Here is a 72,089-nt window from a genome sequence, read left to right as displayed (position 1 = left end):
TTTTACTCTCATCCCGCTTGCTCTTATCCAAATTGAATTTAGCCAGCGGCAAGAGAGAAAAAATTTCAACGTATTCATCTTTCCAGATCCGATCACGCACCTCCTGCTTTAAATGCGCCCCCAACGGACCCTCAAAACAAACATACACCTCCCCCCGAGCACGATCGTCCATGCGCACTCGATCGCCGTCCTTCTGTGCCTCAGTCTGCACCGACACCGCGACCGCCTCTCTAACCGCCACCACAGGACGCGCCTGCAACGATCCCACGTCCCTGGGGCCTTCCCAAACTACCGCAGGGGACACTTCCGTTACAACCGGCGCCGCGGCCCTATCAAGGCGCCCCACCAGCTCCCGTAAGCAACCCACTAAATCTGCCAAACCCGCTCCGTCGCGTCCGCCCGCGCCACTACCGGCCCCCGATGCTATGCTAGCAGCCCCCCCGCCGACACCCGACATAAAAATCGCTGGATAAGACAATAATGGAGTTATACACTCACCGGGCTGCACAGGCGCTGTGTTCCCGTCAGCCGGACCATCCTGACCTCGACGATAGACGTCCAGTTCACCTTCCTCCAGTTCTTCTCTCGCCGACGACTGTCCCTCCCAACGACATCTTCGGAAAGGGGATGAGGACGCGCTGACCGATGGGCCGGCAACCTGCCGCCCGACCGCCGGGACCCAGACTTCCGACCGGACCTGTTGCCTCGACGTCGCTGCAGATCTAGTCGTCCGTCTAGACGATCCTGACGAAGCCTGCCCCCTGGCCGGAACATCACCATGCGGGGCGGCCGTACCTTGCTCTCGACATCTTCCATCTGATGGGGGAGGGGTGACAGGGAGCCCGGCCTGCGACTCCCTGCTTACCGCCGGACCCCGTCGCGGCCTGGGATTCCTGCCAGGACGCAGGGCCTGGGAAGGGGCGGTCCTCCCAGCTGCCTGGCCTGCAGCGTCCGGGATCGGGCTCCCTCTGCGACGCCGTGTCCGCGGGACTACCTCCGGACTAAGGCGCTCTGGAGGTCGGGACCGCCGAGAGGGACGGGTCGACACAGCCTGCATCGCCGTCACCCCTGCCACCGCTCTCTGCCTGCCCAGCGCAGGAGCGGTTGTTGCCGACTCCCCCCCCGCCGCCATAGCCATGCTCGTAGGGGGGCCGGGGGAGGGGAGCCTGTCCCTTACAACAGACCCCGAACGCCGTGCCCGACGTGGCGAAACGGCGTCCGGGATCCGCGTTAATGCAGCCACGGTCTCCTCCAGCCATCCGGGACCGTGGTGCACAGCAGCGGCGCGCAGCCGCTCTAAAATCAAGGCCTCTGCCATTACTAAAAAACCGGGCAACGGGGAGCTTTGCTTACTGTGTGTTACTCCTCCCGCTGCTTCCGGCTCAATGCCGAGAAACCGCGGGAAGCGCAGTAACGGCCCCCCCGCCCCCCTTAACTCCTCCCCGTCCCTCCTTCAGCTCCTTCAACTTTCCCTGACCTCGTAACATTAACCCTTTCCCTACCAGGACGGTCATGTCGGCTTCCCTTAAGCCTGCAGCTGCGTCCAGCCTCTTCTGGATATAAAGTCTGCTTCATCTGTGTAATATTTTATATCCTTAAGCCTTCAGGATTTATGCAGAATTAAAAATAGCAATACTAATCTTGTACTTAAATTAAAGCTTCACCTTTGGAATCCTACTAAAAACTCGTACCTGCGTAGTTCCCATTTTAAGCCAGACCAGTTCCTTGAGTAGAAGAGAGCAGCTGCAGGGAGAAGTCCAACTCCCTGCAGCTGCTCTCCTGGCACAATCAGAGAGAATTCTTCTGTGAATGAATAGAGGAGAGCTGCTGTCGGACTATGGCCCAACAGTCCCTCTTCTCCCTTCATTCACACAATACTGGCGCCATATGCAGCAATTGTCAGCACCAGGAGAGTAGCTGCAGAGAATTTGATTTCCCCGCAGCATCGATCCTTTGCTGCCAATATACCTCCCATTCATTAATGGAGCAGTAGGTGTATGGTAGAGAAGAATTCATGATTTATTCACTTTTATATTAGTTACAATTTCTCCAGAAATGAAGCTTTACTTTAAGGGAACTCCTGATGGCTTCTTCAGCACTTTTGTAAGGGACTTCTTCATTTTGGATTAGGGAAGTGGCAAAATTGACTATTTTGTACTATCAGAATCACACACAATCCATTCAGGACAGGGGATTTCATTCTTAGGGTTTTCAAATTGATTTACCTTTTAGGGTATATGCACACGTAGTGTTTTCAGATGTTTTTCTGGAGGTAAACGGCCTCAAAAACGGCTGAAAAATTGGATGCAGAACACCTACAAACATCTGCCCATTGATTTCAATGGGAAATACGGCGTTCTGTTCTGATGAGACGTTTTTTACGTGGCCGTTTTTCAAAACGGTTGCGTAAAAAAACGACCGTGAAAAATAAGTGCATGTCACTTCTTGAGGCATTTATGGAGCCGTTTTTCATTGACTCTATAGAAAAACAGCTCCAAAAACGGCCGTAAAAAACGCTAAGAAAATTGCGAGTGGCTTAAAAAACTTCTGAAAATCAGGAGCTGTTTTCCCTTGAAAACAGCTCTGTATTTTCAGACGTTTTTGATTTTGTGTGTGCACATACCCTTATAGAAGTCATGACTTACATTCTATCATCGTCAGCATTGGGCTTATTTCTAGACTTATATGCCAGTGTGATCTTATATCGGATGCATTGAGACAGTCGAGTATTTGTCTCAGGGTGATGAATGTTTTGGCCCTCTGACCCTTTTACCGGCCCGGTAGATTTTCACACATCTGATTTTCTGTGTTCATGGACATTGCTCTGGGTATTGTGATAACTAATCACTTATTATGAATGGCTTGCATGGCAGCAATTAATGTGGTTGCTATTTTTGTGAATAAAGAAGATTAATGCTTCCATTATTATTTATGTATTGTGTATAAGACCAACCGGACCTTATAGCTCAGCTGCTGCCTACTGCTGGGATCAGGGCGTACGTTACCCCCATTTAAAGAATGATACAAGAATGATGCAACCAAAGTAAATTTTTTTGGACTGTGACAGTTCTGAGTCCTATATGTTGTTATATTGTATTAGTCTTAGTGTCACTGTCACGACATGTCAGCTGCATCTCTCACTGAAATTTGCAGTCGGCAGTGGGAGATGCAGCTTCAGATAAGCAATGTAGAACTGTAGTCTCCGACCTGTATCTTTTTAGCTTTCGTAAAAATACAACCCTCAGTATATACTAAGAGTTGTAGTTTTGTAAATGACTGACGTGCCAAAGGTTGACATATCTATCTATCTATCTATCTATCTATCTATCTATCTATCTATCTATCTATCTATCTATCTATCTATCTATCTATCTATCTATCTATCTATCTATCTATCTGTCTGTCTGTCTGTCTGTCTGTCTGTCTGTCTGTCTATCTATCTATCTATCTATCTATCTATCTATCTATCTATCTATCTATCTATCTATCTATCTATCTATCTATCTATCTATCTATCTGTCTGTCTGTCTGTCTGTCTGTCTGTCTGTCTGTCTATCTATCTATCTATCTATCTATCTATCTATCTATCTATCTATCCCATAACCGTGTACCTTTCCAGTTAGAAAGTAGAGCCCTGTTTTATCGCTGGGGCGAGGATTCTTTTAATTACCACTTTAAAATATGTTACTGCTATATGAGGGATAACGTTTGTAGCTTTGCCATCACAAAACAATCAGTGCGCAGGACGACATTTGTTACAACTGAGAGGCCTGGTTGAACCTTTTGGATAAGCAGTATCAATGCCAGCTACCCAGTGGCATTAGTTAATGAAATGATTGCATGCTTGATAAGTCATGCACGGCTTTGATGAATGTATCACAAACTGAGTTTACATGGACTGACGAGACCCAAGGCACAATCTCAAAAAATAGCATCAGTAGCCCGTAATAAACTTGTTTGATGGTGCATTTCAAAACTTTAATTTGTATCTGCTCTTCTTGTTTTGTATTTTTAGATTTGCTTCTGTAAATCATTTCTTATGTCTCCTATTTTTGCATCTCCCAAATTTTGTAGAATCAACTACAGAATTGGAGAAAGTGAGTGTCCACCTTTTAAGACCATGCGGTTTTTAGGTCTAACATTCTGTGCTGATTAATATTTTAATACATATTTCTAGCTTCCATTTCTCTGATACAGAGCTCCAGATCCCCTGCATAGACTATGAGTAAAATGATACAATTTTAGCTATTTGCAGTTACCACTAGGGGGAGATCAAGAGCTAATTTGAATACTATTTATACATCAAATTCAATGATTAACTATGTAAATGACAGCTTACAGCGTGATCTCGCGAGATTACGCTTGCTGTGCTTTAAGTCCCACACAAACATTACCGAAGTGTTGGGATTGTGAATAGACATCGCGTCATGCATGGAAAGGATGTCTATTCACTCTCAAGACACTTCTGTAACGTTAATGTGTGAGTAAGTGACAGCGCATCATGATCTAGTAAGATCACTATGTGCAGAGTAAATGAATGGAGAGAAGTGCATGACGCTGATTGGTCACTCATTGGTCAGCGTCATACACTCCTCTTTACAACGCCCACTTGGTCAAAAAGTAAAAACCCGCCCAGTTGGGCATTAAGAAAGTGATTAGCATAAATCTAAAATAGGTCATAACTCCGTCAAAAATTATCGTTTTTCTAAATAAAAAACATTGCTTTGATCTATTATAGCGCTGATCACATCATGTAGAAGACAGGCCACTTATAATGTGGTGACAGAGCCTCTTTAACTCGATGCCTTAGCTTTACTAATACTGGCATTTCATATGCCCGTTTTAAAAAGAAGCCTGCTAGAAAAAGATGTGGCAAATTTATTAAGAGGCGCATGCCTCTTAATAAATTTGTCACATGTTGCGTTGTCTGTCCCATACAAACTGAAATTTACACCACCTAGGAGTTGGCGTACATTTCCGCTGTGATTTCCACCAATTTCTGGGGAAATTATAGTAAATATCTCGCCCTCCTAGATTAATGTGGGTTAATGAGGGGTTCCCTCCCTTATCGCATTGTGTTACTTACTTGAGACATAAGTGCATAACTACTCTGTGAGAAGAGTCTTGATTCCTGAAATTCTACCGTTTTGTGTCTACAGCCCTTATGCAGACCTTTGTGTATTAAGTCTTATTAACTCCTACTATCTATAAGAGGTGGCAGATAGAAGAGAGTAACACATGACTGCAGGAGCAGACTACACACAGGGTTTGTTTGTAGTCTGTAACCATGGAGACACATACAGATGTAGCAATCTTTAACTTGACACTAAATGCGTTAAATACACTGTGGCAAGAAACTTTAACATGACTTTTGCAATGGCTTTTTCATGGTTACTGTTGTGTTAAGTGATAAGTTATCAGGCTGCAGCAATTTACCAGTGTCAAGTTAAAGTCTGCTACATCTGTAGGGGCATCTCCTGGGCATACAGGACATACCATCACTATGGGTAAAGGGGGTTCTACACTGGGTAATTATCGGGCAGACGAGCGTTCATATAACGCTTGTTGCCGATAATTACCCTATGTAAACAGGGCAGCGATCAGCAGATTAACCAGCAAACGCTCGATCCTCTGTTGGTCGTATCGTTTTAAAAAAGTAAATATTATCGTTGTCGGCAGCGCATCTTGGTGTGTAAACAGGAAGACGCGCTGCCGACATGATAATGTATGAGGACGAGAGATCGGATTAAAGACCGCTCATCCCCATCAATTGCTCCATATGACAGGAGCAAACGAGCGCCGATTATCGGCCGGTGTAAAAGGGCCTTAAGACACTTGGTCCTTAATTACCTTGGGGACTTTATCTTTTTGATTGGGGGTTGAAGGTTTTTCCCTTTATATGATAGTTTACATCACTAGTCCATGTTGTGTTCCCTGCTGATAAATACTTCGGATTAATACTTTCACTCTCTCCTCTCCTCCCTTTGTGGATTCATTAAGAACCTATTTTGTACTATTATGTATTGAGATATTTATCCATCACTGCATTTCCTTGGTAAATGCATTTGCTGGCAAACACTGTATTTGTGATTCATTGTTCCAGAATAGGTTCTTTATACCCATTTTGTTTGCTATTCCATATCATAGTCTCTCTTTTGTTTGACATAGTTATTTAATCCTTTAAATTTGAGACACTATTGCAATTTGCTGTGGATGATTCTATATGTAGCCCATATACAGTTATACTGATCTGAATTCTCTGTGACCGTTTTTAATATTTATTGTGATTTTAAAAAAAATTAGATTTTTCTACAACACCAGCAATAGTATATGACTCCATCTTTTGTGGATATATATGATATTGCGGCGTTACTATTTGTTACTTGGGAGGCGATAATCCGGATGCAGGGATCGCCTAGCCCACCATTTAATTGCCCTGTGAAACTTTTGTTTATGATATTGCTTATCTGTAGATTTGCATAGGAGCTGTATACATCAAACGGTAGAATTTTTTTTTACAATCAAGAATATTTGCAAAGTTGCTTCCTTTCTTATTTTCGATATGTTGGAGCCAAGAGCATGCAATACCATAGAGGTAGTCCATGGGGCTCCAATGGGGTCCTTGGATAAAGTTGCCCAATCCTGGTTGACTCCATCTCCTTTTCAATAAGTTGACGGAAAATTGTGAAGAACCCCTCCTCCCTAGAGGGACAATATAATTTGCTAACGAAGGGGGGACTGGAAATTTAAAGGAGGTGGCGGGTTACACAAACACTACAATAGGGGGCCGAGTTTGATCATGGCTATGAGTGGGGCCCCTTTCTGTGTATGCCACTGATTGGAGCAATTAAAAATTTATTGCAAAAGTGTACATACCCTTTAAGATATTGCTACGTGTTAACAAATAAGGAAATAAAAGACATCTATGATGTTATATTTTAATACAAACCACCAGCAGCGACTCGCAGACCCTCAGGAATTGACCAGTAACAATCGTTGTAAATACATGCCGCAATAAATAGTGCCGTATTGATTAACCAGCGTTGACTAGACCCTTTGTATATCATTCAGGTCATAAGACTGTTGTCAAGGAGCAGAGGATGTCGGAGAACCTCACCGTGTTTGTACATGACACAGAAAACAGCTGCTTTAGATGAAAAGGAAGTTCCTTTATGAGAACACAGACCCTTGTTTATCCATATTGATTTTATAGGCTTATTATTGACAGACTGCCCCCTAAGGGCTTGTTAGTAAACTCTTAGTAAAGTATTAGGATAGCATTAAAGGATAACACGACTCGTTCCAATGCTAGAAGAATGAAGCTGTCTGTTATATGTCATTCCCCTGTTCTCCCTGCACAGTGTGCACTGCGACTACACAGTACAATACATGAAGGCAATAACCCGCGCACACATATGTATCCACGCTGCATTATGTATGCTCTACTTCACATCATATAGATATCACAAACAATGTCCTGACCTTATAAAGGCAGAATACAGAGGTCAGGGGATTTATATGAGCCAAGGACATATAAAGTTATGGATTATAATGTACAAGATCCTCCAATGGAAATATCAGAGGCTAGAGTAGGTTCATCTCTGGTGAGCAGATTTTTTTAAAATATATATTAGGGAATTACATATACTACAAGTCCTCAATATATTTATATTATTGGAATAGCTTAATTTAGGAGTAGGAATACTCTGATAATTGAGGAGGGTGATGGTACGGAAGTTAAAGGGATTGTCTGCTTTAGACCAAGCCTTTCCATTTGGCTCATGGAGGTAATAGAGGGGTCTTTGCTTGGGATTTCCTCTATTAGCCAGAGGGGAGAGCTGCTACAAAAAGTAGCTCTCCCTTTGGAGGACCCGTCTCATCTATGATTGTAATACTTCACTTCTCCTGCAGAGTTGCTGCAGAGGAATTGAGCACTGATTACTGGGGGTGCTGGCAGCAAGACTCCAACAATCAGCACTATGTTGGGGACATCATACATTTAATTTCCTTCAAGCCTTTCCGCAAGTCTCTCCGCCTGTTAAAGCAGCCTGTATTCTGCCTATGGGGCAGAATACATATACAGTTATTTCATTGTGTCTGTTACTGAAAAAGGGGGCACTGTGGCTGTTACTAATAAAGGGATCAATGCGACTGTTACTAATATAGGGGGCACTGTGGCTATTACTAATATAGGGGGCACTGTGGCTATTACTGATATAGTGATCAATGTGACTGTTACTAATATAGGGGCACTGTGGCTATTACTGATATAGGGATCAATGTGACTATTACTAATATAGGGGGCACTGTGGCTATTACTAATATAGGGGGCACTGTGGCTATTACTGATATAGTGATCAATGTGACTGTTACTAATATAGGGGCACTGTGGCTATTACTGATATAGGGATCAATGTGACTATTACTAATATAGGGGGCACTGTGGCTATTACTGACAGGGATCAATGTGACTGTTACTAATATAGGGGACACTGTGGCTATTACTGATATAGGGATCAATGTGACTATTACTAATATAGGGGGCACTGTGGCTATTACTGACATAGGGTTCAATGTGATTGTTACTAATATAGGGGGCACTGTGGCTATTACTGATATAGGGTTCAATGTGACTTACTAATATAGGGGGCACTGTGGCTATTACTGATATAGGGGGCACTGTGGCTATTACTGATATAGGGATCAGTGTGACTGCTACTAACATAGGGGGCACTGTAGCTGTTTCTGATGAAGGGATGCCGGCTGTTACTGATATAGCGGACACTGTAGCTGTTACTGATATGGTGGTACTATAGCTGATACTGATATACTGAGGGACACTATGGCTATTACAAAAATAGGGGTCACTCTAACTGAGATATCGTAGGTTGCACGGTAGCTGTTACTGATATAGATAACACTGTGATTGTTACTGATATAGATAACACTGTGGTTGTTACTGATATAGGGGTCATTGTGGCAGTTACTAATATAGGCAACACCGTATCTGTTGCTGATATGCGTGCACTGTGGCTTTTACTAATATGGGGACACTGTGGCTGTTATTAATATAGGGGGCACTGTAGCTGTTGCTAATGTGGAGGTACTCTGGCTGTTATAAATATAGAGGGAACTGTGGTTTTTACTGATAAATTGGACACTGTGGCCGTCACTAATATAGGGGTCACTGATTCTATCTGATATGGGGGGTCACTATAATTGGAACTGATATGAAACACTTTTACTGGTGTAGGGGTCACTGGCTGTAACTCATATAGGAACACTGTGGCTGTAACTGATATTCATACATATATAATATACTGGACTAAATGACCCGGTATTGCAGCATTATTCTAGTGGTTATTCCTATAACTGTTCTGTATACACTGATGTGGACGTTTCCCTTGGGCTGTGTACAGTTAAATGCCCAAACATGTCACTGTAGAGATTCTCACACCTTTCTGCGGTTTTAAAATAATTTATTTTCCTGGAGGTGCTATCTGCCAGCAATCAATAATAATAATCAACTTCTAGGGAGGAAAATGAGACCGAATTCTGGAAAATGTGGTTCTTTCCTGTCCGGTTGCTTTTTATAGGGTTACATTGCAATAGAGTATTAAATAATTAAAAGTGAAGGAAGCAAAAAAAAAAAAAAAAAAAACAGGCATTAAGGGACAGGTAAGAGCCCACATCACTCATGCATTACCTATGTAATAATTTAATCAGCTATGAGGCATAAGTCATTCTTATCCCAGCATAACCTTAGGCTTTGAGAGGGAGACAAACACAGGCTCGGTTAAAGGCGGCTGCGTATAAATCTATAATTGCAACTATAACTCACTGAAATGAATCTACGGTTCTAAGCGCGGAGCCTCCATCGCTTGGATATGAAGCTTTCTCCGTACTCCATAAATACAATGTAGCCGACTGTCTACAGAAAGACCAGGGCGACCCGCTTATCCAGAAAAATAGCCTGTATGAAATGTTATATAATTAATGGGGGAGCGCAACCTTTTGGTCCACTGGCCCCTCTCTTTTCCCTACATAATATCTGGTCCAAGGATTACTTGGCGCCAATTTATAAAACCTTGGGGTTATCCAGTGCCCAGTGATTCCTCCAGGGATTTCTACCTCTCTACAAGAAAACTTCCCTGAACTAGAATTTTTGGGCTGCCAATGGCCATTAAAAGGTATTTAAAGAGGTTTTTCTGTGTTGATGTAAATAAAGGTTTTACCCGATTAGGGTTTGTGGATATCATACAGGGGACCCTTTTCAGGACCCCCACTATGAGCCGGAGCGACAGACGCACTTTGTGAGCAGTTCTCCTCTCTGACTAGTAGAGGGAATCTTGAACAGGGGGACCCCCCTCCATGACATCCATATGCCCTAATTGGCCGTCCATGTATCATATGGTTGGCCATTTACTTGAAGCCGAGAAAAAAGTCTGGCCAGTCGCAGCTTCCCCTGTTATCAACAACTAATTGCAAGGGGTAAGAGAATATGGACCAGCAGCGATCAACTGGTCATTGGGGCGGCATCTATTTTAAAAGAGGTTGTCTTTAAGAGAGACCGCCTTTAATGACTGTAGGATGATATTTTCTGCAACTTTCTAATATATTTTATGAATAATTTCCTCACCATTTTAAGATCTCTGGTTGCTGTCAGTGAATAGAAATATTCTTGTTTATTTCCACAGGCTTAAAAGGTAAATATTCTCAGGATCCCATAGAAATTAGGTTGTTGTTGGTTTATTATGTAATCTGTTGGGAACATAGAAAAAAAATTATTTCTATGGCAGCTTGATGGGGTTATTTGTGAGAAAACATTGATGACCTAACCTCAGGATAGACCATCGATGTGTAATCTTTGGTGTCCTGGGGTCAGCAGAATAAAGGAGCCTAAGGGTATGTTCACACGGCTTATTTTTGGCCGTTTTTCGGGCCGTAAACGGCTGGAAAACGTCCCAAATGTCGTAATTATAAGCAAAAACGGCCGCATAAAAAAACGGCCGCGAAAGAGAAGTGCATGTCACTTCTTGAGCCGTTTTTGGAGCCGTTTTTATTGACTCTATAGAAAAACAGCTCCAAAAAAGGCCGTAAAAAACATAGCGAAAAACGCGAGTTTGCTTCAAAAACGTCTGAAAATCAGGAGCTGTTTTCCTTTAAAACAGCTCCGTAATTTTCAGCCGTTTTTAATTGTATGTGTGAACATATCCTTAGTGTTTTCTTCACTTGAATGAGGCTGGACTGCACTAAGGGCCAATTAGGCTGGGTTCACACGTGGCGGAATTACACTTGAATTCCGCTGCGGACACTCCGCAGCGTTAATCCGCAGCGGAGCCGTTTCTCCATTGACTTCCACTTAAATTTAGAAGTGTTCGTTTAGACGATGCGTAAAATTCCGCTGCAGAGCATAGGCTGCGGAGCGGAATTTGTTGTCCGCAGCATGCTCTGTCTGTTGCGGAGCAGTGGCGGACTGGTTGCGGACTCATGGCGGAATTTCTCCATTGACTTCAATGGAGATTCTAAATTCCGCAATGAAGTCCGCAGCTAACATGCACATGTTATGTGTGCTGCGGATGCGTCTTGCTTTTTTAACATGACATTTCTTCATTCTGGCTGGACCTATGTATTTCTAGGTCTACAGCCAGACTGAGGAAGTCAATGGGGCTCCCGTAATTACGGGAGCGTTGGTAGGAGACGTCAGTAAATGGTCACTGTCCAGGGTGCTGAAAGAGTTAAGCGATCGGCAGTAACTGTTTCTGCACCCTGGACAGTGACTACCGATCCCAATATACAGCAACCTGTAAAAAAATATAAGTTCATACTTACCGAGAACTCCCTGCTTCTGTCTCCAGTCCGGCTTCCCAGGATGACGTTTCAGTCTAAGTGACGGCTGCAGCCAATCACAGGCCAATCACAGGCTGCAGCCAATCACAGGCTGCAGCGGTCACATGGACTGCCGCATCATCCAGGGAGGTAGGGCTGGATGCCGAAAGAGGGACGCGTCACCAAGACAACGGCCGGTAAGTATGAAATTCGTTTACTTTCACTAGGGAAAGTGCTGTCCCTTCTCTCTATCCTGCACTGATAGAGAGAAGGGAAGCACTTTTACCGCAGTCCGCAGCAGCCAGTCCGCATCAATTTACTGCACATTTTGGGCAGATCCGCAGCCGTAATCCGCAACCCGGATTAGGTGCGGCATTGATGCGGACAGTTGCGGAGGAAATCCGCCACGTGGGGGCATGCCCTTATAGGGAGGGCACAAGGGGCTCGTGTGCTGGGTTCCTCTTTGGGACATAAGGGGCCTCCACCACCCATTCCCTCTTTTGAGACTTTCCCAGTAGATAGACGTGGATGTTTGAAAAACTTGAAAACAACCTGCAACAATATAAACGTTTTAGTGTGTTAATGTGTAAAGTACTTATTATGCAGCTTTTTATTACTAGGAGTCAGATCTCTGTTCTCCTTGTATATAGCTCTGATACCCCATCTGCATGTACTGGCATAGGAAGATGGAGATAAGCAGCTGCCATATGCCTCTGGTCCCGCTTATCTCTCTAAAAATCCAACATGGTGGCTATCCTCATACACATTAGATTATCATTGGATCCTGTTAACTTCAGCCCATGTCCAGCATATGATAGCCACATATTATATTAATACTGCTACTGGGGAGGGACCCCCATCACATTTTTCCTCAGGTGCCTCTTCTAACCGTAATCCAGCCATGACTGCATTTCCAGTCACAGCAGCAGATACCGACGACCCTGACAGTGGGGATCTGGTAGGGTAGGACCCCCATTGATCACACATTGATAGTCATTTCTATGCATATGACATAAAAGTTTTTTTTCCCTAGAGAAACCCCTTTAACCTTGACCCACATGTCTTGCTAATAAGTTATTATCCGCCTACACTGATATAACAATACTATAAGGGCTTGTCCATACGTATCAGAATTGCTACGTATTTTCCATACGGAATCTGCGGACGGGAAATACGCAGCAGAATACAGTAGTAGTAAAGTGGGTGAGATTTAACAAATCCCATCCACACGCTGTGTAAAAATTCCAAACAGAAATTTACCTGCGGTGCGTATTTTTCGGACTACAGCATGTCAATTTCCGCTGCGTAAAGTGGACTGAATTACTGCGTTTTTCCGAGGAGATGACACAATCTCCCAACATTGAGAAAAACGCAGCAAAATACGGACCATTTTCTGCAATAAAAAAAACCGCAGGAAATGGTGCCTTTTATCCACAGCGGAATTTTCGCTATGTAGATTCTGCGGAATTACGTGTGGATAAGCCCTTACACCACCCGATCATACTGTATTCACATGAACTATAAAATTATAACATCTCTTCCATAAATTGGAATTTTTATCAATAACCGGGTGTTGCCGGTGCCCCGTCTCTCCCTCCCTCCTCCGGCTGCTCACTATTATATTTCAGCCTTTCTTGTAATGATGAAAGCGTTCCTCTTTGCAGCTAATTCAGGAGAGATCCTCAGCTCGAGCCAGAACATTTTCATGCAAATAGTGCAGTACAGTTTCTAACCCCCTAATAGCTTCTTACAAATGATATGCCATTACAACGAGGTTTATTTAAACAAATTTAATACATCTTTAATCAAGCTAGAGAGCATTTTCAAAGGTCACGCTCCAAATCAGGATCTCCATACTGAGCTTATCAAAGTATTAGCTCAAGGGGGAGGGAGAATTATTTCCTGGACAAGTAATTTTAGGCAAATCTTTATTTACATTTTTATTCTGTTATTAAATTTTATGCCTTTCCCTCCTCCTTTGAGCCTCCGTTTATGAACCTATCAGAAACTCGATAAATGGAGCAGTTTACACACCGAGAACTTTCTTCATAGACAACGGCTTTTACAGGCAGCGCGGGAAAGAATCAGCGGCTTCCGATACAGCAGGATTTTTTTTTATCTGTGTTCACTTTAAGTTGAGCTTTCTAAAAATTTCAACAATTTTGCACCGAACAGTAGACTTTAGTTTAACCCTGGGAGTTATAGTTCTGTTTAAATCTTTTATTTCCACAGTACCCATACGCAGTGACAAAGACTTAGAAAAAAAATGGGTATCCAAATGACACCTGTGAACTTTTGAGAATTTTAGATTTTTCAGCAAAATTAGTTTGCGTCAGAGATAGTATTATTTTAGGTATGCACATCATATCCTTACCATTAAAAACAAAAAGAATAGCATTGAATTGCCTCTGTATGTGTAATGTTCCCACATTTTCAAAGGTGGACCATAAAAGGGCATGTCTATATTCATGAATCGGCCATTATAGGTAAAATATACATTCCCATACAGTAATATGCTATTAACAACATTTACAAATCTTTAAAGAGAAACTCTCACTGCTCCTGACATGTATATTTTTTACTTAATACTTAGTATTCCCCATGTCATAACAATTCCAGAGCATTTTGTTTTCAGAACTCTTGTGTTGTGCCGTTCCAACTGGGTGTTACCAGTTGGGGGCGTGTCTCTACACAGACCTACACTGTCTAATCAGTGCTGACGAATTGAGACTGTGTAGGGACACGCCCCCTTGACAAGGAGAGTGGTTACATCCAGTTGTCAATTTATTCCTCCATTTTTAGGAGGCATAACAGAGGAATGGCACAATGCAGGTTTCTAAGAAAAGATGATCAAGAATTGTTATTTCATGAAGAATCCAAGTATTGACTCAAATTGACATGTCAGCAGAGGTGGCAGGTCCTCCTTAAAGGGACAAGCTAGGGAAAATGAATACACTGTGTTATGCATAGTGCAGAGTCAGAGGGGGCGGTGCCCCATCAGACTCAAAAAACACAGTGAGAATCAATGTGTCATGCCCCTCCCCCTGCGTCATGCCCCGCCCACTCAGTCCCTGCACCAGGTATTACACAGTGTATTTATTTTTCACAGAGTGTTCCTTTAAAGAGTATCTTCAGTTTTATAAACATCTTACCTGTGATAGAAGAAGGTCAGAAGTCTACATCTGTGGGGTCCACGAGTTGAGGCCTTCACCAATCGCTAGAATGAAAAAAATTCAGCGATAAGAATTGATGGGACAGTTTGTTTGATGTCTCTGGAAGTGAAATCAGAAGCTTGAAGTTTTGAGTTAAAAAACCCAAAGAGGCTCGTCATTCACAAGCTGATTTCATTGTTGGGTGGGGATCTCACCTCATGGACCTTCTCAGACATGTGTATTAGATTCAACAGGAGGAGTTTGCAAATTCATTGACATAGGGGGGTGGCGATAAAGCACTGCCAGACTTCTTTGGCAGTGCTTGTCTTTTGTGAGATGTTGTGAGATCCAACATGCCCGATCCTTGATTCTACGCGTGGACAAGCAATTTGGTTATGTCCAAACGTAGCGTAAATACTGCACTTTTTCCTCAACATATTTCATTGCAAAAAAAATCTGCAACGTAATACAGTAGCAGCAGAGTGGATGAGATTTGAACAAATCTCATCCAAACGCTGCATAAAAAATCAGGCGAAAAAACTTTCCTAAATTGACCTGCGATGCAGCTTTTTAATCCTCAGCATGTCAATTTACGTTGCGGAAAAACGCTGCTTTTCTGTTGCGGATTTTCCCCATTGAATTCAATGGAGAGGTAAAACTCACACGGAAATTAGAAAAAAAAAAGCCTATACTTACCCAGATCTCGATGCTCCTGCGTCCAGCCGGCCTCCTGGGATGATGTTTCATCCCATGTGACTGCTGCAGCCAATCAAAGGATGCAGCAGTCACATGGGATGAAACGTCATACCAGGAGGGTGGCCTGCACAACATCACAGGGATGCATCGCCATGGTATAGGTAAGTATAGACTTTTTTTTTTATGTGCTTCCAGCCGTCATTCTGGCCGAAAAAACTGCACCATAATTTGTTGCATTTTTTTTCTACCAAAATAACTATGCCGGCTCCAGGGGGAATACGCTGTTTACCTTTACACAGCGTATCCGCCCTGTTTGGACTTAGCCTTTGGCTGCTTTCATGCAGATCAGATTGTTGGTCAATGCCACCAAAATCAGTGGAATACTTCAAATATAACTATTATAACTGTAAGGCTGGGTTCACACGACCTATTTTCAGACGTAAACGTATTATGCCTCGTTTTACGTCTGAAAATAGGGCTACCATACGTCGGCAAACATCTGCCCATTCATTTGAATGGGTTTGCCGACGTACTGTGCAGACGACCTGTAATTTACGCGTCGTCGTTTGACAGCTGTCAAACGACGACGCGTAAATGGATTGCCTTGGCAATGAAGTACAGGACACTTCTTTGCCACGTAATTTGAGCTGTTCTTCATTGAACTCAATGAAGCACAGCTCAAGATTTACGAGCGTCTCAGACGGCTCGCAAAATGCGAGGAGGAGCATTTACGTGTGAAACGAGGCAGCTGTTAACAGTCTGTCTTTTCACATGTAAATGCCTCTCATCGTGTGAACATACCCTAAGGGTATGTTCACACGGCAAACGAAAAACAGCTGTAAAATACGGAGCTGTTTCCAAGGAAAACAGCCTCTGATTTATAGCGTTTTTTGAGGCGTGTTTTGCGGTTGTTTTTGGAGCTGTTTTTCTATTGAGACAATGAAAATGGCTCCAAAAACTTTTTTAGAAACTGCCGTGTAACAAAATGCCCCATGGGAACGAAACACCTTTTTTCGCATTGAAGTCAATGGGCAGTTGTTTGGAGGCGTTCAGCCTCTGTATTTGTAGTCATTTTTTGGGGCGTTTATGACCCGAAAAAAGGCTGAAAATAAGCTGTGTGTAGATACCCTTACTATTGCGTATGATAAAATAAAAACCAAAGGCAAGAATTACATTTTGCTTAAAAGATCAAACATTCTTAAGAACTCAGAGAAGTGAAGACGTCGACTCGAGGGTGGTGACCTTGAATCAGCTCACAGTTGACTATCACATACCACCCAAGGTTATGTTTATCTCGATCAGGCCTTTGATTACAGGTTCTTTATATATGTATTAGAGTGTAAGCTCATGTGGGCAGTGCACTCTCTCCAACTGTGTCTTGGTTCAGTCAACTGATCGATATTGGTGCATCGGAATCAAAGACGACTTCTCAGGGTATGTTGTGGCCTATAAATGACTCTACGGCTGATGGCACATATGTAATTGGATGTTTTTCCCATGTACAGTCCTGCCTGCTTTCCCTAACTTCACACCACCTATATTAGTAAAGTGCAATAATTTACTAGACTGTCATTTTTTTCAACGCGTTACATTCAGAGGTGTTTTGCGTCTTCACTTTTTTAATCAGTTTCTGTCATTATGTTTCGAAACAGCTGTATTAATAAGAATCCCGTGTGTGACATAACAGGAAAATACAGTCACTAGATGCAGAAAAAAGAATTGTGGCCACAGACTATATACAATAAAACACACGGGTAAGAGGAATGTTTTTTTTATTCGACCAAATGAATGGAGGGGAAAATGGGATAGAATGTAACAACTTGACAATTAAAGGGTTATTTCCAAGTTGACTCAAATTATTTTTTTTAGACATTCTAAGCAGGAAATTAATTTTAAAACATTTGCTGTTAAAAAATTGTAAAAATTCATTTCCTAAGTACCTTTTTTTTTACACTTGATAACTCAGCAAGTGCTGGTTATCTTTTCTAAAAAGGGGCGTGAGCAGCTTGATGTCAATCAAGCCGCTCCGCTCTGCAGTGTGCGCGCTCCCGATGTTGCTAGATACTGTAGTTCTAGCAACAGCGGGAGAATGTTCGTCTCAAGCGGGCATGGTAAGCCCGATTGAGACGAACTTACCGTGAATGTCAACTACACTACCCTACACTACACTTCATTCACCCCGTTTCGGCAAGCCACTTTTCCATCCCCCCCCCCCCCCTTCTGTCACTACATGTAATTTTTTTTATCCGCCGCACCGGTGCTGCATCAGCACCCAGCGAACAACAAAAAATATATTTAAAAAAATAAACTCACCTAAGACGTTCTAACGGCGCTCTGAACGGTCCCGTCACTTGCCATCTTCCTGCTACTTGGCGCCGCTCGCATTCATAGTAACAATGCGTTGTGGCGCAGATGACGTAATCATATCAGGCACATGTGATTACGTCATCTGCACCCACCGCTCTGTTATTGTGAATGGGAGCAGTAAGAAGAAAAGTGACGGGATCGTTCAAATCTTCGTGGGAATGTCTTAGGTGAGTTTATTTATGTATGTATGTATGTATGTGTATATGTGCATGTATGTATGTTGTCATGTATGTATGTTGCCATGTATGTATGTATGTATGTATGTATATATGTATGTATGTTGTCATGTATGTATGTTGTCATGTATGTATGTGTATATGTGCATGTATGTATGTTTGTCTGTATGTATGTATGCATGTATGTATGTATGTTGTCATGTATGTATGTATGTATGTATATATGTGCATGTATGTTTGCATGTATGTTGGCATGTATGTATATATGTGCATGTTTGTATATATTTGCATGTATGTATGTTTGCATGTATGTATGTTTGCATGTATGTATGTTGGCTTGTATGTATATATGTGCATGTATGTATGTTTGCATGTATTTATTTTTGCATGTATGTTTGCATGTATGTTTATATATATATATATATATATATATATGTGCATGTATGTAATTATGTTTGCATGTATATATTTGCATGTATGTATGTATGTATGCATGTATGTTGGCACGTATGTATGTTTGCATGTATGTATGTTTGCATGCATGTATGTTGACATGTAGGTATGTTGGCATGTATGTATGTATGTATGTATGTATATATGTGCATGTATATATGTTTGCATGTATTTATTTTTGTATGTATGTTTGCATGTATGTTTATATGTATGTGCATGTATGTAATTATGTTTGCATGTATATATTTGCATGTATGTATGTTTGCATGTATGTATGTTTGCATGCATGTATGTATGTATGTATGTATGTATGTATGTTGGCATGTATGAATGTTGGCATGTATGAATGTTGGCATGTATGTATATATGTGCATGTATGTATGTATGTTTGCATGTATTTATTTTTGCATGTATGTTTGCATGTATGTTTATATATATATATATATGTGCATGTATGTAATTATGTTTGCATGTATTTATGTTTGTATGTATATATTTGCATGTATGTATGTATGTTTGCATGTATGTTGGCATGTATGCATGTATGTATGTATGTATGTATGTTGGCATGTATGTATGTTTGCATGTATGTATGTATGTATGTTGGCATGTATGTATGTTGGCATGTATGTATGTTGGCAAGTATGTATGTATATATGTGCATGTATGTATGTTTGCATGTATTTATTTTTGCATGTATGTTTGCATGTATGTTTATATGTATGTGCATGTATGTAATTATGTTTGCATGTATTTATGTTTGCATGTATATATTTGCATGTATGTATGTATGTTTGTATGTATTTATGTATGCTTGTATGTATGTATGTTTGCATGTATGTATGTTTGCATGTATGTATGTTGACATGTATGTATGTTTGCATGTATGTATGTTGGCATGTATGTATGTTGGCATGTATGTATATATGTGCATGTATGTATGTATGTTTGCATGTATTTATTTTTGCATGTATGTTTGCATGTATGTTTATATATATATGTGCATGTATGTAATTATGTTTGCATGTATTTATGTTTGCATGTATATATTTGCATGTATGTATGTATGTTTGTATGTATTTATGTATGCTTGTATGTATGTTTGCATGTATGTATGTTTGCATGTATGTATGTTGACATGTATGTATGTATGTTTGTATGTATGTTGGCATATATGTATGTTGGCATGTATGTATATATGTGCATGTATGTATGTATGTTTGCATGTATTTATTTTTGCATGTATGTTTGCATGTATGTTTATATATATGTGCATGTATGTAATTATGTTTGCATGTATTTATGTTTGCATGTATATTTGTGCATGCTTGTATATATGTATGTATGTATCTTTGCATGTTTGTTTGTTTGTATGTATGTTTTCATGTGTGTATGCATGTATGTATGTATGATAGTTTGCATGTATGTATGTATATGTGTGTGTGTGTATGTATGTATATATGTGTGTATGTTTGCATGTATGTATATTTGCATGTATATATGTGCATGCTTGTATATATGTATGTATGTATGTATGTATGTATGTATGTTTGCATGTGTGTTTGTTTGTATATATGTCTGTATGGCCATGTATGATACTGTCTGCTGGCGCCCTGTATCTAAGTCAACTTCGCTGCAGGCTTCTATATATGGTATAACAGTCAGTATCACACATTAAACTGAATCTAAGCCTACGACATGTTTTATTTCATTTTTTTTTAATTTATTTTTTTACAGGTTTGGTGTTTGGTCTACGTCGGTTTCGAGGACTACTTAGATGACGGGTTTTTTTTCTACAATAAAATGGTTAATGAGGGTTGTGTTGGGGGTGCTTTATTTCAGTAAAATATTTTATCTATATCTTTGTTTTTTCTTTTCAAATTTAATTACTACCACTTTAGTAATGGCCGCTGTCTGAGTGACAACATCCATTACTAAGGCGAGGCTTAGTGTTAGCCGGTGCAGAGGCTAACACTAACCACCATTATTACCCCGGTACCCACCACCACCAGGGGTGCCGGGAAGAGCCAGGTACGATCCAGTACCCATCTGTTGTGATGGTCGGGCTCTGGGGCGGCCGCAGGCTGGTATTATGAGGCTGGGAAGGGACAAAAACAGTGGACCTTCCCACCCTTGTAATGCTAGGCTGCTGCTGCTGTGTTGTATCTGGCTGGTTATAAAAGTGTGGGGGACCCCACGTCATTTTTTTAAATTATTTATTTATTTATTTATTTTTTAAAAAGACATGGGGTTCCACCCAATTTATCATAACCAGCCACATACAACACAGTGTTATTAGCCTGGGAATGGACAAAACCAGTGGCCCTTCCCACCCATGTAATGCCAGACTGCTGCGGCCTTGTATATGGCTGGTTATTAAAAATGTGGGGGACCAGTCTATTGTTAAATTTGTTAAATTTAAAAAAAAAAAACGACGTGGGGGTCCCCCCCATTTTTATAACCAGCCCGATACAACACAGCAGCAGCAGCCTAGCATTACAAGGGTGGGAAGGTCCACTGATTTTGGCCCTTCCCAGCCTCATAATACCAGCCTACGGCTGCCCCAGTACCCGACCATCACAACAGATGGTCGGGTACTGGATCGTACCAAGCTCTTCCCGGCACCCCTGGTGGTGGTGGGTACCGGGGTAATAATGGGTGGTTAGTGCTAGCCTCTGCACCAGCTAACACTAAGTACCGCCTTAATAATGGACGCTGTCAATCAGCCAACTACCATTATCTAGGCACTAATAAAGTTTGAAAAAAAACACAAAGACAATTCTTTTTTATTGAAATAAGAAATCCCCAACAAAACCCTCGTTAACCATTTTATTAAAATTTGAAAAAACGTAGATCTACGCAGTAGTCCAACGAATCGAAGACGTAGTCCAATCGGTACATCAAAATCTGCAACAACATAAAAAAATAGTTATCAATGTGAACAATACCAATACTTCTACTCACCTACACACATATATACACGCACACACAAACAAACAACCATACACAAACACTCACATATATACACAAACAAACACAAACACAACAAGATATACACACAAACACACACACACACACACACACACACACACACACACACACATATACACGAACTCACACATATACAAACAAAAACACACATAACCAAACACACACATATACACAAACACACACATATACACAAACACACACACACACACACACACACACACACACACACACACACACACACATATACACAAACACACACACACACACACACACACACACACACACACACACACACACACACATATACACAGTTATACACAAACACAACAAGATATAAACAAACACACACACACACACACACACACACACACACATAAAGAGACAAACACACACACACATATACACACACATATACACGAACTAACACATATACACAAACACACATATACAAACAAAAACACACATACCCAAACACACACATATACACAAACACACACATATACACAAACACACACATATACACAAACACACACATACACACACACACACACACACCCACACACACACACACACATACACAAACACACATATACACAAACACATGTACACAAACAGACCCATATATACACAAACACACACATACACACAAACACACAAACACACACACACAAACATATATACACAAACACACCCATATATACACAAACATACACACATAAACACACAAACACACACACCCATATACACACATATACACAAACACACATATACAAAAACACACACACACAAACATCTACACACAAACATATGCACAAACACATATGCACAAACAAACCCATATATATATATATACCGTGCGACTGGTGTCTCGCCTAGTGTCTCGCCGTGCATCTACGGCGCATGCGCCGAGATGCGCGTTCAAAAGATAAATTACATCCTCTCCTCAGGAAGGAGGGGATGTCATTACGCATGCGCGGCCACCGCTAAAGGTAAATAGCGGTGGCCGTGAATCTAGACAACGCGCAAGATACAAAGAGGGACCGACCTGGACTTCAATCAAGAATCGCAGGAAAACGACATCGCTGGGCGACGGACAGGTAATTAGAAAACTTCTTATTTTTACATGGGGGAGCTTCATAGCTACATTTATCAACTTGGGAATAACCCTTTAACTTCTCTATATCTTGGCACATGATCCTGCACACAAGAAACAGGACATCTCGACAATCCAACTAGACTATTATACTCAATTATGATTCCAATGATGATGTTGATGGTGAAGAGACCCGAGATATCTTCAAGAAGAAAACAAGAGAAGGCACCAGTCGCTCCTTTTGATGTGAATGCATGGTACACTAACAAAATACAGACAATGTTTCGGCCATATAAAAACTTTATCAAGCCAAGTTTGCTTGACATGGATAACAGGAATTTCAGGACTTTGTAATACGTGTAAACATTCGTCTAACAATCTATCTATCTATCTATCTATCTATCTATCTATCTATCTATCTATCTATCTATCTATCTACCTAGTTCTCTCAAATCTATCTATCTATCTATCTATCTATCTATCTATCTATCTATCTATCTATCTATCTATCTATCTATCTATCTATCTATCTATCTATCATCTATCTATCTATCTATCTATCTATCTAGTTCTCTCATATCTACCTATCTATCTATCTATCTATCTATCTATTATCTATCTATCTATCTATCTATCTATCTATCTATCTATCTATCTATCTATCTATCTATCTATCTATCTATCTATCTATCTATCTATCTATCTATCTATCTATCTATCTATCTATCCTTCTATCTATCCTTCTATCTATCTATCTATCTATCTATCTATCTATCTATCTATCTATCTATCTATCTATCTATCTATCTATCTATCTATCTATCTATCTATCTATCTATCTATCTATCTATCTATCTATCTAGTTCTCTCATATCTATCTATCTATCTATCTATCTATCTATCTATCTATCTATCTATCTATCTATCTATCTATCTATCTATCTATCTATCTATCTATCTAGTTCTCTCATATCTATCTATCTATCTATCTATCTATCTATCTATCTATCTATCTATCTATCTATCTATCTATCTATCTATCTATCTATCTATCTATCTATCTATCTATCCTTCTATCTATCTATCTATCTATCTATCTATCTATCTATCTATCTATCTATCTAGTTCTCTCATATCTATCTATCTATCTATCTATCTATCTATCTATCTATCTATCTATCTATCTATCTATCTATCTATCTATCTATCTATCTATCTATCTATCTAGTGCTCTCATATCTATCTATCTATCTATCTATCTATCTATCTATCTATCTATCTATCTATCTATCTATCTATCCATCCATCCATCCATCCATCCATCCATCCATCCATCCATCCATCCATCCATCTATCTATCTATCTATCTATCTATCTATCTATCTATCTAGTTCTCTCATATCTACCTATCATCTATCTATCCATCTATCCATCCATCGTAACGTCTATGGCCACGGTCCGTCGTTCGGTCGTTAACCTCGACGGCCGTGGCCATGGACATCTTACCTCGCTGCAGCGTTGTCCTCCTGTGAGGCGCCGGCACTCACTTCCGGACCTCGAGTGTCTCCGGCGGGCACCGTATCCTGTTTCCATGCTACCTAGTGCTATTGCCGTGCTGTGCTACAATCTCGTTGGATTTGCTACGCCTCCCCTGACGTTTTCCGCCGCCTGGTCCTGGACGTGCCTGCCTCGCTACTGCCTACGATTGCCTCAGGTACCCTCGCTGAACTAATTGAACTCTGTACTTACCTGTTTGGCCAGCTGCCATCCCGCTACGCGGTACGGCCCAGTGAGTCCACACCCCGCATCGTGACATCTATCTATCGCCTATCTATCTATCTATCTATCTATCTATCTATCTATCTATCTATCTATCTATCTATCTATCTATCTATCTATCTATCTATCTATCTCATATCTATCTATCTATCTATCTATCTATCTATCTATCTATCTATCTATCTATCTATCTATCTATCTATCTATCTATCTATCTATCTATCTATCTATCTATCATCTATCTATCTTGTGAGACATGGAATATCACAATACGGAATACAAAACAATCAGCAGAGAGAACCAATTCGGAAATGTATTTGACTAAACAACAAAAAGTGAAAGAATCATATTTAACATTAACCATTTGGCCTTTCTTCCCAAGTGAGTATTGTATACTTTTCTATGACCTTCCAATAATCCAGAAAATGTGATAATCCAGCAACTATCAGATTCCACTGATGCCGGATTAAAGGAATTTGACTACATTTTACTGACCCATGCATTTTGTTTACCCTCAGTCGGTAAAGCGCTCAATATTTGATGTTTTGCGGATGTTTTTTCCAAACTGTTTGCTTTTCTCCTTGTTTGTTTAACAGAACCGTCCCTTTTGTTAATTTCTTCTCTTTGTTTCATCCGTCCGAAGTTTTGGTTAAGGTGAAACATCAAAAGTTGCGGCCTCCGCCACTTCCACGCCTGATAAATGACATGAATAACATTTTAGACGTGATGTTAAATATTTATGCACGGACTAAGAAAGCAGTGAGAGCTCAAAAAAACCCAACACATCCCTGGAAGAATAAATATATTTACCTAAATAAATTACGAAGACAAATTTACTCCTGTGCGCCCGGTACCGATAAACGCAGGATATTTTCTAAATTGCTGAATATAAATGGTTCATTTCCTACACCGAGATCTAGAACATAACATATCTCCTTTGCTTTGCATATATATTTCAATATTCATCATAGAAGGCCTTTGCTTATATGTCAATATACATAACTTTGCATACGTTTAGGGTTTTTTTTTGCCCCTTCCCCCCCTGTATTTAACCATTGGAGTCAATATGCAGATTTTATTTGCTAATTAACCCTTTGGCAGTCCGTCCTTTTCTTCTCACCCTGACATTTCACAAAATGAATTGCTTACTTTGACACTGCTAACTAAATAAAAGGAGGCCGGGACTGATAGTATGAAAAATGGATTTTCATTACCGTTTCATTGATTCTTGTAAATAAGGGCCTGGGGCCTGCTCCAAGAGGCTCCAAACACTAATAATTTAATCTGAGGTGACATAGACCAAAATGTATGTGGACAAAAATCATCCTTGAATATTCAACAACAGCCTGAAGACAGAGGAAAGTGTTACGGGCGAATTTAAATGCATGCAGATCGGTGGATAACATATTTAGAAACAGAAATTAAACCTTCCCGTCATAAATCACGTTCTCGGGTATAGATAGGGCTTGTTATTCCAGCATTTAAGGAAACCTGAAAGGTTAAGGCAGTCGGTGCATTAAATCGTACAAGGATAATTAATACTTTTCTGGTGGCTATTTATAAGAAATGGAAAATCTAGTCGGATCAGCTGTGGCACTGCAGTAATTTCAGGAGGAAGTAACAAAAGCGTGAGTCAATAGTTCTAACTGGACAAATGTCAACTGTCTAATGAAGCAGTGTCCCATTTAGGCTGCATTGGAAACAGACAAAATTAAGGGCCTTTTAGCATTATATAAATAAATCTATCTATCTATCTATCTATCTATCTATCTCGTATCTATCTCGTATCTATCTATCTATCTATCTATCTATCTATCTATCTATCTATCTATCTGTAACGTCCGTGGCCGTTGACCACAAACTCCTTCCATCCGGTTGACGCCCTTCTCTCCAGAGATGTCTGCACATAGGGCCGTCCTGTTCCACAGTGACCACCAGGGTGTGCTCGCGAGCTCAGTCCAGACTTAAGAAGCCAAAGCGCACGCAGGTGGGAGATTGAGCTGATTGCTCCCAGAGCACCCTGGGCTATAAGAAGGGCCCAGCCTATTCCTCCCATGCCTCAGCGGTGTTGTCATACCCAAAGTTTTTCTATGCAAATGGTCTCCTAGTGTTTTCCAGTTCTCTGTATCCTGTATCCCGTGCTATCCTGATCAAGTGCCGTGCTGAGCTGTAGTCGTGCTGTGCTGTATTCCATGCCTGTCCTGCTACTCCACGCCTGACGTCTACCTGCAGCCTAGTCCCAGCCGAGCCTGCCTTGCTACTGTCCGATCTGCCACAGGTACACTATAAGAACTATAGACTGTGACCTGCGCCCTGTTGGCCAGCTGCCGTACTGTCAAGGTGGTTTGGCCCAGTGGGTCCACGAACCCAACGCGACACTATCTATCTATCTATCTATCTATCTATCTATCTATCTATCTGTAACGTCCGTGGCCGTTGACCACAAACTCCTTCCATCCAGTCGACGCCCTTCTCTCCAGAGATGTCTGCACATAGGGCCGTCCTGTTCCACAGTGACCACCGGGGTGTGCTCGCGAGCTCAGTCCAGACTTAAGAAGCCAAAGCGCACACAGGTGGGAGATTGAGCTGATTGCTCCCAGAGCACCCTGGGCTATAAGAAGGGCCCAGCCTATTCCTCCCATGCCTGAGCGGTGTTGTCATACCCAAAGTTTTTCTATGCAAATGGTCTCCTAGTGTTTTCCAGTTCTCTGTATCCTGTATCCCGTGCTATCCTGATCAAGTGCCGTGCTGAGCTGTAGTCGTGCTGTGCTGTATTCCATGCCTGTCCTGCTACTCCACGCCTGACGTCTACCTGCAGCCTAGTCCCAGCCGAGCCTGCCTTGCTACTGTCCGATCTGCCACAGGTACACTATAAGAACTATAGACTGTGACCTGCGCCCTGTTGGCCAGCTGCCGTACTGTCAAGGTGGTTTGGCCCAGTGGGTCCACGAACCCAACGCGACACTATCTATCTATCTATCTATCTATCTATCTATCTATCTATCTATCTATCTATCTATCTATCTATCTATCTATCTATCTATCTGTAACGTCCGTGGCCGTTGACCACAAACTCCTTCCATCCAGTCGACGCCCTTCTCTCCAGAGATGTCTGCACATAGGGCCGTCCTGTTCCACAGTGACCACCAGGGTGTGCTCGCGAGCTCAGTCCAGACTTAAGAAGCCAAAGCGCACGCAGGTGGGAGATTGAGCTGATTGCTCCCAGAGCACCCTGGGCTATAAGAAGGGCCCAGCCTATTCCTCCCATGCCTGAGCGGTGTTGTCATACCCAAAGTTTTTCTATGCAAATGGTCTCCTAGTGTTTTCCAGTTCTCTGTATCCTGTATCCCGTGCTATCCTGATCAAGTGCCGTGCTGAGCTGTAGTCGTGCTGTGCTGTATTCCATGCCTGTCCTGCTACTCCACGCCTGACGTCTACCTGCAGCCTAGTCCCAGCCGAGCCTGCCTTGCTACTGTCCGATCTGCCACAGGTACACTATAAGAACTATAGACTGTGACCTGCGCCCTGTTGGCCAGCTGCCGTACTGTCAAGGCTGTTTGGCCCAGTGGGTCCACGAACCCAACGCGACTCTATCTATCTATCTATCTATCTATCTATCTATCTATCTATCTATCTATCTATCTATCTATCTATCTCATATCTATCTATCTATCTATCTATCTATCTATCTATCTATCTATCTATCTATCTATCTATCTATCTATCTATCTATCTATCTATCTATCTATCTATCTTATAGCCATATATGTCTGTACAATGCATTATGTAGTAATACAAAAGATAAAGAAAAATGCACCTTAAAGTGAGTGTCCACTTTTGTTTATTTTTAATCCAAAAAGATCCAACATTCTTTGTGGATTAATTTCTTAATATATCATTATACCGCTTAAAGCTCAGTTTTTCTGATACAGAGCTCCAAATTCCCTGCATAGACAGAGTTGAAAGATGACATTTTGGCTGCCTGCAGTCACCACTAGGGGGAGCCTAAGAGATTATCTTGAACTTAATAATAAAGCAGTATGCAGTAAACTCACCCTTTTGGTAGCTGCAGGCAGTCAGAATTTTCTCATTTAGCTCTATGCCTACAATATGCAGAAGACTCAGAGCTCTATACTTAGAGAAATTTAATAAAGTGAATCAGCACAGAATGTTGGCCCAAAAAACGACATGGCGCTAAAAGGTGGACATTCACTTCAAGAGAAGTTTGACCAGATTCTTCCACTTTTTTATTGAGACCCTAAAAAAACATGGCCGGTTTTACATGGCAATAATATGGAAGCATTTTAGCATCCATATTATGGATACAAAAATGATATTACTGAAATTACCTTAGATCACAATAGGGTTCTTCTTAGATCGACAGGGGGTCCAGTGGCTGTGACTTTATTATGGACACTAAAATACGACCGAATACTTCCTATTTAAATTCAATATTATTGCCACACCATCAGTCACCAGGGTCCCTCTCTCTCTGTTGTCTTCGCATATCGATGACTTGTTCAGCACCATGGGACTGCGGCAGCGATCCATTGGCTGTAATATTAATTATAGCGCTGTCACAGCTGTAGCCTTATTGGTTGGCACAGTCACTTGCACATATCATCCCAGAGACTAGCAGTGGGAGTATTTCAGAAAAAAAATTCACATTTCAGCAACTTAGAAGTGTTTTTTTTTTATTTTACAAAACCCACTTAAGAATTAAGCACTGAGAATATGTTACCTACCTCCAACAAGAGAACACCTAAACCCCCATTATCAGCTTCTCTGCGGAAAAATCTAGAGATCTCCAATGCATGTGCCTTTTATCTGAATTTACTTTATTCATTGTCGGTTACTTGACTCTGGCTGACACTGTTTATGTTTTTTAATGTCATACTTTGTTCTTTGTCAATGCCAGCCCCCTGCGAGGGGACCTTGAGAATATGCAATGTTGCAATAAAGATCTTTTGGAACAAGAATAAAGCAATGACAGCATCGGAAGCACTAGTTCTAACATGTAAGAAATATGGACAATGTAACAGGAACAATAAGCCAAGTCAAGTTGTGAATACAAGCAAAGTCAGCGGGGTGAATGCAAGCAGGGCACTGATCCCGCAACCTCGTAGGATAGTAATAAAGTCTCGATGAGGAAAAAACAAAACAAATGCATGGCCAAGAAGGACCTAAAACAACTGAGCTCATCATATATCCTCATGAGCACTATTTAAGAACTTCTGCTGAGAAAAAGACTGTTGGAGAGATTGTGGAGCAAGAATCTTGAGGAAAAGTATCGAGGGTAGGAGTTGGAGATGAGGGTATTTGCCTGTGTAGATCTGGAGGGTCAGTAGTGTTGCTTTGTAGCACTGGGCTTCTCGGTTCGAGTTTTACTCCAAAATTAGGCTTACCTGACCCGGCTGTGTATAATAATAATAATAATAATAATCTTTATTTATATAGCGCCAACATATTACGCAGCACTTTACAATTTAGAGGGAACATGAAACAAACAATATCAGACATTACATAGTGACAAAGTTCATTTACAATTCAAACCTGGGGAGTGAGGACCCTGCTCGCAAGAGCTTACAATCTATGAGGACATAAGGGAGACACAAAGTGTAACAGTGTTTGTTCTGTACAATAGTCCGGCCATTTTTATACACATGCGGTGGTAACATAAAGCTGCATGAGCCGTTCACCAGCCGGTATCCGTGTATGACGGACATGAAGAGAAGGAGTGTGAGGGAATCTTATTCTGATGACTAATCTAAATGGAGGGCCATGGAAAGGAGTCAGATTAGGGAATGTTATAGGCCTGTCTAAATAGATGTGTTTTCAGGGCACGTTTAAAACTGTGGATATTGGGAATTAATCTGATTGTCTGGGGTAGCACATTCCAGAGGACGGGTGCAGCACGAGAGAAATCCTGGAGACGGTAGTGGGAGGTTCGGATTATGGAGGATTTTAATCTAAGGTCGTTGGCAGAACGTAGAGCCCGAGTAGGGTGGTAGACAGAGATGAGGGAGGAGATGTAAGGAGGTGCAGCACTGTGGAGAGCTTTGTGGGTGAGAGTAATAAGTTTGAATTTTATTCGGAAGGGGATGGGCAACCAGTGCAGTGACTGGCACAGATTAGAGGCGTTGGTGTAGCGGTTGGTCATAAAGATGAGCCTGGCTGCTGCATTGAGGATAGATTGGAGAGGGGAGAGTTTAGTGAGGGGAAGACCGACTAGTAATGAGTTACAGTAGTCAAGACGAGAGTGAATCAGAGCAACAATGAGAGTTTTGGCAGTTTCCTCCGTAAGAAAAGAGCGGATTCTGGAGATGTTTTTGAGGTGAAAATGACAGGAGCGTGAAAGTGATTGTATGTGAGGAGTAAAGGAAAGATCTGAGTCAAAAATAACCCCGAGACAGCGGGCGTGCTGCTTAGGAGTTATGATAGTGCCACACACAGAGATGGAGACATCAGGTTTAGGGAGGTTAGTAGATGGTGGGAACACAAGGAGCTCAGTTTTAGAAAGATTCAGTTTCAGATAGAGAGAGGACATGATGTTAGAGACAGCGGACAGACAATCACTGGTGTTCTGTATTAGAGCAGGGGTGATGTCACGGGAAGAGGTATATAATTGGGTGTCATCAGCGTAGAGATGGTACTGGAAGCCAAATCTGCTGATGGTTTGTCCAATAGGAGCTGTGTAGAGAGAAAAGAGGAGCGGACCTAGGACTGATCCCTGAGGAACCCCGATATCAAGGGGAAGAGGAGAAGAGGTGGAACCAGCAAATGACACACTGAATGAGCGGTCAGAGAGATAGGAGGAAAACCAAGAGAGAGCCGCGTCCTTGAGGCCAATAGAGTGGAGCATGTTAAGTAGGAGTTTGTGGTCTACAGTGTCAAAGGCTGCAGAGAGATCCAAAAGAATCAGGAGAGAGGATTTACCGTCCGATTTAGCCGCCAAGAGATCATTTGAGACTTTAGTAAGGGCAGTTTCTGTGGAGTGTAGAGTGCGGAAACCAGATTGTAAGGGGTCAAGAATGGAGTTAGCAGAGAGATAGCGGATAAGGCGAGAGTAGACCAAGCGTTCCAGGAGTTTGGAGATGAAGGGCAGATTAGAGACTGGTCGGTAGTTGGCAGCGCTGGATGGGTCAAGTGTTGGTTTTTTTAATAATGGGTTTATAATGGCATGTTTAAAAGCGGAGGGAAAGATACCAGAGGAAAGAGAGAGGTTAAATATTTTAGTGAGGTGACTAGTGACAGCTGGGGAGAGAGACTGGAGGAGGTGTGAGGGGACAGGATCACTAGGGCAGGTAGTAGGACGAGAAGAAGAGAGGAGCCTCGAGACTTCTTCTTCAGTTATTGGGTCAAATGCTGAGAGTGAAGAGGGAGTGCGGGGGGGAAGGGGATCGATGTTACTAGGGGACTGGGAGATAATATCATGCCGGATGTTGTCAATTTTAACTTTAAAATAATTGGCCAGGTCTTCAGCACTGAGATCTGTGATTGGCGTCTGCACTTTAGGACTAAGGAGGGAGTGAAAAGTATCAAAGAGGCGTTTTGGATTATTAGATAGTGTGGAGATGAGAGAAGTGAAGTAGACTTGTTTGGCGCGGTGAAGGGCAGAGTTGTAAGTTTTGAGCATAAATTTGTAATGGAGGAAATCTGCATCCAAATGCGATTTTCTCCACAGTCGTTCGGCACATCTCAAGCACCGGTGAAGAAAGCGGGATTGAGGCGTGTGCCAGGGTTGTCGTCGTCTTTGTCGGGTGGTTCGGAGTGTAGTGGGGGCTGCTTCATCCAATGCATTTTTGAGAGTGTTATTATAAAGTTTGGCAGCCAGATTGGGACAGGAGAGGGAAGAGATAGGGGACAATGAGGACTGTAGACTGTCTATGAGTTTCACAGTGTTAATGGCATGTAGATTTCTGTATGTCTGATACGTAGGGATGACCTGAGGAGGCAGAGAATATTTGATAGTAAAGCAGAGAAGATTGTGGTCAGAAAGCGGGAGAGGAGAGTTAATAAAGTCAGAAACTGAGCAGAGCCGGAAGAAGACCAGGTCAAGTGAATGCCCGTCTTCATGTGTAGGAGAGTTAGTAAGTTGTGACAGACCGAGGGACGAGGTTAAAGATAGAAACTGGGAGGCAGATGAGGAGATTGGGTTATCAATGGGGATGTTGAAGTCACCCATGATGAGAGTGGGTGTTTCAGAGGATAGAAATTGTGGAAGCCAGGCAGCAAAATGATCCAGGAATTGGCGGGGTGAGCCCGGTGGGCGGTAGACAACTGCCACTCGGAGGGGAAAAGGGTGAAAGAGTCTGAGGGTGTGGACTTCAAAAGAGGGAAATGTGAGTGAGGGGACCGGGGGAATGACCTGGAAAGTGCAGTGTGGGGAAAGAAGTATACCTACTCCTCCACCCTGCCTGTTCTCAGTTCTGGGGGCATGAGAGAACTGGAGACCACCATAAGATAGAGCAGCAGGGGAAGCAGTGTCAGACAGGTGTAGCCATGTTTCTGTAAGAGCCAGGAGGTTGAGAGAGTTAGAAAGGAATAAGTCATGAATAAAAGTGAGTTTGTTGCACACGGACCGAGAGTTCCAGAGAGCACAGTTAAAAGAGACAGGAGAAGACATACAAGGAATGGCAAGAAGATTTGCAGGGTTTCTATGTGTGGCAGGTAAGTGGTTGAGCTTGGCAGAAGAAAAGGGAGGGCCAGGGTTGGGAGAGATGTCCCCTGCAGCTAGTAGCAGGAGAATGGAGAGAGACAGCAGATGGTTCTGTGATTTATGAGAGCGTGTTTTATGTTGGGCAGTGGGATGAGATGGGTTAAGTTGACTGAGGAAAGTGAATAGTGAATGGGAGCTGTACATGGGCGAGGCAAGGAGAGAGGGACTGATGTAGACTGTTTTTGGGCAAGTCTTAAATGGGCGATAGGATTGAAAACCAAGAGCAGCTATAATGATGAGAGCGGTGGCAAACATGTTTGTTTACAGATAGTTAGAAATCTAATATTGAGAGCGTGGGCTAGTTTGTCTGGTTTGGTAATGCAGCTTACCTGTCACTGACCCTGTGCAACTGCCATGTATAACTGCCATGTATAACTGCCATGTATAACTGCCATGTATAACTGCCATGTATAACTGCCATGTATAACTGCCATGTATAACTGCCATGTATAACTGCCATGTATAACTGCCAGGACACTTTGACAGTATGACACTTAGACAGAGATGACTTCTGCCGTCGTGCCCCCCTGCACGAGTGCCTTCCCCATATGCTACATCTAAATTTATAGGGGAGTAGATGCTCAGATCTAGGCCTAATTAAGCTTGTTCAGCTATTAATCAAATCAACTAGACACATGAGGTGAAAAGCTATGCAGAGATAAACAAACAAACTAGCAGGTCTGGATGATCATAAAACTTAACGACGATCAAACACTTTGACAAAACTTTGAGATAACATTAGACTATATAGCAAGACAGGAAAGCAGAGTTATATACCATCAAATAAAAGTTTCAGCTTTTTGAAATGCAGCTACAGCAGGGATGAGGTTCATGCAGGAATGAAATGGATTATATACCTGTATGAAGAGAAGAGAGATGGATGTTAGATCTGTGCCATGTATAACTGCCAGGACACTTTGACAGTATGACACTTAGACAGAGATGACTTCTGCCGTCGGAATGTGCACTTTTCATGATTGTGGAAGGTTGGTCTTTATCCCCGGTGTTAGTGCCTTCTCAGTTGGGAATTCTGTAGAAGGTGTCTGAAGAATCTCAACCTTTAGTTCGAGCAATGGGATAAAGCATGCCCTTTGGGAGGGCTCACTTAGGGCAGTGAAGCAAAAAACAACAAAATCTGTGAGACAATGATGAGCTAGCCGTTATTTGGATATTTTATGCCTCCTGTGTAGCACTTCTAAATGGATGATGACTGAAAGATGATTGTAGGCGACATATCAAGTAACAGCAATGACTTAAACTGTCTCTTGACATTTGCTCCTACTGTGGGGAGTAAACCTAGGGCTACCCGGTAGATTCTTCCAGAGAGTGGCGAACATAGGAAAGACAGGGATCTATAGCAAAATTGACAAAGGGTTACGTCTTTAAGATGGATCATACCATCACAGGACCAACATTTGGGGTCAAGATTCTCCAATGTTTGTTCACCCGGCCGACTAATCATCCTATAAAGAAGAGAGGGATGGTGAAAGCCTTCCCTAGTCTTTCCTCCTTTTCCCTTGTTTGCTAATGTTGCAAAGCCTGTGATGACGGACAGCCCTGTTAAACGTTCCTCCACCCTTTGGTGAAAACCTGAACTGGATCCTGTTCCCCATGGGGCCCCATAGCAGCCACACAGGCTGCTTTTACTTTACGTATGCCATTTGGAAATGTAGGATGTACCTGCAACACCAGTATTGTATAAGTGGTATTGAAGACGGTAATAATAGAAAATCCTATCATTGTTTCAAATGGTTTTTGGCACCAACAGGCGAAGATGGTAGAAGCTTCACCCCCATTCAACAACTGAGGTTGGTCACTTTTCAGAACCTCCTTAGCTCTTCTGATTGAACATGACTGAAGCTTGATGGTAGACAACACAACATCTCAAGCTACAGCATTGCCTTAAACTGCCTCTAGAAGTTTACACATTTAGCTCTAACCTAATGATGTGTCCCATTACACAAGTTCGATTTGTAATTCTGTGGAAGAACAGATTTAATGACAGTAGTTTGACTCATGTAATAAAAAGTTGAACGTGTGAGGTTTACTTCAGAGCATTTTATTTACATACAACTAGATCATAGACAAGGGCTGCAAGTGTGTGTGTGTCTGTGTGTGTGTGTGTGTGTGTGTGTATATATATATATATATATATATATATATATATATTTAAAAAAATATATATATATATATATATATATATACACATACACACACACATATATATAAAGATAGATAGATAGATTGAGAGATATGAGAGATAGATAGATAGATAGATAGATAGATAGATAGATAGATAGATAGATAGATAGATAGATAGATAGATAGATAGATAGATAGATAGATAGATAGATAGATAGATAGATAGATAGATAGATATCCCTATTGAGCTTTTAATATGTTCTCTTGGAGAAACTATTTAACCTTTTTTGTTCAGCAATAAATTAAAAAACGATTTTTGGACTGTTTGGAAATAGGCATTTTCAATGTTTCCACTTTGAAACATTTGAGCAGTTTTATATAAATAGAAGTTTAGATTCTTGCATCCAAATGAAATGGTTTAACCTATCACCATTCTGGCACATTTGGATTTGGCATTGTTTGGTTCCCAGGATCATATGTGAAGGAAGGGGGTCGGGGTGCGCAGTAAAACAATGGGCAGACCGCCAGGCACATCTAAACTGATCAAAACTGCATGTCAAAACTGCAGCCCCTAGTCCTAACAACTCTGTACATATTTATATTCAAGATCCCAATCTCAGCACATTCCCTATCAAGACTGATAAAGCACAAGGCCCTAGTAAGTGAAATCTCAGCTCTGCCGGTCATGCACTGTTTAGATGTAATTACGGAATTGTTTATTTAGGTTGCCTATGCAAGCGCCCCTCCCTGCGCAGTAATTTTATTTTTCTTTAAAAAAAAAAAAATTTCTTCACCTCTTCCCTTTTTATTTTTTTATAATTGTTACAAAGGGGAACATTCAATATCGGTTACTGGCAAACTTCAGCATTGCAACATTATCAACGGCCAAAAAATTCTATTTAAGGTGGTCCGTCATAGACAGTCTGACCAGATGCAGTTCTGCTATTTTGCTGACTATAGACTGACTACAAAGGAAAAAAAAAAAGGAAGTACATAGGTGACTTATTCCGAAATAACACATAATATGTTGGGTTAATTCATGATGAGTCCTCTGGGAGCCACATGTCAGACATCCAGGCTGGGGCTCTAGCATACGGCAGAAGAACAAAAGAAGTTTTGAATTGTGTCCATCTTAATAGAAATTCATCTTTAGATCATATGTGCCACACAAGATGGGAGGATGGCGACAAAAAAAAAAAGTTTCTTCAAGGAAAAAATAAATTCTATTGTTTGTTCTTTGTTTTTGCTACAGACCATTAACCCATGAATGTAGGAAAAAGGTCTCATCCAATGCTTTGCAGAGATCCAGTAGTGCACAATATATAGTTGTTTTTTTTTGCATACGGTGGATGAGCTTATTGTTTTATATATTTAATATTATGATCTTGTTTTTTTTTTGTTTTTTTTAAATGGGCCATATTTTCCCCATGCATTATTTTTTTTATATTACATTGAAGCTTTGATTTAAAGCCTATTTATTATTATAGCATCAACATAACCCTAACCTTAACCCTTACTCCTGGACTCTCTAGAATCCTGGATTAGATGAGTAGACCCAGTTTTGAAAAGCTAAAGTGTTTCTTAACTTTTAATATTAATGAATAGTATTATGAGCAATTTCCAATGAGTATGTAAACATTTGCACCTGTTTTTTTTCTTGCTTTAATGCACCTACAATAAAAAACGAATCAACTATGTAGATAGTCCTGATCAAAAATATTCTACAGCTTTTTGTATACAGCTCCTACACAAGCCTATGTGTCACCATGGTTACAGACTACAAACCCTTTGTAGTCTGATCCTGAAAGATATACTCGATTCCATCTGTTCCCTACTTTTTTTTGCTTATTTACCAAATGTCTGTTAGTAAGAACATAAATTATTGTACTAGTTAATATAAACTGGCCACTAAGTGTGTATACTGTAGGTATATAACTTTTTAAATATATACATTGTTGCCATTTACAAGTGGGAGCACAAATAAAAGCTATGCCGTTATAAACCTAAGAGATTCCCTCACCACTTACCATCTTACAACACCCTGTGTCATCAATGACTAAATACAGGTTGCCATAAATGGTCCATGTATTCTGCAGATAATTCCAGCATGAAGTTATGGAAACCTCCCATTGGAATCCTATAGATTTCCTATCTGCAATTTATTTCAATGGAGAGTGACAACACGAGTGGCCACTTCTACACTGATGGTTGACATGGCATCAACCCATTCTTGAGCTCAATGTGGGGACCTGGCATCCAGACCCTCACCAACCAGACTTTTTGTAAATGTCTCACTGACTTGTGATCTGAGACTTTCCAGTAGCCGCAAAGCTTCCCTTGCCAGTCACAATTCCCCATACCAGCCACAATACCACCCCTCTTTCATAAGTCCAGCCTGCTCTTACCTCCTGTGGGTGGGCTTCTCTCTATGCTTGCTAGTATTTAATTATGACCATGTACTAAGGGCGCGGATAAAATTGAAAATGGCGATAGCCAGCCCGGGACACAAAGGGCACATGGGGCTATGCATCTGCCCCTGGTTCCCATGCCTAGCACTGCAACTTGGACTTCCCCTTTAATCCTCATGAATGGCGAGACATTTTAATAAATATGAGCTTCGTTCAATGATAAATTCTTAATGTGTTCATCATAACTGATCATAGCAAACAATGTCATCAGCCTTTTACATTACAATATGCACATCTTAAGATTTCACTGTGTTTTGATGACGGTTAGAGTACACGGAATAAGAGAGTGACCTCCTAGTCTGAATAATCCCTCACAGGAAGATGGAGTACATCTGTTCTTCTAAGAAATCCCCTGGGAAGGGTTGACATGTTTACACCATCTCCTGAGTGCAAGGCAGATGAGGCGTAGTTACGTATCATAGTATATCTTACAGTAAAATTGGCGCAAAGAGACTCTTTTTGAACATCTGTCTCTAAGTAATAATGTATCCCGCTGCTCGGCTCCGCTCGTATCATCATGAGATATGAATTGTCAGTAGAAATTAAGAGTTGCAGTTAGTGAGGTGTGCTATATTATAGTCTCTGCTTTAGATCTGCTTTCACTCATTCCCCTGTCTTATTAATGTTCAATTCGGATGATCTAAAGACAATGGAAGGAGCGTCTTGATCTTCAAGTCATTACTCATTATTATCATTGGGTGAGATGGACAAATGTGTGGTTTTCATGTCTATGTAAAGTTACAGACCTATGGTACAATGTCAAAAGGACACAGCCTAGTACAGTACGTTTCAAAAACAAAGTAGTAACTTTATAAAGACATTCCAGAGCTGCATTCACAGTTCTATTGGTTGCTATTGGAAACAGTCAACAAAGTTGTTGACAGACACGCCCCCTGAAACTGCTTTGTTTTGTAAGTGCGTTTTTCCTACATCAAATTACTGTTCAGTGCCTATGCCTCCTGCGGGGAGCATGGATAGATGAATATACTTGCAGCGCTGGTTGTGTGCCCAAAGTATAAGTTCTAAATAACCCTAAACTAGTTAAGATTAACTAATAAGTGACAGCAGGCTGAAATCAATGTGTCTGTCACTTCTTTATGCTGCTATCAGACAGGCCAGCATAAATATCTGACCAATCCACTTAGATGGTGCTGATTTCAATGTCAATTTGTAACCTATGGAATTGTTATACTTAAAGGGGTTGTTCGGGCATTGGGCGGTTTTTCATACTGACGACCTATTCATTTGGTGTTATCCTGTGGAGAGGTCATCTGTATGAAAAAACACCCCGTGCCCGGACAGCCCCTTTAGGCTAATTGCAGAATTGCGGCATTTGGTGCAGAAAAATCCATCAAAACCGCAGGTAAACACAGGTAATTCCACAGGTAAAATCCGCACCGAATAGTGCGTTTTTTTAAATGCGTTTTCAGGTGAAGATTTTACATTTTGATGCGGAAAAACGTGCGTTTTTATTCTCCAGATTTTGGTCCGTTTTTTTTAAAACTAGTCAGATACAATTCACAAGCGGAAACCCAAGACAAATTGACATGCTGCAAATTTGAATATACGCAGCGCAGGTCAATTTACGTGCAGAAAAATCTGCACCGTGTAAATGACGCTTTTTTGAATCCCATTTACTTTGCTGGTACTGTATTACATGTGGATGTGCCGCACGAAAATCCGCACGGCAAATCCGCATGTAATATACATTGTGTGCATTTGGCTTTAAAGGAGTTATCCAGCCCCTAAAAATACACGGCCTATCCTCAGGATAGGCCATCAATAGCTGATGGGTCGGGGTGCGAGTACCGGGATTCCCGCCAAGCAGCTGTTTTGAAGGGGGTGCAGCGCTGCTTCCCCTTGATTTCTTGCTCACTGCGAATCGCCGATACGGCCCGAGCGACAATTCACAGTATTACAGCCTTCTTCTCCCATTGAAGTGAATGTGAGAAGGCTGCAATACCTGTGAATCGCCGCTAAATGTGTGTCGGTGATTCACAGTGAGCAAGAAGAAATCAAGGAAGCAGCGCTCAGTGGCGTAACTACCGCTATAGCAGCCGTAGCGGCTGCTACGGGGCCCGCGGCATGAGAGGGCCGTGTCGCCCGCCGGCACGGGCCCCCACCACAGCCTGAGGCTCCGCTAGCAGCCGCTATGGCTGCTACAGCGGGACGCCACTGAACACTACGGCAGAGCAGGGAGGTATCTCCCCGCTCTGCCATTAAACATAAGCCATGTATCCCCTATCCACAGGACAGGGGATACATGTGTGACCGCTGGCAGCGATAGGAAGAACAGGGGACTGAGAGTCCCCTGAAGTTCTCCATCACAAACCTCGGACTTCCGGGGTCTGTGTCAGCAGCTCCGTAGAAATGAATGGAGTGCCGGTCGTGCTTGTGCGCATGCGTGACCAGCGCTCCTTTCATTTTTATTGAGCTGTGCAGACGCCGGAAGTCAGAGGTTAGTCATGGAGAACATTGGGGGACTTTCAGTCCCCTGTTCTCCCTATCGCTGCCAGCGATCACACATGTATCCCCAATCCTGTGGATAGGGGATACATGTCTTTTGTCTTTTCACACTGTAGGTCGCAGTTGAGGGGGTTGGGGACTCTGTATGGCGTTCCCTGCAGGGGGGGCTGTATAGCGTTCCCTACAGGGGGGGGGCTGTATGGCATTCCCTACAGGGGGGGCTGTATGGCGTTCCCTACAGGGGGGCTGTATAGCGTTCCCTACAGGGGGGCTGTAAGGCGTTCCCTACAGGGGGGGGCTGTATGGCGTTCCCTACAGGGGGGGCTGTATGGCGTTCCCTACAGGGGGGCTGTATGGCGTTCCCTACAGGGGGGAGCTGTATGGCGTTCCCTACAGGGGGGGCTGTATGGCGTTCCCTACAGGGGGGGCTGTATGGCGTTCCCTACAGAACCCCCCTGTAGGGAACGCCATACAGACCCCCTGTAGATAATGCCACACAGACCCCCTGTAGATAACGCCATACAGTCCCCCCTGTAGATAACGCCATACAGTCCCCTCCCTGTAGATAACGCCATACAGCCCCCTCTGTAGATAACGCCATACAGTCCCCCTCCTGTAGATAACGCCATACAGTCCCCTCCCTGTAGATAACGCCATACAATCCCCCCCTGTATATAACGCCATACAGTCCCCTCCCTGTAGATAATGCCATACAGTCCCCTCTGTAGATAACGCCATACAGTCCCCCTCCTGTAGATAATGCCATACAGCCCCCCTGTAGACAGCGCCATACAGCCCCCTCTGTAGATAACGCCATACAGTCCCCCCTGTAGATAACGCCATACAGTCCCCCCTGTAGATAACGGCATACAGTCCCCCCTGTAGATAAAGCCATACAGTCCCCCCTGTAAATAACGCCATACAGCCTCCTCTGTAGAGAACGCCATACAGCCCCCCCTGCAGATAGCGCCATACAGCCCCCCTGTAGATAACAACATACAGCCCCCCTGTAGATAACGCCATACAGCCCCCCTGGAGATAGCGCCATACAGCCCCCTCTGTAGATAATGCCATACTGCCCCCTCTGTAGATGGCGCCATACAGCCCCCCCTGTAGATAACGCCATACAGCCCTCTTTGTAGATATCTACAGAGGGGGCTGTATGGCGTTATCTACAGGGGGGACTGTATGGCGCTATCTACAGAGGGGGCTGTATGGCGCCATCTACAGAGGGGGCAGTATGGCGTTATCTACAGAGGAGGCTTTATGGCGTTATCTACAGGGGGGCTGTAAAAAAGGCACTATCTACAAGGGGGGGGGGGTTGTGTGACACCCAGGGGAGGGGGGCCCCAGTCAAAACTTTGCTATGGGGCCCAGTCTTTCCTAGTTATGCCCCTGGCAGCGCTCCACCCCGTTCAAAACAGCCGATCGGCAGGGGGTTCCGAGAGTCAGACCCCAAGAGATCGATGGCCGTACATTTTTAGGGGCTGTATAACCCCTTTAAGGTTATAGTACATTAGCCTTTTGCTGTGACATTTGTGGGACAGTCCTTAAAAATAAAAACTATTGGCAAGTATGCTCTATGTAAAGAACCGTGGTGGAGTATTATGCCGTTATAAATGTATAAATCTCCCTAATTATATGTCAGAATTATCAGTAGGGAGTGAATAATATCGTACGTGGTCATTGTGTACCCTTGAAGATGAGCAATGCCAAAAGCAAAGAGTTAAATGGTCTCTCTAATAAGAACCCAATCCATAGGACTCTTCCTGGCCGATTATATTTTTACTACTATTATTTCTATTTTAAGGGGAATCGCGTCTTTTTACGCTCAACAAACTAAGGGGATAATGTTAAAACAGCTCACGTAGCGAGGCCTCGGCCACCTCTACCGGCTCTGGACATTATGCTGGTTTTGGTCCATTCTCCAGATTTTTTGCTTTTCAAACATATAATAAACAGGAATTGAAAGTCAATTCTATATAATTCCATTTTTATATTAAGAACAAATTCCATGTGTTTTCTATAAAATGTCTGCGATAACTAAAACTAGCAAAATAGATCTCCTTCTAAAAGTAAAAAAAAAGGACAGTTTTTAAGCCAAACACAGGAGTGGATGCAAAAGAGAAGAGACATTTCAGTCTTTTACATTTTGCCTTATTTTTTGATACACTCATAGCTTTGGCACAAAAATCTGCATCAAAAACTGCATATGTTATTCCATCTCACACGCAAGTGCAGTTTTTGGTTCCGCTTTTTTTAAGCCAAAGACAGAACTGGATCCAAAAAGAAGGAAAATTATAAAAAAAAAAAAGACTGTTGCATCTGCTTTCATTTGTGTCCACTTCTGTGTTCAGCTCAAAGAACTGAGCAAAAAACTGCACCAAAAACTGCATTAAAACCAGGTGTGTGATCCTGGCCTAAAGGAAATGAGAAACCAAAAAAAAAAATACATCCCCTACAACCATTGGCGTAACTAGGAAAGACTGGGCCACATAGCAAACTTTTGACTGGGGCCCCCCCTCCGCTGGGTATCTCACAACCCCCCCTTGTAGATAGTGCCTCCCTATAGATTCCCCCACACAGCGCCCCCCTATACATAGCACCATACGGCGGGTGTCACGGGCCCCCTCATGCTGCGGGCCCCCTAGCAGCCGCTACGGCTGCTATAGCGGTAGGTACGCCACTGCCTACAACTGCACTATGTGAATATGACTTAGGGTGGATTCACATATACAGTTTTGATGCAGGTTTTGTGTCAGTTTTGGGTGCAGTTCTTGGAGCCAAACACAGGAGAGGATCCAAAAAAGAGAAATTTAATTCTCTCCTTTTTTTTAGATCCACTTCAGTGTTTACAAAAGCACAAATCAGCCGCTGTTCACACCACGTTTTTGCATCCTATTGAAAGGTACAGATTATTTTTTTTTTAAATTGGAAAATAGATAACTTTAAAAGAGAATGCCTATTTTGTTGTATCCTGTTGCCATTGACTTCTTTTGTACAGAAAAAAAACCTGGATCCATCTAGATCCTGATAATAAACAGGCCAGAATTTTGGAGCCGGCATCATTTTTGTGTTCCGTTGCATCCTGTTTTAATGGTCTATTTGTCCTACCCCCAAAAAACACTCAATAGACATACCACATTAAAACTGCAGTGCAAAAACACTGTTCTCTTGGCTTTTGAGGAATTTTTGACAAATTTGGGGGTCTATGGGAGAAAAAACTCCTAAAAAAAATCACCTAGAACATGGTATGATTTTTAAAAAAAAACAAAAAAACACCAGGCTCAGAACTGCGTGAAATCTCCCAAAAATGCACTTAGGCCAGAATCACACACACAGTTTTGATGCAGTTTAGGCCTTATGCACACGACCATAATGGTTTTTACTGTCCACAAATACGGATCCGTAGTCATCCACAACTCATTCGCATATACGGCACGCTGTCCGCAATTATGGTCCATAATGCATCCGTAGTTCAGCCGTTTTTTACGAATCCGCAAAAAAACCCAGGGAGGAATCTTGAGTAATCCTCTAGCGTCGCATAGCAATTCTTCCGCAATTATGGAGGGCTACGGAACCACCACCGCAGCCATCCGCATTTGCGGAACCACCCATATACTTCTATGGGGAGTCGGTGCCGCAATTGCTGACAAAAATAGGACATGTTCTATAATTTGTGGATCATTTCTACGGCACGGCCACACATCCGTAAAAATACTGGAAGGTGTCTGTGACCAATAGAAATGAATGGCTTCCGCAATTTCATCAGTAATTATGGATCCGTAATTAAGGAATGAAAACTACGGTCTTGTGCATGAGGCCTTAGGGTATGTTCACACGCAAACTCAAAAATGGCTGAAAATTACAGGGCTTTTACAGAGAAAACAGCCTCTGATTTTGAGCCGATTTTAAAGCTGAAAAAGTTTTTTGAGCGTTTTTTTTTTAGACTTTTTTGGAGCTGTTTTTCTATTGACACAATGAAAAACAGCTCCAAAAACGGCTCTAGAAGTGACATGATCCTTCTTTTTATGCCGTTTTTCCCATTGATTTCAATGGGATGATTATTGTAGGCGTTTTCCTACCGTTTGTCAGGCGTATTTCGAAGCGTTTGCGCCCCGAAATATTCCTAAAAACACAAAGGGTATGTTCACAGGGCTTATTTTCGGCCGTAAACGTCCCGAAAAACGACTGAAAAATCGGAAGCAGAACGTCTACAAACATCTGCCCATTGATTTCAATGGGAAATACGGCGTTCTGTTCCGACGGGGCGTTATTTTACGCCTCATTTTCAAAATACAGCGTGTAAGAAGACGCCCGTAAAAAGAAGGGCATGTCACTTCTTGAGCCGTTTTTGGAGCCGTTTTTCATTGACTCAATGGAAAAACAGCTCCAAAAACGGCCGTAAAAAGCGCCACAAAAAACGCGAGTTGCTTAAACAACGGCTGAAAATCAGGGGCTGTTTTTCATTGAAAACAGCTACGTATTTTCAGCCGTATTTTGTTAAGTGTGTGAACATACCCTGAGTGTGAACATACCCCTCTGGTCCAGATTTTGGCTCAAGTTTTTAAGCCATAAACTGCATAAAACTGTATTTGTGATCCTGGCCTAAATTCTATTTAAAATGCAACAAAAAGGCCTCAAAACCTGACCCAAAACTTGATTGCTGCAGCCACTAGAATTTTTGAGCTTGCAAATAGTTAAAATTTGCACAGCAAATGTTATTAATATTAGAGGCAAAATCAGGAGAATTTGGCCAACCCCGATGTTCCGTTCCTGCCAACTTAAGACAAAAAAATAGCAACATGTATAATATACCTGCAAAACAATGGGAATCTAGTGCTCTGTCCTCTTCTGGGAAAGAAAGTGGAAAATATTTAAACCATATGAGCAAATGGTTTGGGGAATATCTGCACCTACGGACACAGGATACACTGATCACCTATTTCAAGAGAGCGGGAGTGGGTGGCCGGATAAAAAGGAACCCCTACTATTTAACCTGTAATTTGACATCTGCAAAGTATTACACATCGCATTGTAATTGTTGCATCTTACATGAATTACGGGGGAGAGGACAGTACTTTAAATAGACCTTAAGTTTATTATAGCCGTAGGAAGAGGGAAAGTCACAAATTTCCTGAGTTTTTCCCCCGTTTTTCTGTTGTGTGCTTTTTTAAGAAGTCTTTTTTTACGGTGTTATTACATGTTTCAGAATGTACTAGAGGTAATATCTTTTAAACATGAAATGTAATATTTTACTGTGGTTGGATCCCTAGCAACCAACGTGTGTTTTCCCACTAATGAAAAGCAGAAGAAGGTTGCAGAACTTAAAACAGATTTAAAAGTCATATACAGAGAAAGGAAAGGAATATTAAAAAACCAAACCGGGTCGTTATAAAATTCTGGACATGAAAAACATCTAATTAGACATATTTTGTAATGTGCTTGTTATTGTTACATAAGGGAAAGGTATCGGGAAACTTGAGACGTCTTGGGATTTTCCCACAGGCCAGTAGGAGTTACATTTATGGGGATGTACTAAAAAAAATGGACCCAAGAAATCCAACAAATCACCAAAAACAAAACAAGACATGGGGGAGATCAATTAATACTGTCTAAGGCCCCATGCACACGACCGTGGAAAAACTCTGCAATTGCGGACCCGCCCGGTTCTACTGGCCGCGGACACTTTTCCGTATCGCTACGGAAGGTTGTCCATGCCATAGAACCGTGCCGGGAATTATGGAGCATGTCCTACTTTTTGGATTTTACGGGCCGTGCTCTAATAATTTGTATGGGAGCACGGCACGAAAATGCTGCCCGCGGGTGTCGCAGGCCGTGATTACGGGCACGGCCGTGTGCATGAGGCCTTAAAGGGGTTCACCAAATCACAAGTTATCATCAGGATAGGTGATCATTTTCTGATCACTGGGGTCCCCACTGCTGGGACCCCCACCAATTGTGAGAATGTGGTTTCCAAACCCCCAGATCCTTCTTAATGCTTGACCACAGTGAGGAGGTCATTGAATGGAGCGGCGGTCGAGCAGCCATACTGCCGCTCCATTCAATATCTATGGGAATGACGGAAACATCCGAGTACATCGCTTGGCTTTGCCGTCCTTTTTATAGACATTGAATGGAGCGGCGGACCCAGGCTCGACCACCGCTCAATTCAATCTCCTCCTTACTGCGGAGGGTGAAGTGAAGAAGGTCTGGTGGTTCGGGGTCCCCGTTCTCACGATAGCTAGGGGCCCCAGCGGTGGGGCCCCCAGTGATCAGAAAATTTATTTATGATTGTAGGAAAACTCCTTTAAAGTTAAACAAGATAAAACTAGACGAGAAAGGCAGAAACTGCGCCAACAGTGGGATACACTCTGTATAATAAATATGGCACATTTTTATGACTCCACTTGGCTATGGCCCTTTTTTAAAAACTGTCATGTAAGGTAAATAAAGTGTCTAAAACACATATTAACGTTACGCCCCTGATTACTAACTTGCCGTTCAAGAATCTCAGAAAGATGGGTGATGACTCTTTTAGAAGCTTATGGCAGCCATATTGGTTGTCCGACACCTTTCGCAGAATCAATGATCTAACCATCTAAGCAACGTCAGGAAGTTTTAACATCTTGACAGAAGACAATTTGAGGATTTTTCCTAATATATATTTATAACTCCCATGTTACCATGCTGATCAACAGTGGAGTACCTTGTAATGATAGGGGTAGAGAAACGGACAAGTGAGCCCTAATCTACCCGCCACTCTGTCCCTGCCTACTTGCAACGACCCGCCCTAGGCGACGGGGTACAACTGGGCGGCGGTCCCTATGCTCAGTAAGTGCACGAGACAAACATACAAGGGAATATAAAGCAAAGGGAAAGGGGCAGTTGCCCACGGCAACACCGTGAGCAACAGAGTGGTGAACGAGCCAGGTCAAACCAGGAGAGCACGAGGTACCAAACGCAGAGCAGAAGAGTAGTCAGAAAGCCAGGGTCAGTATGGAGCAGGATCAAATAGTAGGAGCTGTAGCTGGGCCAGGAAACCACACGGAAAGAATCACAAGCAAGGAGGAACAGGAAAGGCAGGTATAAATAGACAGAGGGCGGGAGCTAGCTGAGTCTGGCCAGGCTGCGATAGGCTCTCCCACTCCTAAGCCTGCCAGCCTGAGTGGTGGAAGCTGGAGTCAGTCTCAGAGACATAGACTCAGGTGAAGACTGATTACCTCTGGAAGTTAACCCCGAAGCTGTGCCTGGCAGATCCTTTACATACCTTGTGTAAAATATGTACGAGGACCCCCACCTACCATGTGCCTTTTATAATGCTGGTGTCTTTTCATGTGGTAGAGGAGTTTTTGGAGTTGTCCAGGTTTAGAAAAGCATGACTGCTTTCTTCCAAAAACAGCTCCACACCTGTCCATGGTTTATATCTGGTATTGCAGCTCAGCTCCATTAAAGTGAATGGGGCTGAGCTGCAATACCACACACAACCTTTGGGTAGTAGTGACACTGTTTTGGGGAAAAATCAGCCATGTTTACCTAAACTTGTCAACCCCTTTAGGCTCCAGGGCTCAGGTGTAACTGCTACCCCCCCCCCCATAGAGTTACACCCCTGCTGTTCAGTTGTATTATACACCATGCAATATCTACAGCTTTAAGAACCAGGTACAGCAGTGAATTTCCTTGTTCCAATTACAATCCGCTCATGTAATCATAGGATATTCTTTCATCTATACATTTCTCCTTTTAATAACTGTACAGACCCTTAAGTGAACATTTTTGAGATATATAGCCCACCTAGGTACAAGCACTTTCAAACGTACTTCATTTATTTACTTTAAAGTATTTTTTGGCTCTGAAACATCAAAAAAAGGACTGTCTCCTATTTCATTCTGTTCTTTTGAAATTGTCCAGGTTTTTTGAGCTAAGAGGCTAAAGTCATAGCAAAAAGCGTGGCCAAAAGGGAGAAGCGTTTGAACAGTCCCCACAGCTGTAAAAACACAGTCCTGGGGCTGTATGCAGCTACATCAAACACAGGCTTCAGGTGACTGAACACCTTGAATCTCATTCATCAAGTGCTGTTTATATTGGCTGACACGCCAGACTTAGGGAATTAAGTTTGTTAGAAAAGATGTACTACATAGCGAGCATGGGAAAAGAACCGTTACCTAAATATGAAAAAAGGAAGTATGAAAGCGTAGCCGATCCTAAGTAACTAAACAAACCTTCAATTTATGTTCCTATTCCTTATGGAAATGATGATGATGAGACTAATTAATTGACTTTGGTTTATTCCATTTTATATTTGTTTTATACTTTTTTACATAATGAACACCATGTCTAAAATGGTCACTCACTGGTCGTTGCTGGGCCTGGATAAACAATAAAGGGATGGTAACAGCCTGATCATGCGTAAATATAAAGATACAGGCGCATGTGTAAATTGGAGTCCAGAAGGGACTGCCAAACTGCAAGAGATATGTAACAAAGTAATTAATGTTAGTAACAATAGTAGTCAAGTATAAAGTGCTAGGAAATGCAGGTAGCAACAGCCTATAGCCACAGACTAATAGACTATATATAAATCAAATGCAAAACTGAGACGTGTGCAGCCCATCAACTGAAGGGCAAAATAACATCAGATCAAAAGCGTGTAACACAAACACCTGTTCAAAGTGCCATACATACCCGAGGTCATGGTCTTGTACAGAGAAGACGCCAACACCCGACACGCGTTTTGGCAAATGCCTTCGTCTGGGGGTGGCATCATCCTGGCAGGTCCCCCTCCTATATACTACCCGACCCATGTGTTCCGGGTCGGGAATCACCAGTCCTCAACGGAAGGAGAAAAACGGTGTCTCCCACATCCAGCCCCGTGAGAAGACAGCGGACGAAAGGTGCGTAAGCCACTCCCCCCTGTCAGCGCACCATCCCTCCATTGTGATCCGGTGAAACGGATCAGGGACAACAAAAGTCACATGTGACTTCATTCCTTGTCTTCATACTCTTCTGCATGTGCCTTTTGTTGTCCCTGGTCCGTTTCACTGGATCACAACGGAGGGATGGTGCGCTGATAGGGGGGGAGTGGCCTACGCACCTTTCGTCCGCTGTCTTCTCAGGGCTGGATGTGGGAGGCGCTGTCAGACATCACTGCCTAAGGCTGGGTTCACACAACCTATTTTCAGCCGTAAACGAGGCGTATTATGCCTCGATTTATGCCTGAAAATACGGCTACAATACATCGGCAAACATCTGCCCATTCATTTGAATGGGTTTGCCGACGTACTGTGCCGACGACCAGTAATTTACGCGTCGTCGTTTGACAGCTGTCAAATGACGACGTGCAAAATTACTGCCTCATCAAAGAAGTGCAGGACACTTCTTTGAAACGTAATTTGAGCCGTTTTTCATTGAAGTCAATGAAGAACAGCTCAAGATTACGGGCGTCAAAGAGGCCTTGCATAATGCGAGGAGGAGCTTTTACGTCTGAAACGACGCAGCTGTTTTCTCCTGAAAACAGTCTGTCTTTTCAGACGTAAAAGGAAGCTAGCATGTGCACATACCCTTACATCCTCCCCGATGACGCTGTTCCGGAAGTGGGGCGGCGGCCATCTTTGTGTTCCCTGCCTGACGCAGTTATTCTCCTTCCGTTGGGGACCGGTGATTCCCGACCCGGAACACATGGGTCAGGTAGTATATAGGAGGGGGTCCCGCCAGGATGATGCCACCCCCAGACGAAGGCATTTTCCAAAACGCGCGTCGGGTGCTGGCGTCTTCCCTGTACAAGACCATGACCTTGGGTATGTATGGCACTTTGAACAGGTGTTTGTGTTACACACTTTTGGTCTGATGTTATTTTGCCCTTCAGTTGATGGGATGCACACGTCTCAGTTTTGCATTTGATTTATATATAGTCTATTAGTCTGTGGCTATAGGCTGTTGCTACCTGCATTTCCTAGCACTTTATACTTGACTACTTTTGTTGCTAACATTACTTACTTTGTTACATATCTCATGCAGTTTGGCAGTCCCTTCTGGACTCCAATTTACACATGCACCTGTATCTTTATATTTACGCATGATCATGCTTGATATACATGCTTCTTTGGTCTTGCATAGGTTGACACCTTCCCATTGTGTGACTCATCTTTTTATTCTGTTGTGTCTATCTGTAATAAAATTTATATATTTTTATACTCAACTATTTTGTGCCAGAGTTGATCATTTTTCTAGTCTATAGGTCTCTCTAAGTTGCTCTTGATCAACGCACCAAGATATGCTTATTTATTGTGGATTTCATAGTGGTATAGATGATTGATTGATATACATAATTACTTTTTGTTGTTACACTCTGTATCACCATTTTTTTGAGTAAATTCTTCTCAACTCTCCTTTGGTATAGTTGGTTTTTTATCCTAAAGATAGACAATCGATTGAAAAGCATGGAAAACCCATTATCAATGTTGACTTACAGCACTCGGGTTCAACGACCAAGCGGAGTGATGACTATCTCTGCACAGTGCTGCACAAAATGTCCGTGCCATATAAGCTCTTCCCCTTCCTCCTTTGTTTTTCTTTTTGTTGTCCTTCTTCATCATTATATTCTGTTTATTTTGACTCCTTCTGCCAACACTAAGAGTAGTATATCTCCAGAATGTTTTTCCTGTTTCTTGGATCTTCGGGCTTCTCAATAAGTTGTTCTTCCTCTCTCTTGTTTATTCCTCTTCTTCCCCTTCCTCTTCCACTTTTCTTTTCCTCATTCTTCCCCATCATTATAGTCTGTTTATTTTGACTGCCATAAGAGTAGTATATCTCCAGAATGGTGTTTTTTTTCTGCTTCTTGGATCTTCGGGCTTCTCAATAAGTTGTTCTTCCTATTCTACCTCTTCTTGATCAATATGTGGAGAAAAAATATGCCTGAAGAAGATCTCAGTACGAGATTGAAACGCGTTGCAGCAGTGACTTTTATTGTTTTTAGTATGTCCAATAAATTGTTTTAAATCCACCCGATGGTCCTGTGGACTTACTGAACCAGCCGCACAAGAGCGCCCGATACAAGGAGCATCTTTTTCCCAGATTCTTACCTCTTCTTGATGTTATTCCTCTCTTTTTTATTCCTCTTCTTCCCCTTCCTCTTCTACTTTTCTTTTCCTCATTCTTCTTCATTATTATATTCTGTTTATTTTGACTGCCATAAGAATAGTACATCTTCAAAATTTTTTTTTTTCTGTTTCTTGGATCTTCGGGCTTCTCAATAAGTTGTTCTTCCTATTTTTGCTAATGTTGATTTTATTCCTCTCTTTTTCATTCCTTTTCTTTCCTTTACTCTTCTACTTTTCTTTTTGTCATCCTTCTTCTTCATTATATCCTGTTTAGTTTGACTCCTAACAACCATGAGAACAGTATATCTCCAGAATGTTTTTGCTTGGATCTTTAGGCTTCTCAGTGGTGATTTTATGATTTTTGTGATTGTCTTCAACCATCTTATTGGCAGTCATCTTTTTTTCCTCTGTCTATTATGGGAAGTATACCTGTATCTTACAACAAGTTGGTAATGATATTGTCATGGCGCGGGGTGTGGACCCACTGGGCCGTACCGCATAGCGGGATAGCAGCTGGTCAACTAGGTACAAAACAATGTCTATAGTCCAGAACGGGTACCTGAGGCATTGTAGACAGTAGCGGTGACATAACTTGACTTTCACTGTAGATGGCACAGAGGCACGGTAGCACAGGATACAGGGTACAGGCAGCAGGAACTGGTAACACTGAGAACTGGAAAACTCTGGGAGACCATTTTCAAGACAAACTTTAGGTAGACAACAATGCTCATGCAAGGATCAAGTGGGCAGAGCCCTTTTTATAGTCCAACATCATTCTGGGCTAATTACTGATTAATGACAACTGGATGCGTACTGTCCCTTTAAGGCAGTGCACGCACGGGAGTGCCCTTCGGGAAACAGTCCCAGAACCCGGAAGTGAGTGCTGGCATCTCCCAGGATGGAGATGCCGCCGAGAACACAGACGGTTAGAGGGTAAGTCTGAACGACGGCCCCCGGCCATAGACGTTACAGATATGTAGAAAATAAGAATGTTGGACTTTGTTTTGTCAAGTATGAACTATTTTGTATTTCTTGCCATCCAATGTAATGCCATTGTTTTCCTCCAGCATTGTATAGGCAAATGAGGCCAATTTTTTTTTTGTTGGGTAATATAGTTCCGTATTCTAAGTATTTGATCTTGACGCCTTTATTCAATAATAACTACTGGTTAATAAATGCGATTAGCAGTGAGCATGTGAAAACACTGTAACATAAGAAGAATCTAAGCGCATGAAGCATTTGAGTATTTGCTGATCTCGAAGGCCTAAGTAAGATGACACTTGAACATGGTTGGATTTCTTGTTAGTAACAGTAGGCATATGCTTTAGAGGGTAGTATTCTTGTTGTTTGGGCCAATATATTCAACAAACTTGTCCAGAGACTAGTGTCTTGATAACCTGGAAAAAGGAGAGCCATTTTTTAGGGCCAGAAATGTGGTCAGAGCAGTTGTTACCTCCCTTCCCCCACTCCTCTTGACAGCTCATGCATTACTCAGCAGGGGGCAACAGCGAGTTTATGAGAAAGCACGGACTAAAGGTCCTCTTACACTGGCAAATTATGGCCGGTGCAACGAGCGCCGATCAACGAGATCGCTCGTCATCATACATTATTATCACTCCGGCAGCGTGTCGCCCTGTTTACACAGTGAGATGTGCTGCCGACAACGATAATGTTTTAGTTTTTTAAAACAATACGATCAGAAGATGAACGAGCATGAATCGTTCATCTGCTGATCGCTGCCTTGTTTACACAGAGCAATTATCGGCAACGGGCGTTATATGAACGATCGTTTGCACGATAATTGGCCCGTGTAAAAGAGCCTTAAGGTTGGCCATACACATTAGATATATGTCACCCGAACCTGACAATTTTGGCAAGACTGGCCGACAATCTAATGTGGTGGCGTCCCGACTCAATATCCCGACTAAATGTCAACATACCTGATCCTTTTATATGCACATAGATAACTCCTCTGGCAGCGGCTCTCACACTTCTCCCTATCAAAAGGCAAGCGATCTTTTGGGCCGACTGCTAGTTCAAGTGTATGGCCAGCTTAAGAGTGAATTCACACACGTAAGATTAGCTGCAGAAATTTTAGCAACTGAAAACTTCTTCCATACATCAGTTCTTTCTGTAGCAAGCGCATGGATTTCTGCAAGATCTATTCAGAGGGATTGGACAATTTCAGAAATTTCTCCAACAAATCTGCCACATGGGGAAATACCCTAAAGAAGATTTAAGGAGGGTCATCCAAGATAAGAAAAAAGTCAGTTTATTTTCAAAGAACAGCGCCCCTCATGTACAAAAGGACTGTACCTGGTATTACAGTTAAGACATATACCAGTAAATGAGGCTGTGCTGCAATGCCAAACACAAATCATACACAATAGGAAAACTTTTAATATGCAAATAAAAAAAAGAGGGTTATTTGTAAAATATTTGATTCCTTTCTCATTACTGTATGGGGTGCAACAATGAGCCCAGTAGGTGACATTCCCCGCTGTAAAAATAATATCATTGATTTCACTATCAGTTCTTATTGAGATTGTTCTTTAAACAAAGCTCTTGCCAATTAATACTACAAAGACTTTTATTGTCCCGCAACACATTGAAAAAAGGTCACGTCTCCTGTTGGGGACATAGGATGTCCTCGGAAATTGTAAAACGAGGTCTTAAAATGTGAAGTGTGTTCTCTTTTCTATCCTTTGTTGAACATAACATCAGATTGAGAATAATTTAGTGGTAATTTGAAGGCAACAGCATCACTTTCTTTGAGATAACAGTCATTTATCTAACACGTCTATAAAAAAGGAGACATGATCCTATATTTGCCGGAGTGTTGTTGGATCAAAAGAAAAATGAAAGACGAGGACGAAACCTAGTGTCAAAGGAAGTTCTACAAGCTAAGTAGTCTTTAAATATTCATAAGGGGTTTTAATATTTCTTTTTAATCTTTAAGTACATAACTTTTGATAGATTATAACAATATACAACAGATACTAATGACAACATCCCCTATAAATCCACACAATGCAGCTCGTATTATGAAGTCTATCTGGGGCGAGCAATAAAAATAACTTGTACTATTAAAGTTTTCACTTTACATCGGTGAAAAGTTAACAGAATTGTACAATGTTAGTAAATAAGAAGAACCTGCATTAGATTTACCGGTCGAAAGGGAAAAATACTTTGCAAATTAGCAAAAATTTTGCGAAAATTCACTGCAACTTAAAGGGGTTTTCCTACGAGGAACTTTTTTGACATAGCCACAGGATATGTCATAAATGTAATTTAGATGCGGGTCCCACCTATCCCTAAAACGGGGCCCCCTAAACCCCGTTCTACCTTTTTGTGCTCACGCTGCCTCCCGGCCACATACTGATTACATTGTTGGGAGTTACGGAAACAGCATAACTTGCTGAGCTATGCTGTTTCCTTAACTCCCGTAGTAGTGAATGGCAGTTACGGAAGCAGCGTAGCATGCGAGGTACGCTGTTTCCGTAACTAGCATTCATTTCTATGGGGCTTACAGAAACAGTGTAGCTGCTTTCTTCTTCATGGTCGGAAATCAGCCGGAACACAAACAGGTAGAACGGGGTTTAGGGTTCCCCGTTCTAGAGATAGACCCGCTTCTATCTGACATTTTTGACGTATCCTGTGGATATGTCATAAATGTCCCTGGTGGGAAAACCTCCTTAATCATTACACATATGAATATTCATAAATCCACAAGGAGTTTATAAATATAGGTGTTAGTAGCCAAGTGCTTTGTATATATCCCCTATATTAGCCAACTTCTGTGATATCTGTAATAATTTCCCCTTTATGGTCATTGGAAAAAGTAGATATTATTGTGGATTATAATATTACCTTAAGCCTCATTTACACGAGCGTAATATACGCGCGTGCGACGCGCGTGCTTTTCATGCGTGTCGTACGCACCTATATTACTCTATGGGGCAGTGCAGACTCACGACATGTTCTATAATCGTGCGTTTTTCGCGCATCACGCACCCATTGAAGTCAATGGGTGCGTGAAAACCAGGAAGGTCGCACGGAAGCACTTCCGTGCGAACTGCATGATTCGCGCAAGAGCTGTCAAACTGAATGTAAAGAGAAAAGCACCACGTGCTTTTCTGTTTACAAACATCCGAACGGAGTGTCTTAGAGATGAGCAAACCGAACTTTACCGGGTTCGGCCGAACTCGTTTTGACCGAACCCGGCAGGAGACAGTCACTGTGCAGGGTGCTGAAAAAGTTAAACTGGTTCAGCACCCTGGGCAGTGACTTCCGACTCCAATATACGTGATCGTGTAAAAAAAAGTTCTGACTTACCGATAACTCCCGGCTTCTTCCTCCAGTCTGACCTCCCGGGATGACAATTCAGTCCAAGTGACAACTGCAGCCAATCACAAGCCAAGCACAGGCTGCAGTGGTCACATGGACTGCTGCGTCATCCAGGGAGGTGGGGCCAGATGTAAAGAGAGGCGCGTCCCCAAGGACGCGTCACCAAGGACGCGTCACCAAGGCAACGGCCGGGAAGTTTTCGGTAAGTACGAACCTCTTTTTTTTTAAACAGGTTACTCGATATGGTGATCGGAATGCACTGTCGAGGGTGCTGAAAGAGTTACTGCCGATCAGTTAACTCTTTCAGCACCCTGGACAGTGACTGAGGTCGACTAGCCTCATCTCTATAATGGCGGCTGCGGGAAAATCACGCAGCCGCGCATCATACACGGATGACACACGGAGCTGTCAAGTGCCTTTTGCGCACGCAAAACGCTGCGTTTTTTGCGCGCGCAAAATGCACACGCTCGTGTAAATGAGGCCTAAAAGAGGACCTGTCAGCTCTGCTGATATGTCTGTTTTAGTAAATACTTGAAATTAATTGTTGCGCTGTGTTGTTTCTCTGTTACTCCTCCTGAAAATGTATGAATAAACTCACAACTGGGCATTAGCATTACCATTCCCCTTGGCATTGAGGCTTTCCCCTACATACTTACAGTGTCAGACTATGTAGGGACATACCCCATTGACATGGGGAATGGTAACGCCCAGTTGTCAATTTATTCATACATTTCCAGGAGGAATAACAGATGAACTTCACAATGCAGAAGTCTAAGAAAAGATGCTCCAGCATTGGTATTTCATGTAAGCAATTCCAATGACAATTGATATTATTGTTAATGGTACAATAAGAATTCCCAAGTTAGAGGGGCTTTCTGTTACAGATACCTCTTTTCTTATACCCTATTATGGAATTCTGAATTAAAAGAGGGGGGTCCTCTGTTCAGAACCTCATCTATTATCCCTAGCAGTTGTCAGCTACAAAGAGCGTTTATCTCCTATGAGAACATCCATTCATTACACAGATAGCCATTTGATTATACTGGGAACTGTGTAATACTTAATTTTCCCACTGGGGGCGCACTGCAGGGAATTTAAAATCTTAGTTCTGGGTTCCACTAAAGATTGTAGCGGAACAGTGTGGGCAATGGGACATCTTATGGGTGATCAGATTATCATCAGGGTACCCTTCTAAGAAATAAGTATTGTTATAAGCTATTACAGGCTGCAAGCGATGATGTGAGATTCCAGCACGTAACCGCTGAAGTCAATCGCTCAGTAAGGATGCCGGGTGTCGGACACCCAGCACCCCCACCGATCAGCTCACTAAAGGGGCCGCGGCATCGAATACCGTGGCCTGTTCGTAGCTTACCAGACATAGGGTTGTACACGTCCGTAGGGGCTGTGCCTGGGATTGCAGTTCCGGTCCCATTCAAGCAAACAGGACTGAGCTAAAATCCCAAATATTCAAGAGGCCGTGGCATTCATCGCCGCGGCCCTTCAGTCAGCTGATCGCTGGAGGTGCCGGGAGTCAGACCCCTACCAATCTGATATTGATGATGTATTCTACCCCCTTAGTTCAATTAAAAACATTTTCGGAAACATCAAGTTATTACATGACATATCCCGGATGGAGGATCTTCCATAGGCATATGTCTACAAATCTCGATGGAGGTACCTTAAGGCAATGTACCTTCAACCCTTACCCCATCTTTAGGATTGACATCTGGGAACTGAATATTAACAGGTGACTGTATTCAGCTACTGGAGCCTATTAATAATTATTAGAGCTAAATGTATATACTTCCAGAGCTCCATAGCAAAAGAGCAAAATGGCCCACTATGATGCAAGGTTTTGCCATCCAGGACAGAAGGGCCTGGTGACTATTTCCCCCTCCAAACTCTTTTTATGACCCTTGGGCCAGTTCCCCCAATCCGTTGTTTTCTAACAATACATTTCCTCAGGAGAGAGGAGTCCTTCTATGGTTATTACCAGTCAGTAGAAAGGGGTATGGCACTAACCAGGCTGGGCCTCCTTTTTCCAAGGGTCCCATAGCAGTTTAATTACCTGCCTCTATTGTATATACGCCCTTGAATGAGCTTTCAGTTTTGGATTTCACCTGGATATTGGTTGATACGTTAAAAGTTTTTAGTTTTCATTAAAATACATTTATTCACATTTTGGATTCAATTTCAATAATTCCATTATGTGGAAAATAATATGATAATCCAAGAGAAAAAAAAAATCCACAAATCTGAAATCTCTGAAATGACATTTTCCGCCTTTTATCCGAGAAAATGTTATTTCACCGGTTCCCTATACATTTACAGTAAGACTATTACATTGATCTTTGCATCTTTTCTGCAGAACTCACCCCGAAATCTCTTGATACTTTGGATGGAGCACAATCCTGTCTCTCAATAGATCAAAAAGTTATAATAGTGTTATTACGTTACAACATCTGAGTGCTCTGTTTGCTTTAAATTGGTTCCTCAAAGGCTTTGTGGTTGACCAGTACCTAAAACTGCAGATAGATCTGTGACTGCTGCCTCCTGGGATAATTGTAAAATGAAATTAGTAAAGCCGATCTTGTTACATTGTTTATATAAACCTTTTAAGTCCTCATTGTGCCGTGGGAGTAGAGATACCTTAGCCTCCCCTCCCCCGCTTATCATACAGCTTCTATGATGTCTTCTGTCTCGTTAGAAATAATTGTTTCTAGTTTATACTAAGTGATGACATATTTCCAGTCAGGCTCATTGCATGTTTTTATACAGATTTGCACAGACATTGTAGTTAACAGCAATTTAACCTGAAACAGCTGCATAGGAGAAGGCCATAGGCTTATTTTTCTTTAATAAAATTTATTAGGGCCATTGTTACAAAGAGATACCGAAAATGATCGCCGAAAAAAGATTTGGTTCCATTTGTCATGAATACTAAACTTCCATGCACACAAAAATCATTAAGCCCCAAGGCTATGTTGACACAGGGCGGATACGCTGCGTAAAGGTACACATCGTATCTGCCCTGGCGGCGGCAGGGAATTTTGGCTGAAAAACTGCACAAAATTGCTGTGCGGTTTTTCGGCCGGGAATGTCCGCTTCAGAAATCTTGCCATGAAAAAAAAAGAAGAAAAACTTACCTTGGTGACGCGTCCCTCTGATGTCCTGACGTTCTGTACCCTGGTATGATGTTTCATCCCATGTGACCGCTGCAGCCTGTGATTGGATGCAGTGATTATATGGGATGAAACGTCAACCCAGGAGGCCGGCCTGGACGAAGAAACACAGTATTCTGGGTAAGTATAACAATTTTTATTTTCCTGAGTAGCGATTTTTGCAGCGGAATCGCAGCTTTTCCGCCGCAAAAATTGCAACATCTGCTATTTCTTGCGGGTTTTACCTCCCCATTGAATTCAATGGGGAAAACCCGCAACAAAAAGGCAGCAATTACGCAAACACAATTGACATGCTGCGGATTAAAAAAAACGCACTGCAGGTCAATTTGTGAGCGTTTTTTCCGCTTATCATTTGCGCAGCGTGTGGATGAGATTTGTTCAAATTTTATCCACTTTGCTGCTACTGTATCACGCTGCGGATTTTCCAAAACTAAATCAGTTGTGGAAAATCTGCACTATTTACGCTGCATGTGAACTGACTCTAAGAGCTTTGTCTCATGTACTTTTTTTTTTTTCAACCTTAATGTTTAATAATTAATCATTAATAATTTTAATAATTAATAAATTATTTTTAAAGGGGTAGGAGCTGTGTTTTTCCACACATAGAGTTCCAAATCCTTTGCTTCCCTTCATCCAGTCAGAGAGTTACATCCTGTAATACAATTTTGGCTACCTGCAGCTAACACTAGGGGGAGCTAACCGTAAAAATGTATACAGTTAGTGTTGAACTTAATGAGCTCCCCCTAGTGGTATCTGCAGGCAAATACTATGACTGTGTGAACTGAAGCAGCAGAACAGTTCAGTGCCAGGCTTCCTCTCACCAAGGGCTCCACATGCATGAGAAACTGTTAAAAAATGTATATGAACCACCAATTTTGTCAAAAATAACGACAATATTTTTTATAATTAATTGTTGATTATTTTGCTCATTTACATGTTACAGTTATTGCTTGGTTCCATTATAATTGTTCAATCAGATTGATATTCTGGATTAATTTGCGGTATTATGTTTTTTCAATGTATGGAATAAGCGTCTGTCAACTATCTGGGAAAATATGTGTCATGGAGATAAAAGCTTATAGTTGTTAAATGTAGAAACCATACTGTAACAAGGAATACAGAAGCGCAACCCCCTTACTGTTTTGAATAGTTTGTTTTTTTTACTCAAACTTTCCTTTAAAGTCGTTGTCAGGTTAAGATATAATAAGGGTATGTTCACACGCTTACTAAAAAACGTCTGAAAATACGGAGCTGTTTTCAAGGAAAAACAGCTCCTGATTTTCAGACGTTTTTTGAGCCACTCGCGATTTTCGCTGTGTTTTTTATGGCCGTTTTTGGAGCTGTTTTCTATAGAGTCCATGAAAAACGGCTCCAAAAACGTCCCAAGAAGTGACTTGCACTTCCTTTTCGCGGCCGTTTTGAAAAACGGCCGCGCCAAAAAACAGCCCGTCGGAACAGAACGCCGTTTTTTTCCATTGAAATAAATGGGCAGATGTTTGGAGGCGTTCTGCTTCCGATTTTTGGGCATTTACGGCCCGAAAAATGGCCAAAAATAGTCCGTGTGAACATACCCTAAGAATAATACGGCATATGGACATCATCGATGGGGGTCCCCCACTTAGGGATCCCCATCTACCAGCCAGGGCTGCTCTTTGAAGTAATGGGCTCATCTGACCTATTGGGCTCTGACCTATTGGGCCTATTCCTACAGCTGAACACAGAGGGTCTTGGCGTTGGGATCTCCACTCATCAACCAATCATTGAAGGAACTGTAATATCAACAGGGATTGTCCAAACTGCACAACCCCTTTAATAATGCAGTTTACTCGTTCTGAGAATGAGAGTACATCACAGTATTTACACTATTTAAAGAAGACCTGTCATGTCTACTGACACGAAATAACAATTTTGAAACATATTTTTTTAGAACTCTGCATTGGGCCATTCCTCTGTTATTCCTCCTAGAAATGTATGAATAAATTGAACACAGGGTGTTACCATTCCTCTTGGCAAAGGGGCGTGTCCCTATACAGTCTCACTCAGTCCACACTGATTGGACAGTGTCAGTCTGTGTAGGGACACACCCCCAACTGGTAACACCCAGTTGTCAATTTATTCCTACATTTCCAGGAGGAACAACTGAGGACCGACACAACGTAGTTTTAATAAAAGATGCGCCAGAATAGTTATTTTATGGGGAATACAATTAGTTACCAAACCAGACATGTCAGGAGAGCAGACAAGTCCTCTTTAAATAGTGATGTCAAGACAATGTCAATTAATTTTTTTTCCACCCTGGTTCAATTTTTTGGTTGTATTGATCAGTAAAACACAATTTCCAATGCGTGTTAATATACAATACACGTATAATACAACCAGCATACCTCTTCACACGCGTATTCTAAAAAGTGTGAGTACTGCATTATTTTCATACTGTCTGATTTCCAAAAGACTCAGGACTTAAGGAAAGGAGAAAAGAACAATTATACTTAGAGAGTTGTAGCTTGACATGACAGAGTCAAGCAAGTGTAACCTTAACACCGAGAGCTTGAGGCCTCAGGGAATTCATTCTGCGAAGAATTTACCTAGCACGGATGTCCCATGGTGATATTCAACAAATGTTTTTGCTCCTTGCTCTACTAAACCATAACCTGTTTTGGCAAAAACGAACCATTAAGGCCTCTTCCTTCCTCTGTTTTTAATTTAGTATAAAACAGGCATTTTTTTCCTAAGCACTGAGTGAGCTGCGGAACGTAAATACAAAATAGAAACATGTTACTTTGTATCAGGAGGTTTTGGACTTTTTAATCTTGTTGTCGTGTAACTGTGATAATTGTGTACAAGGCGTTTATTATGGACAGAAGAATATTGAGATGGCGAGCGGCGGCGGCTGATTGTAAACAAGAAACCCTAGTCTTTATATACCTAAGAAAATACCAGAGCGAATTATTCTCCAAACCAGATAATTCAGGTGAATGCTGTAAACCTCATTATCCCCATCCTCCTCCGCAACAATGTCATTCTTATAGGGCTTGTCCACACGTAACGGAATTGCTGCTGACAATTTTTGCAGGAATTTCGTTGAAAGGAGCAGATATTCTGAGGCGGGAAAAAACGCACCATTTCCTGCGTTTTTTACTGCAGAAAATGGTGCGTATTTTGCTGCGTTTTTCAGAATGTTGGGACATGGTGACATCTCCTCTGAAAAACGCAGCAATTCAGTCCACTTTCCGCAGCAGGAATTGACATGTTGCTGTATGAAAAATACGCACCGCAGGGTAATTTCTGCTTGGAATTGGTTAAATCTCACCCACTTTGCTGCTACTATTTTCTTCTGCGTATTTTCCGTCCGCAATTCCGCTACGTGTGGACAAGCCCTTAAAAGTGTCCTGGAATCTGACGTAGGTTTTTTTTTGGCAGGGTCCTAGCCCAGGAGACTGTCAGGGTCAAATTATTAAACCCAGTGAGGACCCATGATCCTTAAAGGAGTGAATACTGCGTGTCCGGCTCCCGCCACCCTTGGAAAACAACTGATTTTGCCAGGGGAAGTTGCGGCAAGCCAAACATATAGGAAATGTAGTATTACATTGCAGCCATACAGATGTAATACAAGGACAGCTTGAGTCCATTCTGGCTAATAGAGGAGGGTCCCGCATGGGAGTCCCCTTCTATGACGTCCATATGCCCTCAGAGGGCATATAGTGAGTGGTTGTCTTAAAGAAAATCCTAAAGATTTTACCCCACAATGATAGTCACAGCTGAATTTCTTCCCCTAACTAAATAGAAGCCCTGCTCAGCCACAATTTGTGAAATAAATTACCAATGAACTCCGGGGCTCCAGCTAGCAAAATCCCCATATCTTAGCCTCCTGGATCCTTGTCAGTGAAATATAGTGGTAGATTGGTGTTAGAGGGATTGTACAGGATTAAAAAATTAGGTCTGTTTTTTTTTTCTTGAAATAGCGCCATTTTTGCCCATGGGCTGTGTCTGGTATTTCAGCTCAGCTAAATCCATTTGATAACAAGCCAGAAGGACAGACAGATAACGCCAACTTAAATAACATAAAGCAGGTACGGGGCGTAGAAAACGTGCAAAAACTTAAAGTTAAACTTTAAAGGGGCTCCCAAGTTTTGGTTATTTTATTCAAAACTATTGCCCTGTAGGAAATACAAAATAATCTTTTTATATATATATATATATATATATATATATATATATATATATATATATATATATATATATATATATATATATATACTACTGCTAAAATTCTTATTTTGATCCCCAATGCTATGGTATAATGAGTAGGACCCAATGACGGTTCATTCATAGAAATGTAATGTCACCTGACCACAATGTTCAATCACAAAGATGTTTTATTTATAGTAATGTAGCATGCCTACAAACCATCCAGGATCCAGTGGATCAGTTCTGAATTCCGTGTGATGTTCCGCTGTACCGGGAGGCCTACGGCATGTCCCAGTTTCAACTGTATCTGCGTCCTCAAGACGCAGATAGAGTTGAGTACAATGGTGCAGCAAGGAACTGTTAGCTCCCTGCTCCACCATTCACTATGTGACACCTGCCGTGAGCGGCATGGCACAGATGACCGCGATGCAGTGATGTTAACACACAGCACAGACCAGTGGAGACCTGCAGAGGGATCTCCTCCATTTGTCGTGGGAACGGGGCTAGGTGAGTATTTATTTTATTATTTTCAGGAGACACTTTGAGGGCATTATACTGTGTGGGGGCCTTATAGGGGAATTACACATTGTTTGGAGGCACTATGGGGGCATGATGCTGTGTGTAGGGAGGTTCTAGCGGCATTATACTGTGTGTGGGGCACTATTGGGCCTTATACTGTGTGGGGAGGCACAATAGGGGTGTTATACTGTTTGATGGCACTATGCGGCATCATTTTGTGCGTAGAGGGACAATGGGGGCATTATACTGTGTGGGGAGATACTATGGAGGCATTATACTGAGTGTGAGCACTATGGGGGTATGATACTGTGTAAGAGAACTTGGGGGAGGATGTTACTGTATAGGGGCACAAAGTAAACTGGGTGTGTATGGACAGGGATTTGTCAGGAATAGAGGCGTGGCTTAAAGTTAAAAATAATTGCCCCTTTTTAGGATCCTGGATAGTTGGGGGTATGCTGTGGGTAGTGAGTGGATAATGTGACCATGTGATGTTACTCTACCAACGACCCAAGAACAATGTGCCCTAGTTGTTGCACCAGAGCACTAAGAATTTTTTTTTTAAGAGCTCCTGCATAAGACCTCTACTGTACCTCCCGATGCCTCAATTTCATATGAAGGTATACCTCATCATTGCTTCTAGGGGGGGGACAGACGGACATATGGCACCTAACGGAGCCTATTCAGCAGCACACGGAGGATGTCCGGCTCAGTACTAAGGTGGCACAGTACATGTACATAAGCCCTAAACTGTAAAATTAAATTTTTATCTACATTTTTTTTTTTAAATTCTTACAGGTTTAGAGTCATTGTGTGAAAAATATCAGAATCCCAAACAACCCCATTAATGGGCTATGAATCTACTCGCTGCTTTGTCCACCGTGTCACCACTCCGCACTATGTTCTAATATAAGCCCTGTCATCTGCAGTTAAGTAATACAATCAAAAAATACAATTACAATTCTGCCTCTAGTAAACAAATCAATACACTTGAACCCCCCCCCCCCACTTTTACATATTACACCCTGGTACATATAGACATTGAGTATCAGCTTTCTCATGACCAAACGCTGGGAATACAATCATTAGCAATTCCAGTAAAATAATTATCAGAGATACATGCACAATAGTTGACATGGCAACTTTTATTTATGCGTCGCTAGAAAACCTGAACTTTCCAGGTATTTAAACACATTATTAAGATCTGTGAATATTTGGTACACCAACACTCAGGTATCACCCAACTTCATTACTACCTGATTAATTAACCTGTTTAACGTGCAAAAGTTAGCACCTTGTCATTAGAATCTATGGGACTAACTAATGAGGCGCTATGAAATAATTTGTTCCTCAATTAAAAAGTGAGGCTCTTGTCTCATTATTTCAGCTTCCTGTTATCGCGGTCGTCGGCGAGGCGCTGTGTGCAGGATCACCGAGGCTGTTTTCATAAAATACAATATTACCTTTTGTAAGAAATTATGGTTTTTAATAAAATATGTAAATGGTGCGCTGCGAGAGTGAACAGCGGTAATCATTTTCTACAATACCTGTTTTATTTTTTCTAATATATGCTAATTACAAAAGGTTCAGTGCTTGCAGGAATTAAACGCTAAGCACGGAACATAGCAATGCAGTAAATCACGCCGGCCTGTTGTATAACATCAGCTGCAGTGCAAACAGTGAACAAAGCAAAGTAAATGAAATATATTACAACTGTATAATGAGCTAAACTCGGGGCATGCCTTCTTTTTCTTTAGCAATGCTGCAGAAACTGGGCTTAAAGGGTTATTCTCATCGCAAAAAGTGATGGCATATCGATCTGATATGCCATTACGTGCTGATCGGTGGGGGTCTGACTGCCAGGACCCCCACCGATCCTGGGATTAAAGGCGGTGCCGCACTGTTTTAGCACTGCAGCCCTTCAAAGTTGTTCCCTGCACAGAAGCGCCCCCAGGGGACTATAGTACAGCCCCATTCACTTAAATGTGGGCACTTCATTTTTAGGACTGGTGGGTGTCGACCCCAACCACAGATCAGAAAGTGATGACATAGTCTAATTATATGCCATCATTCTCTGTGAAAAACGGCTTCGTGAATAGCCCCATAGGCATGCATTAGATTTAAGGCAGCCACGTGATGGCTGTTAAAAAAATGTCCGTCACACAGCCGACTTTCCCTGTTGTCTGAATGAGCCCTAAGAGTAGGAGTCCAAATCCTGGCACCCTCACTGATCAGCTCACTGAATGGTCTATCGCTTTCCAGCGCCGTACATTATTAGGCTGTGCCCGGTATTGCAGTTCAGTCCCATTCATTTATAGGGCTGTCCAGGATTAAAAAAAACAAGGCTGTTTTAATCCAAAAACAATTCCACACCTGTCCATGGGTTGTGTCTTGTATTACAGCTCATCACCACTGAAGTGAATGAAGCTGTGCTGCATTACCACACACAACCTGTCCGACAAGTATTGTGCTGTTTTTGGGAGAAAGCAGCCATGTTTTTCTAATTCCGGATAATCCCTTTAAATGACACGCCTTGTGCAGACACTGTCCTAGTCTACACAACAAAGCTGACATGTGAGTTGCAGAAAATGTCAGCTTATTGTTACTGCTCCAGCGGCCAGAGTGAAAACTAGAATATTTTTTTATCTATATTGTCACATCTAAAAATAAAAAAGCACAAAAATAATATGTCATTTCCTGATGATACATTCCCTTACCTGTCAGGTGAAAAATTCCCATGGCTCTGTTTCGAGAGTAGAAGTGATCACATTTTCACCTTTCCCGAACAATTCAAACTTTGCGGTGACAGAATACATTCACTCACGTCTAGTTAAAATCTATTAATACTCTGGTCCACTAAGCAACTAGATGACTTCGGAGTCCAGAGTTACTGTAGGCTTAATCATTCGCATGAAACCTTGGACCCATATGTTTGGGAAAATAATTATCCTTATTATCTTCTTGATCTTGTAGTGTGTTACCTACATTTGGTGGGCATCTAAGGAGGACTTTTCTTTTCAAGTACAATGACCCACCAATTCTGAGCTGAAGAAGAATAATATAATCTTTAGACTCATAAGGCCCATTTCATGTATTTAGTAGGTCTATGGGGTTGGGGAAACAGAATACTTATTATGGTCTGTGCATTTACATGTAAACTGAAGGGCACTATCTTGGGAACCAGGTTTAAACATCATTAAATAGGGCCCTTCATAGCTCCTATGCAACGACTTGTTATTGGCAGTCCTTACTTGCCTGGGTTCCGTTCCTCCTATACTGCCCTAACGGCGGCCATGCTCACAGAGACACTAAGGCCCCATGCACATGGTCGTGCCCGTAATCACAGTACACGATTATGGGTACAGCCGGCCGCTGGTGGACGCGGACAGCCACCAGCATTTTTGCCTCGTGCTCCCACATAAGCACGGTCTGTAAAATGCAAAAGATAGGATATGTCCTATCTTTTGCGGAGGCTATCTACGGCCCGGACACCTTCCCGTAAATATATGGGAAGGTATCCGTGGTCAATAGAAATGACGGTCCACAATTATGGTCGAATTCTACGGTGGTGTGCATGGGGCCTAAGGGAAACATATTGCAGCTTCATCTCCCTCCTCCCGCTTCCTCACTGTCCTCTGTTTACACTAGATAGATTTTTGCATACATTATAATCCCCCCTATAATCACATTATTATTGACAATAAATGAGCTATAGCTGTAGTAGCAATAGATATACCAAGATAGTTTTATCGTGATTTAGAGGAGGGGCAATAGTCTTGACATCTATGGGGATGATTAGATTTTTTTGAGACCAAGTTCAATGTTTTTTAAAAAAAAATTTGACCTTGATTTACTTTTTATTGTATATTGAAAGAATATCTAGCCGTTCATCGGGTCCCCAGGTTCTCTTTATATGTCTGCCTACCTGCTGTATAGTAACATAAATGACAGATGTATAAACAAGAAATCATTTTATTAGACTGTGGTAAAAGCGGTTTCTAGTCAATTCGGTGTTTTCTTCAGCTTGTTATGAGATAAAGAATACATGCTCGGCTTGCACATTGTTACATATTCAAAGGTTGTAAGATTATCCCAGGTAAACACAATTTTCATCTTGCCATGTATTAACCTCCAGAAAAAAAAAAAAAAGCAAAAAGGTCTGTCGAATGCTGATACGCCATAAAAGAAGATGATAAGACTCTTATCAACGAGAGCTATTTTAATATGCTTCCAATTTATAGAACTGTCTGCTCCATCCACACTGCACAAAGGAGACGGTAATATGTATTTTTCTGTATAGAAACACGGACAGAGAGCTTCACATTTATACAGGTGCCTCAATTATCATAACACTAGAGAGCAATTACTCCATAATGACCCAAATCAAAGGGATCTCACGTGCCAATCTGCAGCTGAATGCTTATGTATGATATCTTCAGTGGGACTGATGGTTTACTTCTGAAGAAAAATGACATTGACGGCTATAAGTACAGATGTAGCAGAGCAGAGATTGTCAATCCTAATAGGTAAGTATCTTCAGGGCTGGGTCGAAGCATAAGACAGGATAAGAACTGGGGTGCAAGTGGAAATTTGGGCAAAATTTTAAATATCTTCTGTTGTTACTTGCTGGAACGCCCACAAAAGCTTCTACTATGGAAATGGAGAGCTATGTGTTGTGCATATCTTGAGTATAGTCTCTTATTAAAGGGATAGTCCCCTGTCCATAAGCCCTTTTGGCGCATATGGACATCATAAAGTGAGTCCGTTGTTCAGGACTCTCCTCTATTAGCCAAAGCGGAGAGCCACTACTGTTCTGGCACACTCAGCACCGCCATTTATTACAGGATCACCTATTCATCCGGTAGAGTGGGATGTCGGCTACATAAAACAGCCGTCACCCAGAAATGATGGCACGGGCACAGCTCCTGCGATTGCTCCATTGCTGCGCCGTAACAGTATGGCGGGTCATGGAAATGAACCACTCACGGTTAAGTACTATGACGGCGTAGGGCGGGAAGGGGCTATAACTTTTTACTATAAGTGGTAAATTGAAAGGCATGAGATGAAGCAGCTTAATTTTTCTACCTCTATAGATGACAGCTACATCTTATTTGTTTCCCTTATTGCTAGTATAAGATGGGTTTTTTTTTATCCCATATGAACGTCCACTTGAATTTTCATAGTGTTATTTTTATAAACTTACAAGCAGCATTGTCTTATCCATGAAAAATGATGTTCTTATAATTTCCTCGGTGCGTATCTGATATCACAGGTACCATATCTTGTATATATAAGATAAGATACAAGACAGCAGATGCAAGGAACGGTTCCAGAATATGATCAATGAACTCAATTATGGCCTCATTGTGAGACTTTTAACCTCCTTTCCCGGTGATTCATGGTTACCGCCACACCTAACCACTCTCCAAAAACCCTTCTCTATAAATAAGGTGCTCCGTAGATATGATTCCCATTTTTACAGCTCTGCCAGGTCCCAGCAGAATTCTTTGCAAGGTTAGTTGATAATGCATTCCTACCACCCATACATTATTAATGTTTACTGCTCTCCAAGGTGTCAGAGACAAATAGGGAGCAAAACTTGGTGACTAGTGGGGAATGTATTTTTTAGTCATGCTTGAAATTTTCAATTCATTCGGCTTGTTGAAGATCTTGCTGGAGCCGTCACAAAATGAAGCAGGATTTTTTTTCTTCCTTTCTCAAGAATCTTTGTTTTTACCAGTGGAAAGATTGTGAGTCAGGGATTTCCCCAGGAGACCGGCAGGGAAAATGTACCGTTTGATGTTTCCAATAGTGCGGAAGTCGTTGTTTTTCCTCCCATGTTGTAAGTAGTATATCTGACTCCAAATTGAGTGAGTGGTCAACTAAATTATAATGTTTTAACAGGACTGTACATTCCTGCTGTTGAACTCCCAGAAAAAAAAGTACAGAAAAAAAACAAAAAACAACAAGAAAAAAATATTCGCTAACTATGCCATGAGAAACTTTTTTTTTTTTAACTTCATGGCTTCTTCGTCTGTCCTGGGTGTCTTTACAGAGTTCAGATTTATTACGTACACATTTTAGAAGGATATGAAAGATTTTGGAGACCAGGATGGATCTTGCTACTTATATTATTGGACTTTCGGAAGGTCCTGCTTCTCCTTGCGGAGATCCAGTTGGTACGGAGTGTTTAGAGCGATGTGTTTTACAATATGTAAAATGACTTCATATACATTGCTAAGCATGGGGTTAACCCTATCAATTCATGTTTATAACATATTTTCTATTGCTTAAATGCAATAAATGTTAGAGACATTTGGAGCCCCAAAAATTCATCTACATTTACTTAGAAGTCAGTGGAATTGACTATGGAAATCTATGGAATTTACTATTAGAAATCTATGGAATTTACTATTAGAAATCTATGGAATTTACTATTAGAAATCTATGGAATTAGTATTGATATTATATGTGGTCTATAAGATTATCATGGGTTATAAGGTTACCAGAAATAGAGTAGCAAAACACAAAGTCCCCCTCGAGTTGTCTAAATCAGATCAATAGTTCTTCCAAGCATTGCATAGTCCAGAGAGGGGACTGAAAATTGAAGCCCTCAGAATGAGACAAGGTTGTAGCTTTTTGTGTCACAGACATGAAAATAATTGTTTAGGTTTCGATTGATGACTGGCATTACATTTAGGGTCCGGGGAGACAGGTAGGGTCAGTATTTCAAAATGGGTGTTCCCATTTCTTTAATAGAAACATATATAGAATATAAAGATGTAATGTGCTAAACCTGTATTATGCTGTTTAATTAATCTATAGATAGATAGATAGATAGATAGATAGATAGATAGATAGATAGATAGATAGATAGATAGATAGATAGATAGATAGATAGATAGATAGATAGATAGATAGATAGATAGATACTAGATAGATAGATAGATAGATAGATAGATAGATAGATAGATAGATAGATAGATAGATAGATAGATAGATAGATAGATAGATAGATAGATAGATAGTGACTAATATATTGAAATGAAACCAGACCGTGAATATACCTAAGTAAATTTGTTTATTGTTCCACTGATGTTTTTATGGAAAATATAAAAAAATAGAATCCCTGGTGAACATCCCCTTAAAAATGTAAAAAGGGAATTGATTTGGTCATGAAGAACAGGACATCTGGTAAGCACGGGCAGACAATGATGGTCCATTGCTGGCAGTGGTATGAAACATCTGCTGATGCCAACCTCAGTCATAAATCAGGCCTTGCTTAGGATGTTGTAGAGTCCAGATGTAGGATCATCAGTGAAGTCAAGTGCAGAAATTTATAGTGCCCTATAGATTTATTTAGGTGGTAGCGTAGTTCTATACTTTGTTTCTGTTAGTCTGGAAGATGCTGACTAACGTCTGAAATCAAATAGCTCTTTGGAAGCCTTGATGGTTCTTTTCTCACATCTTAGATGAAGCACCAACAATTTTTTTTTTTTACATGAACACCCTATATTGATCTATTGTACAGTGCGATGGTTTATCTATCACAATTGTGAAGTAATTACACCATTGTACCACCATCCTAATATAACTAATAATAAGCCATTCCCCTTCTCCTCCTCACAATCCTTTTGCTGGCTGTAAGACAACTGGCTGCAGCTGGAGCCTCTCTTCTACCCTGTCTGGAGTAGGACACAGTTTAGGCCTGCCCCATTTATTAAGCCAGTCCCCTCAGCCTTACACCAGCCAAAAATGGAACAGATAAGTAGTAAATTATGCACTGTGTTTTCTTTGCAGGATTTCTACAAGAATGTTTTAGGAACATGCAGAAAATCCTGCAGACTGATAAACATTGTGAGCAAGTTTATCTCCGGTTTACTTATATCACTCATCTGGAGGTTTAGTATTACTTTAAGTTGGCAACCCCTTCCTAGAAGAAGCTGGTCCAGTAATTAGTTGATAATGTTGGGAGAATCAGCTTATCCACCTATATGACGTCCATAATAGGGAGTGTCCAGTAGGGTGATCCACTTCCTATTGAGGCTATTGTTACAGTAAACAGTCCTAGATGTTTCTTTAAAGAGGTTGTCCAGTCATAAGAAATTGATGGCCTATCCTCGGGATAGGCCATCAATATCTAATTGATGGGGGTCCGACTACTGGCACTCCCACCAATCAGCTGTTTTGAAGGGGCCATGGCACTCGTACTAGCGTTACTTCCCCTTCATTCCTTAGCTGCTCGTACTGTGAATCACCGGCACACTTGTTGTGGCAGGTCACAGTATTACAGCCTTCTCCCATTCAAGTGAATGAGAGAAGGCTATAATACTGTCAACCTCCGCTACCAGTGTGACAGTAATGAAGGGGAACAAGCACCGCAGCACCTTTCAAACAGTTGATTGGCAGGGCTGGCGGTAGTCGGA

This window comes from Rhinoderma darwinii, chromosome 6 (genome assembly GCF_050947455.1).
Source record: "Rhinoderma darwinii isolate aRhiDar2 chromosome 6, aRhiDar2.hap1, whole genome shotgun sequence".
Lineage (NCBI taxonomy): Eukaryota > Metazoa > Chordata > Amphibia > Anura > Rhinodermatidae > Rhinoderma > Rhinoderma darwinii.
Note: the sequence above shows the minus strand (reverse complement) of the source record.